Source organism: Dryobates pubescens, chromosome 16 (assembly GCF_014839835.1).
Source record: "Dryobates pubescens isolate bDryPub1 chromosome 16, bDryPub1.pri, whole genome shotgun sequence".
In the NCBI taxonomy this organism is placed as follows: Eukaryota; Metazoa; Chordata; class Aves; order Piciformes; family Picidae; genus Dryobates; species Dryobates pubescens.
Window position 1 is genome coordinate 24,891,284 of NC_071627.1, and position 60,948 is coordinate 24,952,231.

Here is a 60,948-nt window from a genome sequence, read left to right on the forward strand (position 1 = left end):
ATTTCAGTTTACCCTTGTATAAGTAAAAATTACTTTATCAATTAAACAAGAACCTGCAATAACCTTTCTGCTCCGGTCTGGTGACTTGCATGTGAAACTGTAGTTTGCTAATATCAAACCAGCCATGATACCCAGACTCATAAAGCAGCCTATATTCGAGGGCTGAGAACAAATAAAAGCCAAGAAAATACATCTTGGTTTTGCTAAGCTTGCCCCATCAAACCAAGCAAAGTTGTTACTCCTGAGAAAAAACTGCTTCTTACTCCTCTCTTAATCTACCCAGGAGAGCAGCTTTCTGCTCACTCTCGTGGAAAACAGTTAAAAAGCCTCCTTCAAGGTAAAATATGTTTTAATTAACAGAGCAGCAAAATAAACTCCACAGCTCTGCCCCAAGCAGCCTCCTCTGCAGCTCGCCATTGTGCGCGCCGCTCGGGCAAGCTGCTCCCATTAACAAGCTACAGGCTACGCTCTGCTCCAAACTGATTAAGCAGGAGGGCTGCAGGCAGATTTCCTATCAAAACCGTTTCGGTGGCAGCCAGCCTTTTCTTCTGATTCTGATTTTTAACAGGAAAAAGAGAATTTGTTTATTCTCCATTTCTCTGATGAAGAAAGCAGAGGCACACAAAAAAATTATCTACTAAAGAAACCAACCCAACCCAAAAAGCTTCCCCACAAATAAAAATTCCCACAGGAAATAAGAAAGGGAAAATGAAAGAACATATGTGTTTGATTTCTTTTTTTTTTCATCCCCCCCCCCCCCTTCTTCATCCAAGTAATTTCTTACAAAAACCCAGGTAACTCTGTTCAGAGAGCAGCAAATTTGCTCTCAAATCTTCCCAGGAGATCAGTGGAGCTGAGGGAAGCCTTGTGCCCAGGGGCAAACCCCAGCGATGTAAATGAGCAGCCCAGAAGCAGCTCCTCCCCACACCTCTGCTGCCACAGACCTACAAGCCACAGCAGCAAGGGATGCCTCCCTAGAATGCCATGGAAAACAGCACCCGAGCCCAGTTCCTGCCTGGAGCTCACACAGCAGCTTCAGAGCTCCCCCCAAATCTACGTGTTAATATGCAAGAAAGAAAAATCTGACTTAGTCTGAGGAGGGACAAAGTAGCTGCTGTCCCCCAGGAGCGTAAAGTAATTTATTTTACAGGCTCCAAAGTGGTACATGCCTGGGTACAGGAGATTAGCAGTGGGATTTTCAAAAGCCCTATGTGAGTGAGGACCAGATTTAAGAAATGATTCAGTGAATCAGTCCTGGAGTGAGACTTTCCTAGAAGTGAATTAGGCACCTGGGATTTAGGCACTAAGAGTGAGACTTTGAGAGGGATTTAGATGTCTGAAGATACAGCTAAGTACACAGGGATCTCTGAAAGCACCCAGTGCCTGTGTCTATCAGAGGTATCTCCCCTGGCTCCTTCTGAGGCTCCTCCAACAGCCTGGGTGAAACTGTGAGAAGCCAAATCCCTTTCCAAATTGAGATCCCAAAGGCTGGCTCTCAGCATTTGGGCGCCCTCAAAGTTTCCCATTCTCCCTCCACTCCCTCCTTTTCCTTTTTTCCCAGAAAGGCTAGAAGGAGACTTCACTCATTTAAGAGCTAATTCAGGAAAGTACTTAAGCACATAAGGAAACTACCCAGCAAAATGCTCCTAGGCATGAGGTGAAGCCCTGGTCCCACGGAGGACAGCTGGAGATCTGCCACTGGTTGTGGGGGAGCAAGGCTGTGCCCCATGGATAAGCACAGCTCAGCTCTCACCCTGCTAAAGTCAGCACACTAAAGGCACTTAAAGTGAAGCATAAAGCTAAGTGAGCTGAAGCATTTTGGAGAGTGGTGCTCTCATAAGTCCCTGATTAAAGTCAGGTCCTAAATTTAATCTCATGTTCTCACAAAGCAAGACCCCTGCTCTTTAAATATTTACAGGAGCCAGTTTGGAACCTTTGAAGGCAAATCTGGAAGGGCAGGTGAGAAGGCTGGGGGCCAGCCCTCTCTCTCCTTCCCAGGAACCAGCTAAAGGAGGCAGCAGCTTCCCCTCCCTGGTCTGCAGGAGTCAGCAGCTTTCAGGAGCATCCCCTCCAAGATGGGTTCAACAGCAGGTACCAGGGCTGAGACATCCTATATGGGTCTCTGCCCACATCACCATCTTGTTCCCTGCACTGAGGAGGATGTGCAGATGTTTGGAGCTGGAAGGAAGCTGGTTCTTGGTTGTGGTGGGGAAGCAGCTCTCACCCTGCACTCCCTGAGCTTGCTGAGATGGCTTCTGGCCCCTCTGCTGATCTTCCTTTGTTGTGGCACCAAACTGAGTTCAGCACCTCAAAAATGGCTGGATCCTGTCCTCTGAAAGCTCACCCCCTCACCATAAACGGCTTGGCATGTTTCACCTCTCAGCACAGCAACCCACAACCCCTTCCCACCTGCTCCACACTGGCTGGTCTGCCCCATATCCCCACCCCAGCCAGGCTGCCCCATGTGGATGTGGGACTGCTCCCCTCACTGGCCCCCATCCCATTTCCAGGGATTCATGGAGAGCAGTGAGCACCATCTCTCTGTGGTCCATGGGCTAAAGCTCACCATGCAGCTGCTCAGGCCTCCACTGGTCACATTTGGAGGGGTCACAACTTGATATAGGCAGAAACTGCCAACCTACAGCCCTGTCCACTTTGCTCGTCTGAACCCACCCCTTTAGCTGCCATCTCCGTCCATGCCACCAAGCTCTGACAGCACAGATACCTGCTCACTCCCCAGCTCACTCCTGACCTCTCTCACACAAACATCTCCTACCTCAAGCCTACCTGGGTGTGTGACTTAGCCACTGTTTGCCTGTGTCACTCTCTTCTGTAGATCTTCATCTCCCATCTGAGATCGTAACTATGACTTTTTTATGTTCTTGCACACAGGAGCTCTCTGCTATAAACGTTCTACACAGAGGTTTAATTTGTTCCTCTCTACCTTACACCCACTCATTTAGCCAACCCTCCCACCTCCAGTGAATACCACATCACACACAACCTGACAGCTCCATCTCTGACATGCTTACCTAATCTTCTTGCTTTTGTTTTAAGGCTGTTTAGTGTCAGCTAAATACAAACCTATCAGGCATTTCTAACTGCTCCTCTGAGGTGCAAGGTAAGATAAAGTCAGAGAGTTAAGGCCTCTTGCTTAAGAATTAGGGTCAGGGTTGGGTTGAGATTGGTTTAGTTAGGGTTGATTCAGCATTTAGGATTGTGCCTGGGTTTTGGCTGGGTTAGGGTGATGCCTCATTTGGATTTAGGGTAGGGTTATATGGCCAGTATCAGGGTCAGTGGCAGGTCTCAGCTTTTGCTGGGGTTAGTTATTAGGTGCAGAGATTTAGGTTCAGCTGCTCTTGGGTTAGGGTTGGGTTTGGCTTAGTGTTGCGTAGGGTAAGATTTAAGCTTAGGGTTGGCTTTGTGTCAGGATTTAGAAGGGGGTTAGTTTTAGGATTGCTTTGGGTGTCACATAGCCTCCATCCTGTCATTTCTCCATGCATATTTCTTGTGCAAACAAATCTGTTCTCGTTCTGTCCATCTTATGACTGCAGATCCCCTCCTTTTCTCTCCCACACATCCCTGCAGGTGTTTACAGATGAGTTTCATAACATTTAGCAAACCATTTTCCCCATGCATTCTCATTTCCCTGACCTCCTTGCCTGCTTTGCATACATCCATGTCTCACACATCTGGACTATCTCACGTCTACTAATCGCTCCTGTCCTTCCTTACAGCACTAATGCATTCACCACTCCTGCCTTTGCCTGTCATGACTAAGACATCAATGCAACCAATGCCACAATAAACCATCCCTTTTTTGCAGTCCTTTTTATACATACTCATTAAGTTAATGCTTGGACTACTTGCCTACTTGATTAATCTGATGCAAATGTTAATTAATCTCTCTGGATTTCCATAGCTGATGGTAAGTGATGTATTTCCATCTCCCTCCTCGTTCCATCCATATTCATCTCTCTGCTCACTCTGATGAGTTTCCTGGTACCCACTCATCTGTATGTGCACCCACATCCTTCTCCATCAATCATCCTGTCCAGGATTTACTCCTCCATTTAACATCCCTCTAATTCATGCTTGATCATCAGGCTAATTTCTCTGCACTCCCAGCTCATGAATGCTCCTCTGCCTCTTTGCCTGCCCAACACCCTGTCCAACCTGTTAGCTTGCTAGTTGTTCCAAGCTCATTTTTTTCCAGCATAATCTCTTCACTCTGAGTGAATTTTATATATAATCTATTTGCTCCTTGCCTCCTTTATCTGACTTCTCCTTAAGTGCTTGGTTTGGCTTCCCCCCATAGCCGCTTTTCCCTCATGTCTGTGCACTTTACCTTTTATTTCTTGGTGTGCATCTACCCAAAACTTCTCCGTCTCCTCTGTGTCTTGCAGCTCACCTTTTTCACACCTCCCTGCCTCTGTCAATGACTATTTGCCCTCTCTATGGGTGTTACTCACCTATTGCTCTATTAGCTACTCATCTATTAGCTCTCTTATTGTTCTTTTATCTATTCCTCCTGCTATCCACATTGCCCACAATCAATCCCCCACTCGCCCTATCAGCCCACATTTTTGGGCTGTATTAGTAATATATTTATTCCAGCTATCTTTCTGTCCCTTTACCCAGACAACACATGTCCTGGCTGCTGTAAACCTGTCTATCTCAACCTAATCTCTTTCTCTTCTGGCCTTTAATTTATCAGTCTGCTCTCTCCAGGTTTATCTAGTCAATCTTTCTAGCTAGCACAAGCTCAGTTAATAATCTCTTCTGTCAGTACATAAAGACCCTTCCCTTCATCCACCCATCCATCCAATTTGTAACCCCAGAATATTCACAGTGTTTCTAGCAGGTCACATCCATTGTCCTGCTCCAGAGCTTAGTGCCACTGCTGCTCCTGTCACTTTGTTTAAAGCATGCAGCCTACACTATCTCCACAGATCTCTTTACCTAAACATATTAAACGATCCAGGTATCAGTTCAGGTCTCCATATGTCCCACTCAGTTTTCTATTCTATCTGCACTTACCTACCTGCTACCTATTACAGGTACACACTCACAACGGCCTCCTGTGTGGCCCTCGTCTCCATAATTTAATCTCCCCACGTTGCATTTACTCTGCTTAGCTTCCCAGCCACCCAGCAGTCTCTCTGCTGGCCCAACCCAGCTTCCTCTCTCCCACTACCCTTCAGCAAGCTGATACAGGATGTAGACACCTCTGTGCTCATCTGAGCACGGCTGTCATGGTCGGGTGTGCTGTAATCCATCCCCTGCATATTGATCTGGGCAGCTAATTTCAGGCTTCTTCTAAACTTTCTTTTTCTTTCCTTCTTTTTTTTTTTTTTTTCTTTCCTTCTTTTTTCTTTTCTTCTTTTTTTTTTTCTATCTCTCCTCCCTCCTCCCTCCTCTCCCCCCCCCCTCCTTTCCCTCTCCCATTCCATTTTAAAACATTTCTATCTTGTGTCCAGTCCAGCCAGCACCTCTTCTGTCTCCATCTTTATCCCATGGGTTGACTACAGCAGCCCATCAGCCACTCAGTGGTGTTCTGTAGGTAGACCTCTGCCATCATATACATCAGGGGAAGAGAAATTCTATCCCAGGTTCCCACCTGAGCTTTCCACTTTCTCCTTTTCATTTCTTCATTTTTAATACTCTGACTCCTCCCCTGACCAGGCAAATCCACACCTGCAGCTGTTTCTGGGGGATGTGTGTGTGTGTCTGTAAAACAGATTCTCTCTTCTCTCTCTTCACCATCTCTCTATTTCCTGCTCAGATTCTGGCCCCTGGGTTCAAACAAGATCCTCACAGGAACAACCTGCACGACTAGAGGGGGAAAACCTTTGAAGCCCTGAGTTTGGAAGCACTCAGATACAGGAATCTGAATTATCAGGATGCTGAGCCATGAGATTTGGGGTTGAGTGCTTTGCTGCTATTTCATCTATCCTCAATTACTCTCCTGAACCAAACCAAGCTGTCACTTGATGCCAAAAGATGTTGGGGACCAGTGAACCATCAGGTGGCAAAGACTGACAAGGCAAGGCTGGAAGTGCCTGGAGTTACATTCCCAGGTGCCGCAGAGGGAGCCGAGGACCAGGATGCCCCGGGAGCCTTTCGCCGAGTCCTTGCAAGTCACACAGGCGGCAGGAGCGGGGCGGGGAGAGGAGGGCAGGAGTCGGGAAACTGTTGGGAAAGTGTCATAAATACCTCTGGATATTCCCTCAGATAGCAGAGGCTGTACATGCACTGCCGGCCACAACCACCCCCCTCTGTGTGAAATTGCTCGTCTCGGTCTTTGCCTTAGGTAAACGCCCAGCCCAAAGTCACTGATAAAGCGGACAGCGAGAACGAAATAAAAAGAAAGGAAAAACAACCCAGAGACAAGGGCTCCTCGGGCCCCCAGTCCACAACAACGCGGCAGCCACCAGCCAGCCATTTAGTGAGCATCTCAAAGCTCTCCGCGTCTGCTGCAGGGGGCTTTAAAGACATCGCAGTGGTGCGTTTGGCTCAAGCCAAGCGAATTGGAGCCTAAAGCTTTTCCTTGAATTCAAGGCTGTGTTTACTGCAGCGAGGGCGAAGGAAAGGAGGCAACCCCAAAGCCCTCCCTCCTCCTCCTCTTCCCCCACCCTGCAAGCCCCAGGCTTGAAACTTGATTTAAAAAAAAAATACAAGATTGAATTTCAGTTTGCAGGATTAGGGAGATGACTTTTAGGGGCTGCTTGTTGGAAAAAAAGCAAAGCAAAGCAGCTGGGAGGGATTAGGCTGAGCTGGCGTCTGCACTTTCAACTGATTCAATTTTGCTCCACAAGACATTGTATCTGAGCCTTTCTGGAGACTATTCAAAGCAAATCATTTTCATTTTACCATTTGGTAAGTGATCAGAGTCTATTTTTAGTGTCTTGGAAGCGTCGGGGGTTTTCTCTCTCTCCTCTCCTCTTCTTTTCCTTTTTTCTGTTCTTTTTTTTCCCTTATCCTTTCTCCATTTTCTTCCACGAGTGACGATCTGCGCTAGGGGTATCAAGAACAGGCATGTTTGGAGGGAATGTTTACCACAGCCAGCAGCTTCAATTTATTTTATGCCTCACTTCAAGAAAGAAAGGCACCAGAGAGAGGCTGGAGCTGGCACTCGCTCCCACAGCCTCCTCTGCACCGCTTTGGGTTTTTTTTCCAGGTGACTCCTCAGGAGTTTGGTAAATTGCTGCTTCTGCATGCAGGACCCTGCAGCTTGCAAGGCTGATCGCAGAGGCTGGGGTCCCCGCGCCCAGCAGGCATCAAGCAGAGAGGGCTGGGGGGCGCGGGGGGGGGGCACTGGGATGCAGCTGGGGGTCCAAGCTGATGCTTTTCCAGCTCATCCTTTTTTTGTTTCCCCCGTGAAGTTTAATTTGTCAGCTCAGCAGTGGCTGCAAAATCTTTGTTGCCTTTACTGCATTTTGCATGGAGAAAAGCAGAAAATAGAAAACCTGCTTGAAACTGAAGCAGAAAAAAAGCCTCTCACCACTTGTGGGGGGGAAGCTTTTCCGTCCAGTTTAAATCTATTTCCCCATTCTGATTTTTCTTAAGTATTAATTTCTTAATTGGTTATCTTCTTAATTTGGTGTTACTGAGAGAGGAAAGGTTTGAAAGGTTATTTTCTTTTCTTCCCCCCCCCCCTTTTGCTCTCTCCCTTTCTCTCTCTCTCTCCCCCCCCCTTTCTCTCTCTCTCTCTCCCGCGCTCTCCCTTTCTCTCTCTCTCTCCCTGTCTCTCTCTCTCCCCCTTTCTCTCTCTCTATCTCACCCTTTCTCTCTCTCTCTCTCCCCCTTTCTCTCTCTCTCTCTCTCTCTCCCCCTTTCTCTCTCTCTCTCTCTCTCTCCTTCCCTTTCCCCCTCTCCCTTTCTTGGAGCCTTTTGGTCTGATACATTGCTCCATGAACTGAAACCCCCTTACAAAAGGGGGCACAGGCTGAATGAGGGTTGCACAGCATCAGCATCCTCTGTTCCTCCCCAGTAATTTCCTTGAACTCTGGGGAGGAGAAGGGGCTGTGATCCTCTCACCAAAATTGCTGCTTGAGCAGGAAGGCTTTTGCAAGCAATGGTTAAAAGCATTTATTTTGCTGGCCCTGCCACAGACTCACTGTGTACCTTTGGGGCAAGCTATTTATTCTCTTTGCATCTTCCCTTACAAGCAATGCCTGTAGCAGGGAGCAGAAAACGGTAAGCACCAGGGCGTTTTCCTCCCCAGATTGTACTGCAGAACACCAGCTCGCTCCAGGAGCTCTGATGCCTCCTCTGCTCCCTACCTGAGAGCTGGTAGATAGCTCTGCACTTCCAAATCCAGCCCCCAGCCTCTGCACCAGAGTCCTGGAGGGGGAAGGTTTTCCCTTCCTCTGTTCTCTTCTGTTCTTCCAGAGGTGTTTTTTCCTGCGAGTGATGTCTGTGAAGCACTTGCAGCCTGCGGCAGGGTGCGGATTGTGTCCCCAGCCAAGGGAGAGCTCCTCCAGATTGCTTTGTCTGCCAAACGGGGGTGAGGTGGTGTCAGCCCCCGGGGGGTGCAGGGTGTTATGGAGAGGTGCCAGCAGCAGCCCCCTTGCCGCTGCCAGCCCTTTGAGAAGCACAGGGCTGCTCATGGTGAGCACTTGCACTGGCAAGAGGCAGCTCAAAAGGACAGAATAAAGGAAGAAGAAGGGATGGAATAAGACATTACCTCTGTGCTGGGGGGAGGGAGGACAGCATGGGAAGTCCTAACAGCAGCAGGTCCAAAAATGAAACAGGGGCACTGGCAAGGAGACCACCCCCTGCCATGAGAAGGACCCTCAGGAAGGCTTGGTGAGATGTGTGGGATCAGATATTCCTTACAAGCAAAGGTAAAGCCTCTCCTGCTTTGTCCTTGCTGTCTGGGCCGAGGCTGCAGCCTGCCTGGGTGTGTTAGCAAACCCTCAGCCTGCAGGGCCAGGCAGCCAGAGCTGTGAGCTATTGTAACAGCAACAATTATTTATTCACAAGCTGGGGCAAAAAGGAATCTGCAAGCAGGGGGGGAGAGGGGGGAGCAAAACACAACCTCATCTTGTAAAAGAGAGCCTCAAACCGCGCCATAGGTGAAGGCCCTCGCAGCAAGCTTTCGTCTGTCAGTCCACAGGCAGAGGACGAGAGGGCAGCGAGTGCCTGGGACTGGGGGCAGGAGGGGCTCTTCTAATAAAAAAGAATGGCCCTGAACAAAGGGAAAAGGTCCTGCTGAAGGGATGGTGGCAGATGGCATCAGCCCCACCGTGCTCCCCTTTGACTGCGGGAAAATATAGTAAAGCAATTTAATGAAAACGCTTCAATAAGCAAACAGAGCAGCTAATTGGAGCCATCTGCATTAGGAAGGAAATCTGAAGTATACTGATTCATTAAGTTTTATATAACTGTAAACCCCCAGAACCTAAGACAGAGTAAGAAGCCATGATGAAGTGCCAACTAGAAGGAGACCTTCTACCCAGCTTCACTTCGATCTGCTTTGTTATGACAAGAACAAGTGGTTTTAACAAGGATGCCATAAATCAGGAGTGTGTGCTCCAGCCTGCAGCCTTCCAGGTACCAAAGTGCTGCAAGCTCACATTCCTTTCCCTCTGCTAGGGCTTTTCCTTTCTTCTCCAAGACAGAAATGACTGGGACGTGGGTGCTGCCAGCTGCAAAGAAAACAAGCACTGAAGATCCGGTCCTCGAGGGTCTCCTGCAGGGGAACTTAGTGTAGCGTCTAGGTGATGCTCCCTGGGACACATCCGGCTGAAGGCCAGAGGTTCATCACTCCTGGCTTTGACAGGCAAGATGCAGTCCTCTCTTCTGCAGTGGCCATGCCCCTCCAGCCATGACTTTCGGGGTGGAAAGGTGGCACTACAGAAAGCTGGGGCTGGGAAGGGCAGCAGGTTTGCTGTCCGACAGGCTGCTCTCTTCCAGAGAGCTTCTGCCATGCTTGCAGTCTAAAAACTGCCCAGAAAGAGAATCCTGGGGAGAAAGCAGCTCTGGCCCCACTGCAGCAAGTGCACAAGTCCCTGCTGATTGCAAGAAGGGCACAATTTCAGCTATGGATCAGGAAGCCTTTGGAGATGTTTAGGACAGGATTTGCCTTGTGTGATTAGGGGCTGGAGGCACCAACTTTGGTTTCCACTTTCCTTGAGCTTTCCCTGGCTCATGAAACAAGATCTGCCTGGGTTTCTGCAAATAAAAACTAACAAATTATGACAATTTGATCCTGAGCCGTGGGAAAGATTGACAGCTGAGCTTCAGGGCTTCCAGGGATGCTGATTCAAAGGGCCACAACCGTGACCAGAATGGGAAGACCTCCACCCTCAGTAACTTTGGTCTGAAATGAAGGTGACCTACACCTAAGAACAATCTCAGGCTAATTGGCTGCCATCTCAGAGCATGCAGGCTGGTTCAGGAGGGGATCAGTAACCCCTGGAGGCACCAAGGACAGGGAATGTAGCAGGAGAAAAAGCTGCAAAAGGGAAAAATCAAGTTTTAGTGCATAAAGGCTGGCCAGGGAGGTTAAAGCTTTGCAGAGTGCAACTCTTGGTGCTCAGGACTGAAAATAATAAATTAAATGAAATCCACAACCGCCTGAAGTAAGCACAAGGAGAGGCAGCATCTCTTGCCAGGACACAATACTATGGAAGGATGTTTTGATTCAAGCAAAAACAAAACAACCCCAAACAAGAAGAGAACCACAATGAAAGTAAAGGCACAGAGGACTTCTTAGGCAGGGTCTCCTAGAGACTTGGAAGCTCAGCTGTTTCTGTGTCTCTCCACAGCCCCATGGGCACAGGGTTCCCAAGGGATGGGGAGTGGTGACTCCACCACTTCCCTGGCTGCCCAGGTGGAGTCACCAGCCCTGGAGGTGTTCAAAAGATGTCTGGATGAGGAGCTTAGGGCTGTGGTCTAACAGCTGTGTACAGAGGGGTGTTAGGTTATGGCTGGACTTGATGATCTTAAGGTCTTTTCCAGCCAGGTGATTCTATGATCCCAGGAGTGATGGGGGCACAAAGGTCCGCGGGATGGCCAGACCCTGCCACCCAGAGCACTTCAGCTGTGCTGCAGGAGAGACAGAGCCACCATCCGAAGGGAGAAGAACTGCGAGGAGGTGAATCCAGCAGCCCCTGTTCGAGTTTCCTGGATGTCAGGCACAGTTAATGTTAGGGAGACTGGAGGGAGAGCTGAAGGATTGGCCCCGATTCAACAAAGCACTTAAGCACGAGCTTAACTGTAAGTAGGTACTTAAGTCCCTCCTTATATAGCCGACCATATGTTAGCGCCTGCTGAAGCCCCTCTAAGTGCATGCTTCAAGTTAAGTGTCTGCTTAAGAGCTCTGCCGGAGCAGGCTCCTTGTTTACTTCCACCAGATGATGGCTCCTGGAACATCCACACTCGTGGTGCAGACCTGAAGCATCTGCTTTCTTTTAAGGTTATTAACAGAGAGCACAGCGCCTGGGGCAGGACACTGAGGACCAGCAAGCCATGAGAAGAGTGTGGCCAACAGGTCCAGGGAGCTTCTCCTCCCTCTCTTCTCTGCCCTGGTGAGACCATATCTGGAGTACTGTGTCCAGTTCTGGGCTCCTCAGTTCAAGAGGGACAGAGAACTGCTGGAGAGAGTCCAGCAGAGGCTCTGAGGATGATGAAGGGACTGGAACACTGTCTGAGGAGGAAAGGCTGAGAGCCCTGGGGCTGTTTAGTCTGGAGAAGGCTGAGAGGAGGTCTTCTGAGCAGTTATCGGTCTCTGAGGGGTGGGTGTCAAGCAGGGGCCAGGCTCTTTTCTGTGGTGTCCTGTGACAGGAAGAGGGCCAAGGGACACAAACTGGAACCCAGGAAGCTCCACTTCAACATGAGGAAACACTTCCCTGTGAGGATGCTGGAGCCCTGGAGCAGGCTGTCCAGAGAAGCTGCGCAGTCTCCTGTTCCAGAGACTTCCAAGACCCATCTGGGGCTGTTCCTGTGTGACCTGCCCTGGGTGACCCTGCTTTGGCAGGGAGGGTTGGGCTCTGGAAGTCCCTTCCAGTCCCTGCCATTCTAGAATTCTGGGTTTTCTAGTACTTCCTTTCCCCCATGTTTTCTGGTACCTCCTTTGTGTTCTGGAGGGCTAAAGAGGGTTTAAGCAGAAGGAACAAGGTTGTAAACCAAGGTGGAGTCACCAAACCCAGGAAGGATCTGAATGTAGCTGTCTTAGAGAGCAAATGTGGTGTTGGTGCTGAGGAATCTGGAACCCTCAGACACTGCTGCAGTGGGTGACAATGAAATTGTTAATGTAAATGTGTGCCAGCTTTGGATCTCTGCATGCAAGTCACATCAATACCAAGTTGTTCCTATAAATAGAATGGCAGGGTCAGGAAATCCCAGGACATCTCTGGCAGGTGGCTGGGATGTGGCTTAACTCCAGCATCAGGTAGCAGCAGGCACTTTAGGAAAGCAAAGCTGGGCCAGGGTTTGGGAGCTTTTCAAAGCTGCTCCCTTCTGGGGGGAGCAGCACCCACAGAAACCATGCTCCTTGCTAGACTTCCCTGGGCCTGGGGAAGTGCTGCTGGGATGTTCTCAGGGGCTGCCAGGACAGGTAAGGCTCTGAGCAATGTTTGTGCCTCTGCTCATCGTCCTTCGGTGTATTTGTTCCTGGCTGTGGGGCATCTCTCCTGCACTTTGCTCCCCTGCAGGAACAAGGCTGCTCACTCCATCACTCCAGGCAGGTGCCAGCATCCCTGTGGAGGTTCCAGGGTGGACTTGGGGACCTACTGAGGCCCAGTGGTGTCCTGGAAGGGGCAGGAGGGTGTCCCAGGCATGGTTTTGCTGCCTAGGGCTGGGCTGTGCCACCAGCCCTCCTGGCCCTGCTGGGCGGTTTCCCAGCGATGCTGGAGACTTAGACCACAATGGAAGGAAATCACTAAAGCTGAATTGCTCCAAGTAAGTCCTCAGCAGGGTCTGACTGGTAAACATTTAACAAGGAGCACTCTCTGTCCTCTCCTGGTACGTATTAAACTAATACATTTATTTTAACAAGGGGAACGGCTTCCCCGAGCTCCAGCTCAATTTGAGCCCTTGGCTTCCACAAAAGCCTCAGGAAGGTTGGCTTCCTGGGGCTCAGTAATTCACTGGGACTAAATGAGAGATGGCTCTGAGCCATGAACTTGGAGGCTGGAGGTGACAGGACCTCCCCAAAGTTGAGGAGAGCTTGTTCCTGGGGTTTCCATTCCCACTTGCCTCCAGACTGGTCCAACACTCACCTCAGGACGCTCCTTGGTGCCACCAGGTTCTGACCGCTTCAGCCATCCTGTGGAGCCAGGTTGACCTTAACCCATCATGGTTTCCAGGTGCTGGAAGCTGTTCACCAGCCAGGTCCTCCCCACAAAGGAGGAACAGCCTCCACCAGCACCCATCCCACACTCCCTTGGGTCCCCAGCCCTTCCTGCAGCCTCTCTCCCCATGGAGCTGTGTGTCATGGGCAAGGACCTGATGCTGGGAGAGCAAGCAGCTCCCATCCCGTCTCTCTGGGCTGGTGATGCTGAGGTTTCTTTCCTTCTTGGCCCTGCTCTTTGCTCTGTTGCATAAGAGCAGAGCATGATGGAAAACCCTTGAGAGCAGAAGCACTTTCAGGACTGAAGAGCCCCTGATTGTCCTCAGGAAACCCTGCTGAGCCATTTCCTGATGCTTTCTGAGCTAGACAGGGCACACTCATGTGTGCAGCCCCATGCATGGGGGCTCAGTGCTCCCCAAGACCTTGCCAGAGGACCTGGGGCTCTGTCCCACCACTGCCACTGGTTCTCTCCCCCTGTGCTCTGATCAGGATGGTGGCTGCCAGATGCACACCACCTCTGGCCTGAAGAGCTCATGAGACACCCCCTGGGTGCCAGGGCTCACCCACAGACTGCACAGCTGCTTCCCTGCCATGGCATTGCTGTCCTGGAGGCCACATCTGAGCCTGCTGGAGACTCTCTTGCTCCCTCACTAAATGCTCTTCAGTCTTGCCCTCAAGGAAACAAAAAGCTCTGGAAGCAGCTCCCAGCTTTGCATCTCCACTCTGAGCCATCCCCTGACTGCAGCACTTCCACTCTGACTCACACCAGGACAGGTCTGAGCAGCTGTGGCTGCCCCTGCCAAGGCAATTCCAGGTCCTGGCATCACAAGCCTCTGGGAAACCTTCCCTGCTCAGCTTAACACAGTTGCAGGGATGTGCAGCATGCCCAGGAGAGATGCAGACGCTTGAGGGTGGGCATGGTGGCTGTGAGACCTTGCTGAGTTGGGAAGAGCTCCCTGCTAGCATAAAACATCTTCTGCTCCATGGCCTGCAGAGCACAGACTGCCTTGGCATCTCCCTTGGTGCCTCATGGTTAGGTAGTGCTGGGAGATGCTTCCAGGTGATGCCATGAGCATGCAAATAACCAGCAAAACCCCAGTTCAGTCCTCTTGCCACAGCAGCATCAGTGCAGAATAACTTCCTCAGCTGGAACCAGCCTGGTGCATAGGCATAGAGAGCAGCACGGCCCGAGGAGCTCAGGTCGTCATCCCTGTTACAGCGTGGTGGGGCTGGAAGGGACCTGTGGGCATCATGCAGCCCAGCCCCCTGCCAGAGCAGGTTCAGCCACAGCAGGCTGCACAGGATGGCAGCCAGGAAGGCTTCAAATGACTCCACAGATGGAGACTGCTCTGGGCAGCCTGCTCCGGTGCTCCACCACCCTTCAATTGCAGAATTTCCTCCTCGTGTTTGGATGGCACTTGTGATGTCCCAGTGTGTGCCCCTCACCCCTTGTCCTGCCACTGGGCACCACTGAACAAAGCCTGGCCCCACCTCCTCACACCCACCCTTGAAGTACTGATAAGCATTGATAAGCTGCCCCCTCAGGCTGCTGCTCTGCAGGCTAGAGAGCCCTGAGTGCCTCAGCAGCAGAAAGCTCATTTGTTCATCTGCTTCTAACTGGACTCTTCACTGCCTGACCCTGAGGAAACTCCCACTGAGGTCAGACCTTCACCTGCAGTATTCCTGGCTGCTGGGCCAGGTGGAGGGGGCAGCTCTGGATCTCCTGGGTTTTGTGTATCAGAGCAAGATGAACCTCAGCATCCACCTGAAGATCCCTCTGCATGCAGGACCCCACCCAGCAGCACACTTTTGGAACCAATTCTGAGCCTTTTCAAAGAAAATCCCTCTGGGATGGGATCACCTCACAGAAGAGAGGCTGTTCCTCCTGCATGATTCACACAGGTGGTGACCAGGCACACAAAGCATTCCTCAGCCTGTCTCACTGGCAGATCTCTCATCCAGCAGCTTCTGCTGCCACAGCTGAAAGCTGCACTGCAACCCCACCACAGCAGGGGGAAGCTCCTTCTCTGCCCATGGCTCACTGCCACAGAGAGAAGGGAGGTTGTACTTTGGGCATCAGACAGGAGTCCTTCACTGTGAGGGTGGTGGAACACAGGCACAGGTTGCTCACAGAGGTGGTGGAGGCCCCATCCCTGGAGATATCCAAGGTCAGGCTCGATGGGGCTCTGAGCAACCTGCTCCAGTTGAAGATGTGCCTGGTCCTGCAGGGGGGTTGGACTGGATGAGCTTTAAATGGCCCTTCCAACCCAAGCCAGGCTGGGACTCTGTAACAACAGTGTGCAGGGTCTGCAGCCTTGGAGAAATGCAATCCAGCACCACAAGAGAGTCTTCTAGAACAGTCCCTGCCCTGGGTGCAGAAAGCCTCCAAATGTCTTTATCCTCACCAATTAATTTTCCCTTCTTTAAATACAGTGTTTCACACATTGCAGGTTTGGCTTCAGAACTCATCAGAGCTGGTTAATGAGGTTAGATTGGTCCCACCCCTGCTCCAGCTGGAGTGGCACCACCAGCAGCCTTCCAGCCTCTCAGCACCCCATAACCTGCTGGGCAAGGCTGGCTTGCCAAGCAGGCAGCTGAGCTCCTGTTTGGTAACACTGGCACTGGGCTGGGAGCAGGGTGATGCTAATCCCCAGGGATCACAGAGGAGCTCTTGTGAGTGGGGAGCTTCAAAGCAGAGTCTGGATGCTGCAGGAGCCGGTGCTGGCCTGGCCTTAGCTCCCATCTATCACTTCCTTTGCTGCTGCAGCCATCGCTTCAAGCCCGGCTGGCAAAGCAGGGTGGAAGAGGAGAAGCAATGAGCTGTGGGGCAAGAGTGAGCTGACTGTGCTGGGATTCAGGCATGGAATGGGAAGGGACCATGGAGACCACCTAGCTCCATCTCCCTGGCAAGGGCACCTCCCACCAGCCCAGGCTGCTCATCCAGCCTGGCCTTCAACACCTGCAGGGAGGGGACATCCACAGCCTCCCTGGGCAGCCTGAGCCAGAGTCTCAGCAGCCTCACTATCAAGAGTTTCTTCCTCATCTAACCTAAGTCTGCCCTCCCCAAAGCTTCACTCCATTTGCAGCCTGTGGTGGGCACAGGCAGGAAAGAAAAATGGCACAGGCAGCTCTGGGGAGCTGGTTGCTAGACCAAGGCAACATTTCTAGCACTCCAGCTTAAACCATCAGTATTTGTCTCCACAAAGCCTGACAAGTGCTATGCAAACAGCAGCGAGCTGCAATGATTCCTTTCCACCACTGTTTGCAGTGGGGACTGCTTCTTCTAAACCATCCCACCAGCCAAAAGGGACAGGGGAGAGGCTGAGGCGGCTCCCTGGACCCCAGCCAGGTCCCAGCAAGTACTTCACACTCCACTCCAGGCTGGTCAGAGCAGAGACTTCAGAGGCCTTGAGCATGAGCAGCATTAGGCTGGGTAAGTCCTGCTTTGACCAGCCCTGGAGACACAAACAGATTTCATCTGAACTGGGCTTAATGCAGCTGGGCTTACAGAGCCACCTCTGATGGAGCCATGCCTCAGGAGTGCTGTGTGCTCCAGGGAGGAGGGCAGCAACCTGTGTAGGGGTCCCAGTAGTGGCACTGAACCCCTCAGTGATCCCCAGCACTCCTTTATCTGCACACTGCAAAGAGCTGCCCCACTCCACTGAGCAACCTGGAATCAATTAATGTGGAGCCTGCACTTAGGAGAGGCAGAGCTCTGCATCAGCACTGTGTATGGCTGAGCTGCTGAGGGCAAGCCTGACCAAGGGGGCCTCTCCCTCCCACTTCATGGAGCCCAGTTCACACTGAAGCACCCCTGCTCTTTTGTTTTGGCTTGCTCCTAACTTACATCAGCCCAAAGTGCAGGAGAAGACAACCCACGAAGCACAGTAATGTCCCCCATGAATACATGAGGTCTCCTTGCTGGGAATCCCCATGGCACATTTGTGGTGCCAAGTGGCAGCACCACCCTCATCATGGGCACCAGCAGAGCTGCTGGCACCTTCCAAACAACAGAGATTGGCCAAGGGCTGAGTCGCCCTGCCCAGCCTGGCCACAGGGGCCAAGCCACTACCTGACACACTCAGGGTGATTCTCAAGGTGTTCCAGCAGCTCTTGGCCCATGCCAGCCTGGCCAAAGGAGCGCAGGGAAAACTGGCAGCAGGAGGAAACCTCATTGGCACACAAGCTGAAGGAAAGAAATGCACTGAGGTGCCCAAGGAAAGGTGCCCAGGGAGTGCCAGGGGAAAGTCCTTTGTGGGAGAAAACAGCCCCCAAGTGCCCCTGGCAGGAACCATTCCAGGGCAGAGCCCTGCCCCATGGTAAGGAAGCAGTGGTGGGAAGCTGCCCCCCTGGAAACTCCTCCAGCCCCCCCAGCTTGCCTCCCAGCAAGCCTCTTTCCTCCCCACACGCCAGCTCACACTTCACAGGCTGCCCTGCCCCTGTGCCCTACCTCCCCAGGTGCCACTGCTGCAGCCTGGCTGCTCCCAGTCCCAGCACATGGCACACTCCTCACCACAGCCCTCTGCAGCTCCGGGGCTCCTCAGCGCATCTTCAGCACCAAGTGAAGAGGCAGTGAAGCTCCCTCCAAAGCAGCAGTGTTTGTGGCCAAGCAGCAAGGCCACAATGGAATAAGGCAGCTGAAAAACTGGAGAGCACTTTGCCATTCCTGAAGGGAAAGTGGAAGCCCCTGGGTGGGGTGAGAGGATTTTGCCACCCTGCAGCTTTTGTGGCTGCTACCTGTGGCTGCTGGCTGCTCCTCTGCACTGCTCACCACCATCACTGATGCATTTCCCTGCTACCAGGGCTTCATTTTCAGCTCCAAAACACCTCCAGATCTTTTCTGACTGATGTTCTTCCAAGGTGGTTGTTGTCCCGTGGTCTGCAGCCTCTGCAGATGTTTTTTCAGCCTGCCTGGGCTCCTCCTACAAACACAGGGCTTGGTTTTCACACTGCACAAAGGTTTTCTCTTACCATGAGAATGATGAAACCCAGGATGCCCAGCAGCCCACAGCCTGAGCTGGAGATGCCTGGCAGGATGCTGCTGTGGCTGCCCCATGGTTTTGGGCACCCACTGCTGTGGGAAAGGGGCTGGCAGGGGGCAAGGCGACCTTTGGCACTCACCCAGGCACAAATACTGGAGGAACTGTCCCAGTTCAGTGACACTTGGTGTGGTGTGCCCCAAATTCAGCTGGGGATGCTGAGAGCTCAGTCATAGCCTTGGCAGAGGGATTTGCTAACTCAGATGAGCAAAGGTCCTTCAGCCTTGGCATTATCAGTTTTGAAGCCTTTCCAGGGTTGGTGTTTGCTTCCACCAGTCTGGCTCTGTCCTTGAAGCAGGTACAGGAGCCACCCTGCCCCTCAACGATAGATGCCAGGTGATGCGCTCCATGTCTCCATGGGTGACACATGGGTGGGTGTGGGCACAGAGCTGGGTTACCTCTGGAAAAGCAAAAACAAAGCAGGAGAAAAACACCTCAGCAATGAATTGGCAAAGGAATTTGCAGGCACAGCCTGGAGCCTGTGCAGGTAGCATTCGTGGAGGGGAGAGCAGTGCTGGGGGGAGGTCAGGTACCCCAGGTCCTGCCAAGTGCCCTGCAGCTGTCAGAGCAGAGCAGGTTCCCATCTCACCTCTCCACCACAGGGGCCACGTCACGTACCAGAGCACCACATGTGCTCCCATCATGCTGGGGAGGCTTTAGGAAGTATCCCTCATAAAACACAGCACTGCTGCAAATGAGAACACGAAGAACAAGCTGAGCAGGAGCTCCTGCCGCTGGGTCCTCCCTCAGCCTTTTACGAGGAGCTCCTGGTAGCAGCTCTCAGCACTGCTGATGGGTCAGGGGGGTTGCTCCTCCTCGTCTCAGATTGATTGCCACCCTCACAGCTGCCATGCCCAGCCTCTGGGGCTGTAGCTCTGCACTAGAACATCCTGAGCCGTGCTGGGAACAGCTGCTGCTCCCCAGGTCTGCTTCCCCTCTCAGATTACCCAGAGCCATGTGGGTGTGTTTGCATTACACTGCCAGGCGAGGCCAAGCGTGTCCTGCCAGGATGCTAATCAGCATCCGAGCACAGAGGGAGGCTGCTGCAGCCTGATGTCACCATCCACTTCCTCAGCCTTGGTCTGTTTGCCCGGGCTCAGAGCAGCCCCTTCGTGATGCTGAGGCTGCTTGATCTTGCAGAGAGGGAGCTGGCAGGGAGGAGGTCTGGGCTCTGCTCCCAGCCTTGCCACAAGGTTTCCAGGAAAAGGACCCAGGCTGCAATCCTTTCCCAGCCCACAACTCTCCAGCTCTCAGTGGTGATGTGACTCCCTCCACCAGCGCTGCCTGCTGTGCTTCCACTTGGTCAGTGAGCAGAAAGGAGAGCAGACACTGTCTGAGGTCAGTCATAAACACTTCTGGCTTCTTTTAATGAAGGCTAGAAGAGGAGGTTGCAGGCAGAGCTCTGGCAGCCACCAAGGGCCATGTTCTGCCTAGTGTAATACCAGAGCACCCAGCCAGAGGTTCTGCCTGAACTTTTCACCAAGGAGGATTTTCCTTTCATGACCTCCATGATCCCTCCCAATATGCCAGGATGTTCTTAAGAGTGATGCTGCAGTCTGCAGTGAGAGGAGAGCCTGGTGAGAAGATCCCCAACCCCCACACACCATGGCAAGTGCCATGCCTAAGGCACACAGAGCTGCAGCCTCTGCAAGCATCTCAGCAGGACACTGGGCAGTGGCAAGGTCCCAGGTGCGCTGCGTGGTGCTGCCCTCCTGATTCTGCAGATTTCTCATGGATTCAGGTCTGGGTTGGAAGGGAGCTCAAAGATCAGCCAGTTCCAAGCCCAGGATGAGCAGAGGGGTTGGAGCGACAGGCAGCCACCTTGCTCTGGTGGCTCACCCTGCAGGGGCAGCTCCACGGCGTGCAGTTCAAGCCAGCTCTGCCCGGCAGCACATAGCTGTACCCGGCAGCACATAGCCATAGCTGTGCCAGGCAGCACACAGCTCTGTCTGGCAGCACATAGCCATAGCTGTGCCAGGCAGCACATAGCCATAGCTGTGCCAGGCAGCACATAGCCATAGCTGTGCCAGGCAGCACATAGCCATAGCTGTACCCGGCAGCACATAGCCATAGCTGTGCCAGGCAGCACACAGCTCTGTCTGGCAGCACATAGCCATAGCTGTGCCAGGCAGCACATAGCTGTACCCGGCAGCACATAGCCATAGCTGTGCCAGGCAGCACACAGCTCTGTCTGGCAGCACATAGCTGTACCCGGCAGCACATAGCCATAGCTGTGCCAGGCAGCACATAGCCATAGCTGTGCCCGGCAGCACACAGCTCTGCCTGGCAGCACACATCTCTGCCCGGCAGCACACAGCTCTGCCTGGCAGCACATAGATGTACCTGGCAGCACACAGCTCTGCCAGGCAGCACATAGATGTACCTGGCAGCACACAGCTCTGCCAGGCAGCACACAGCTCTGCCCGGCAGTACACAGCTCTGCCAGGCAGCACATAGCCATAGCTGTGCCAGGCAGCACACAGCTCTGCCTGGCAGCACATAGATGTACCTGGCAGCACACAGCTCTGCCAGGCAGCACATAGATGTACCTGGCAGCACACAGCTCTGCCTGGCAGCACATAGATGTACCTGGCAGCACACAGCTCTGCCTGGCAGCACATAGATGTACCTGGCAGCACACAGCTCTGCCAGGCAGCACACAGCTCTGCCCGGCAGCACATAGCCATAGCTGTGCCAGGCAGCACATAGCCATAGCTCTGCCCGGCAGCACATAGCCATAGCTGTGCCAGGCAGCACATAGCCATAGCTGTGCCAGGCAGCACACAGCTCTGCCCGGCAGCACATAGCCATAGCTCTGCCCGGCAGCACATAGCCATACCTGTGCCAGGCAGCACACAGCTCTGCCCAGCAGCACATAGCCATAGCTGTGCCAGGCAGCACATAACCATAGCTGTGCCAGGCAGCACACAGCTCTGCCCGGCAGCACATAGCCATAGCTCTGCCCGGCAGCACATAGCCATAGCTGTGCCAGGCAGCACATAGCCATAGCTGTGCCAGGCAGCACACAGCTCTGCCCGGCAGCACATAGCCATAGCTCTGCCCAGCAGCACATAGCCATAGCTGTGCCAGGCAGCACATAGCCATAGCTCTGCCCGGCAGCACATAGCCATAGCTGTGCCAGGCAGCACATAGACAGAGCTCTGCCGCAGACACTGCAGCCCGGGTTGGGACAAGCCTGCAGGAACTGTTGGGCTCTGTCCCATCCGGCGGTGCTGAGGAGCACAACCCTGCTTCAGCCCTTGCAGAAAGCGAGGCCAAGCTGTTTCTGGACTGGGCTCCTGGCTTGCCACGGCCTAGAAGGATTTATTTTTAACCTTCCCTTTGAAGTTCAGCAAACTCAGGCCAAACACATCCAAAATGGTTCAGAGGCTTGCTCCCCTGCTAGAACACTTGCTGTTGTGTGCCACCATCAATCTTTTAGCTGCATGTGTGATGAGCCTCCGAAAAAGGCATCTAGGAGCTGGAGCCTGGCCTGAAGTAAAATTGGGCAGGGATAAAAACCCGAAGGGAACTTTCCCTGCACTGCCTGCGCCTCTCGCCCTCTCAGGCAGCATCCCGGGTCTGCAGGCAGAGCCATCCACCCGTGCTGACCTCGGCCCACCTGCTCCAGGGCCACTTGGTAGCTCCTGTTCTTCCTCTCCTTTTTCAGGATCTTGTGTTTCCTGGCCCCTTGCAGCTGCTCCTCAGCCCTGGTCGTGCTTCTGAGTCAGGTCCTGCCTGTGCCAAACCGCAGGATGGGAGCGAGCCCCTGAGCACCGCCGCAGAGAGCAGCCAAGGGGACCTGGGCTTCAAAACAGCCCCGGGGCAGCCCTCTGCAGTGGGGACAAGTGCTGAGCAGGAGCACCCTGGGGCTGGCAGCCCCTGGCTGTGGAGAGCAGGTACCTCTCACATAGGGTTTGCCATACTGCCCACACACACCCACCCGGCCATGGCCTTGGCTCCACATGAGACTCTCACAGAAGGCAGCTACAAGACCATGAGAGCAGCCCTGGGTTAAACAGAAGCAGCAATAGGTTGTGGCTGAGAGGACCTGGGGGCAAAGTGTGCAGCTGGGGGACCTGAGGCCTGGCTCTGCTGGAAGAACAGGAGGTTGGTCTCCCATGGGAAAAGTCAAAGCAGGAGGGTAGAGACGACCCAAAAGGGGGACTGAGAGCAAAGATAAACCTCTTCTGCTCAGGGCCTGGGGACTGGATCCAGAATATTTCTAGCTGCTCCAGAAGCCAGCTCCCGCAAGCAGCCAAGCAGCAGCTGTCCAAGCAGAGCCTGTAACTGGGAGCAGTCACACACTCACAGCCCCACACGCTCCGTGCACAGCCTGCATGGCCTGGAGTTGGTCCTCACAGGTGCTAGCAGCATCCTGAAGAAGGTGAAGTTGCCCAGCAAGCTGAACGTGACAGAGGTGGTGGAGTCCCCATCCCTGGAGATGTTAAAATGTGGTTTAGTGGCCATGGTGGTGCTGGGTTGCTGGTTGCACTCAGTGGTCTTGGAAGGCTTTTCCAACCCAAGTGATTCCTGATTCTGTGACCACAGGGCTGCTCCCAAACCCATAGTGGTCCATCCTGTGCTGGGAGTCTGTCCAACCATCAACCTGCAAATGTCTTTGAGCAGACCAGAGGGTTAGCTCCAAACCACAGCATAACTCACAGGCCCTGGGAAACCTTCCTCCTCTTTTTCTTTCTTCTCTGGGTCTGAGCACAGCTTCTCTGCCCCTCAGAGGTCCAGGTTTCCATCAGCTGCTGCACATCTCCTTGCTGTCAGCTTCAGAGATTGCCCCCCCTGCCCCGAATTTCCAATACTGGGTAGGGAACTTTGTGCATCAAAGCAAATATTCCCAGAGATGTGGAACAGGAGCTGGCTGCTGAGCAGTTTGTGCTCTCCCCAGTGAAGTCACAGAGCTTCTTCAGCAGCTCTCCAAGATCTGCAGCTTCTCATCTGGCTGAGATGGACTGGAAAATGCTGCTGTGCCTAGGGTCACTCACAGGGAGAGTGTGAAGAGTTTTCAGTGTGCAGTGTGGGGATCTCCTTGCCATCCACATCCCAAACCAGCAAACCCAGACCCCAGGGAGAGCAGCAGGATGAGGTCACCTCCCACTGCCTGCACCCCTGGGCCAAGGAGCTGTGAAACCTGTGAAGGAAGAACCAGGCTGTGCCTGCAGGTGAGGGAGATGCTGGGCAGGGATGAAGGCTAGGAAGTGGGGCTGGGGATGTGGGAGGTGAGAGCCATCCTGGGCCAGCTGGGAGCCAGCTCCCTTCATAGAACCACAGACCAGTTTGGGTGGGAAGGGACCTTCAAAGCTCATCCAGTCCAGGTCCCCAGCTTTCTGCTCACCCTTGAAGCACTGCAAGTCCACCAGAAGGTCTCCCTGCAGCCTTCACCTCTCCAGGCTGCACAACCCCAACTCTGACAGCATTGCTGTGACCTCCTCTGGCCCTGCTCCAGCAGGTCCCTGCCTGTGCTGAGCACTCCAGAGCTGCCCCAGCACTGCAGGGAGGTCTCAGCAGAGCACAGCAGAGGGGCAGAATCCCCTCCCTGCCCCTGCTGCCCACACTGCTGGGCACCAGTCCAGGACAGGCTGGGGCTGGGCTGTGAGCACACAAAGGTCTCCTCAGGCTGCCAGCATTCCCAGCTTCTTCTACCAGGTTAAGAACTCCTGCAGCAGTTCCTTACCTTTGCAAGCCTTGCCTGCTCCAGTTCACTGCCCCACACCACACCTGGGTCAGCAGGGAAGGGCAGCATCCACCACAGATGGTCTGCAGAACCATCTCAGAAAGCCTAAACCAGCCCAGCCCTAAAGCCACCGAGCTTGGTACAAATTGCTGGAGGAACCAGCGGAGGTTTTCCTGTGTCCCTGCACCGAGAAACAGAACCACAGAGCTGGCAAAGACCTCTGAGACCTGAGTCCCACTGTCAGCCTAAGGCCCCAAGCAGGGCTCCAGCAGGAAGAGCTCAGATTCAGCAGGGGAACCGAAGCCCTTCAGCCCCCGGGGCAGATGTTCTTGCCGGGCTGTGCCGTGGGCTTGGGCAGCTTGGAGCTGTGGCTCTGAGGAGCAGCCCCCAGAGCTGGGGTGAGGGGAGGGCTCTGAAACCCTCCCAGGCTGCTGATGCCTCCCATGCAGGACCATCACCACCACCTTGATGGCCACAGCTGCTCCAGGAAGCTCTGTGGAGTCCTGCCAGCCTTTATTAAGAAGGAGCTTTGTGGTTCCCAGCCTGCCCAGGCAGCAAAGAGCATCAGGATTAATCCCAGAGATGGATATTCATCTTTTTTGGTTTTTTTTTTTAAGCAGAAAAGGCAATTTTTTGTTTTTTCTTTCCTTTTTTTCCCCTCAGCACAACTCAGCATTTTCAAAGTTTATTTTGAAACTGAAATAAGGCTGGCTGGGGCCTACCCCAGAGCGGGGAGTGCAGCTAACAGAACGCCTCTGTATGGAGTACAACAAGGAAATTATTTCCTCAAGGTGGAAATTTATTGCTCCAAGGTGGAAGGCAGAGTGGTTTAAAGAGGGTTTTAATTAATAAAGGGAAAGGTGCCAGGAATGTGCTGCACGTTTGAGCTGCTGCATTAAATGCTGCTGACCTGTCCGGGGCTCTTCCAGGCTTCATCTGGTAAATACCAACACAGAGAGGCAGCAGCAGCCTCCTGCGCCCCCAGCAGCACCCCCGGGGACAGCCCCGGGGCTCTCCCAAGCCGTGCTCAGCCCAGGAGGCTGGGGGCTCCCTCCCTGAGGCCAGGAGGCAAAGGCAAGCACCAGCCCTCCCCAGAGCTGGAAAGCAGTGGTGTGGCAGAGCTTGGCAGGGTCTTTATAGCATCCCTGGGGCAGGAAGGGACTGGGAGAGCTGAAAGCATGTTTCCCTTTTGCTGTTTCCCCTCTCCCCAGCAATGCCACCCCAGGCACTCTCACCCAGGCAGTCTGCAGTGCCCCAGTCCCTCGGGTGCTAAGTGCCACCAGCCTCCATCACAGCCCCCCCATTTTCAGAGGCATTTCAGCTCTTAAACTGCAGATTGGGGCTGAGTAGGATTTTTTAAAGCACCTCAACGTTTAAAGCATCCCAGGGGGGAACAGTGCCAAAGCTTAGCCTGGAGCTTGCCTTCCTCACGACCCCCAGCCCAGGCATCTCCTGGCAGTGAGCTCCACAGAGCATGAGGCTCAAACCAAGACCCACATGCCTGCTCCCTCTTTCACCACGCAGCAATTCTCCTTCATCACCAGCCAGACCACACTGGAGCATCTGAGCCTAAATCATTCCTTCTTCCAGGCTCTTCCCCATCTCCTCCCTCCTCCCAGTGACACAGAATAATTAACATATAAAAGCCTGGTGATAAGTGAAGTTTACAATCCAAACCAGAGGAACCAAGGCTCAGAAGTGAAGGTTATAAGAGCCCTGTGCCCATAAACATCCCACTTCTGGTGGGCTCCCCAGCCAATTAATTACACCCAGAACTGCTGGCTGAGCACTCGTGGCCCACGTAAGCTCCTTGCTGAACAAACAAACCTCCAGGGCCGGCAGGAGCAAAGTGAGCAGGAGATGGTGTGCTGGGCTGGGGCGAGAACGAGACCTGACCTCTGCTTTATAGGCCTGTGGGCTCTGGGGCTCCACTCTGCCACAGCAAACAGGGAAAATTCCCTCTCCTTGGGGGGAGGAGAAACGGGGGGGGGACCCAAACCAAAGCAATGGCCAAGGAGAGAGTTGGGTTTGCCTTTGCTTATGAGCCCCACTCAGACCCCAGCACCTGGGCACCGCAAAGCCTCCCCCCGGTCCGGGGCTCGGGATCCTCCCTCTCCACTGAGAGCGAAGCAGCACGCAGGGCTTTACCCTCATCCTGCTGCTCTGCCCTGTGAGCTCCAGGGCAGAGGCTCTGGAGACCTTTGCTTGTCCTCTGCAGGTGTGGTGGTGTCCACACCAAGAAGTGCAGGAGGAAGGCAGTGAGGAGGATGGCAGCATCCTGTGATTGGAACACACCGCTGAGAGCACCCAGCCCAACCATCAGCTCAGCACCACCATCATGTCCTGAGGTGCCATGTCCTGGCATCCTCTGGCACAGAACTTGGTGCCCTTTCTCCTCTCACAAATCATGGCAGAGCTGCAGGCAGCTCTTGCAGTTTGCTGCTGTTGGTTTTCCTGTAACCCATCCCAGCTGGAGATCCTGCTCCTGTCCCGGTCCCAGACCTGAGTCCCACAGCACAGCTATCACCTGGGAAGTAGCTCTGCACCAAAAGGGCTTTGCCCTGTGTGTACCTGAGGTGGCAGAAGGGAACACACCTGGCAGCAGCCTCCAGATGATGCTGGAGGGATCTGCTGAAAAACTGGAGGTGATTCATCCATCCTGGGGAGGGTCTGGATGCTCCACGTGCTGCTTCCCTGCTGGCTCCATGAAACAGCTGGGTCCTCCTTGGACATCAGGAGGAAGTTCTTCACAATGAAGGTAGGGAAACACTGGAACTGGTTGCCCAGGGCTGTGGTAGAGTCCCCATCCCTGGAGACATTCATGGCCAGACCTGACGGGGCCCTGAGCAGTCTGATCAAGTTGGAGGTGTCCCTGCTGACTGCAGGGGGCCTGGACAAGATGGCCTTGGAGGGTCCCTTCCAACCTGATGCCATCTGTGATTCTCCTTTGATCCCTTAGCTTCCCAAGTGACCCCCAGGGCAGGTGGGAGGGTGGCACTTCCACTTGCCAGCCTGGCACTAGGGCTCACAGCACAACGCCCTGAGCGCTCCCACGCCGAGGTGTGCCTTTGGGCCGCAGGGGGTGGCCCTCCCTTGTGCACCCCCCAGCAGGCTGGCCGTGCTGCAGGAGCCGGAGCACAGAGCTCTGCCCCGCCTGAGGACCCTGCTCAGGGCTCCCAGCGCCCTGCAGCCCCGCTGGGCTGGCCTGGCTCGAAGCAGATGGCTGCTGGCAGCCGTGCCTGGACTCTTCCCAAGGTTCATCTCAATCGAGTTGTCAGCTCCTCACCAAAGGGTCCAACAGCTCTGCAGCGCAGGCATCTCTTGTGTAAACACAGCCTTTGATGTCAGCAGGACAGCTCCCACCCTCTCTGCTCCTCGCCGCGGCTCTCTAGGAGGAGCTTAAGGGCTGCCAGCTCCCTGCCCTTAGCCAGCGTCAGGCCCTGCTGCGGGACACGCACACGCGTGCCTGGCTGACCCGAGCTGCAGCCCTCAGCCAGCCCAAAGGATTTGTTTCTGGGAGCAAACCGCTGTGAAAAAGCAGGGGGCTAGCTGGTGCAGAGCTGGCTGGCCTCAGCTAGCTGCATCCCTTCATTAGCCCAAGGCTCAAGAGGCAGCCAGGGGAGATGCAGCCAGCTCCAAGAAGCTGCAGCAAATGTGAGGCTTTCAGATTAAGGTTTGCAGGGCTGAGGAGCTGAAAGGCTGAGCAGGGCTGAGGAGCTGAAAGGCTGAGCAGGGCTGAGGAGCTGAAAGGCTGAGCAGGGCTGAGGAGCTGAAAGGCAGAGCAGGGCTGAGGAGCTGAAAGGCTGAGCAGGGCTGAGGAGCTGGCAGGCTGAGCAGGAGGAGCTGAAAGGCTGAGCAGGGCTGAGGAGCTGGCAGGCTGAGCAGGAGGAGCTGAAAGGCTGAGCAGGGCTGAGGAGCTGAAAGGCTGAGCAGGGCTGAGGAGCTGAAAGGCTGAGCAGGGCTGAGGAGCTGGCAGGCTGAGCAGGGCTGAGGAGCTGAAAGGCTGAGCAGGGCTGAGGAGCTGAAAGGCTGAGCAGGGCTGAGGAGCTGGCAGGCTGAGCAGGGCTGAGGAGCTGGCAGGCTGAGCAGGAGGAGCTGGAGCAGGGGTTGGGGCACACCCAGATGTGCTCAGCACCGAAACCTGGGGCCCTGACCCTGGGCCAAGCATCTGTGGGGCACAAACCAGCACAAGACTCCAGTCCAACAGGGTCTGCTCTGTGGCTGCACTCTGCTGAACCCCTGGCTTCCAGGTGAGGCTGAGTCAGTGGCCACCAGCACAGCAGCCTGGATACGTCCCAAGGGATGGTGTGATCCCTCCAGCCCCATCCTGGAGCTGAAGATGTTTCACAGACAGGAGGGAAGCATCTGAGCTGCAAGCACATCAGTTTGTCCTCCCAGCCTCAGGAAGCTGCTGGCTGAGGACACCTCCTTGTTAACCCTCTACTGCCCAAACTGCCCCTGGCCCTCAGCACCACATCTCCAGGGCTTTTCAATCCCTCCAGGGCTGGGGACTCCACCACTGCCCTGAGCAGCCTGGGCTAGGCGTTGACAACCCTTCTGGGGAAGAAATTGTTCTTAACATCCAAAGGAAACCTGTCCTGGCACCACTTGAGGCCATTTCCTCTTGTCCTATCCTTCCTTACTTGGGAGAAGAGCCCAACCCCCACCTGGCTGCAGCCTCCTCTCAGGGAGCTGCAGAGAGCAAGGAGGTCTCTCCTCAGCCTCCCCTTCTCCAGGCTGAACACCCCCAGGTCCCTCAGCTGCTTCTCACCAGCCCTGCTCTGCAGACCCTTCCCCAGCTTCAGTGCTCTCCTTTGGACATCCTGGGAGCAGGCAGGGAGCAGGCATGGAGCCAGCCATGCAGTGCAGCTGTGTTGTGGGCAGCTGCTGGAGCCCTCAGCACACAGCAGCACAGCCCCAGCGATGCCATCACCTGGCAAAGACCCAAGCCCTGCTCTCCAGCTACTTCTGTTCAGAGAGAAGCTGACACTGCTCTTGACAAGAGAAAGTGCCTTAGGCTGAGCTTCCTGGCCCCAGTCCAGTGCCTGTCACTAAATCCTTGCTGTATGAATTGGCTGTGACGTTCCAGCTCAGGCAGGGACTCTGCAACCTCTCCCCATGGCTCTCAGCACACACCAGAGCCACGTGTGCAGGTTGAGAAGAGCTGGGGAGATGCAGAGGCACAGAGCAAGCTGCCTGCATGGACTCAGGGAGCTGTGTGCAGGGAGGGGGTCAGTGCTCCCCAGCAGCACAGGGCTCAGGGCTCTGCAGCACAGCTCTGCAGGGAGCTGGGGATGCAGCCAAGATCTGATGGGAGGTGGAGCTCAGTGGAGGTTCATCTCAGACCCCAGATTCATGCTGGGAATCCTGCCCAAAAACATAACTACAAAGAGAAGGTGCCTGGACAATGACAGCAACCCCAGGGGCCTGCAAGGTGCAGCAGAGCCCAGGAGAGTGGCACCACTGCCTGACCCACACAGGGCTCAGCCAGCAGCATCTAGACAAAACCAAGAGGGGCTGGAGGCAAAGGCAGCACCTGGAAGCCCCACGGGAAGGTGAGCAGCTGGGTGGCAGAGCTCCTCAGGGCATCAGCAGAGCCAGGACTCCACTCTGGGGCTGCCTGTGAAGGAAAGCAGGAGCCACTTGCTCATGATTTGTGTCTTACCATTCCTAGTGCTGCACAGCAAGGCTGACAAAAGGCACTCCCAGGTCTGTGGCATGCCCCAGGAGTTAACAAGGAACTGTGGCTAAACAAGCACTGACCTGGAAACAGGAGCTTCAGAGCCATCCTCCTCCTGTCTGAGTGGGTTTGCCTCCTGGCTGGTCAGGGATCCCCAAAGCACCAGGGCTGCTCAGGCCACTGCTGGCAGTGCAGCTCTCCCAGCCACATGAGCTGCTGAGGAGTACTGAGGGCATAAACAGCAATACCCTAAAGCAAAGGCCTCCCAGGATCTGTGTGTTACTTATCTTAAATTCATCTCAAAACTGAACAGCTTTGCCACATCTGCACAAAGGAACAAATCACAAAGGAGGAATCTGATTTGCATTGGTTTTATTCAAAGCCCCACACTGTACAATTCCCAGCAGCAGAGCTGCCACAGTTCAGTACAGACCTGGCCAGAACTGTGGGTGAAGCTCATTTCACTTCCCCACCAGTACCAGGAGGCACCAGAGCTTGGGCTGTATCCCAAGTGGGGTTGCTGACAACCAACCCCAGCACCCTCACATCTGATGTCCTCTGATGGACATCGGGAGGAAGCTCTTCACAAGGAGGGTGGTAAAATACTGGAACAGGTTTGCCCTGTGGTTGAGGCCCTGGGCCCGGAGGTGTTCAAGGTCAGCCTGGATGTGTCCCTGGGCAGCCTGCTCTAGCTGGAGCTGTCCTCAGTGCAGGGCTGCTGGCCAAGATCACCCTGGAGGGTCCCTTCCAACCCAGGGCACTGCGTGAACGCTGCTTCCTGCAGCCAGGTAGCACAGCACAGCCAGAGGCTAACCCCAAATGCCTTGCTCGTCTCCTGGACAGAACGCTGCTTGGCAGCTGGGGGCACTCTGCACCCCAGCCACCTGAGGGACCTCACACCTCAGCCACGGCAGGAGCCTGCCCCTCAGCGGCCTCCCTGCCGGCAGCGCCGCCGCCGTCACCCCGGCGATGCCGGCAGGCAGCCAGAGCTGCTGGCAGGGCAGGACGGGGCATGCTGGGGACACTCGGAGAGAGGCCCTGCTGCAAGCCTGCCCCAGGTCGAAAGCTCCCTGCTGGCAGTGGAAATCTGTGTCGGGGAGGAGCACAAAAACCAGAGACTATGAAAGCAGGGCAGCCTCTAAACGTCCTGAGTGGGATCTGCAGCCCTTGGAACAATGCTTGCAACGAGTAACTGCAGCTAGCAAACCAGAAGGAAGGGTGAGCATAGCTGCAGCTGAGCCCAGCCTAGCAAGAACCCTGCTAGTGCTGCTGCCTCCACCAGCAGCAGCTCTGGGCTCCCAGCCAAGCCACCCTCACCCCGATCAGCAGGTACCAGGGTGGTGAAACACAAGTCATGGCTCGATCCTGCATGGTGCTGAGCACTGACCTGGCCCTGCCCAGCGCATCGGCACAGCTTGCTTTGATGATGTGAGTGCTGGGAGCAAACTGGGATTCAGCTGGGGTTGAGGAGGCTCTGGGGAGACCTCACAGCAGCCTTCTGGTACCTGAAGGAGAAGGCACTGGGGGAGGCTGCTTACAAGGGCTGCAGCACGACAGCTGTGAACTAAAGCAGGGCAGATCCAGATGGGACAGCAGGAAGTTCTCAACCATGAGAGTGGTGGAACACTGGAACAGGCTTCCCAGGGAGATGATGGAGACCCCATCCCTGGAGACATTCCAGGTCAGGCCTGAGGGGGTTTGAGCAACTTATCTGATTGGGGTTGTCCCTGCTTGCTGCAGGGGGGGTGGACAGATGAGCTTGAAAGGTCCCTTCCAACCCAATGCATTCCATGGTTCCATGGTGATTGTGCATTAGCTGGAGCAGAGCTGAAGTTTCCAGCACTGCAGGAGCCAGCTCAGAGGGCACTGACCCAGCCTGGCTGCTCTAACACTGAAGTGCAGAGACAAACAAACCTCCTGGGTCAGCTGCCACCAGGCCTGTGGGCTTGGGGAGCACCAGCAGGTGTGGGTGGGCTTCCACTGTCATTCCAGCTTGCTTTAGTTACTGGAAAAGGATCGTTCAGGACTGGTTTGTGGCTGCTTTACCTGCCACATCCTCCTGCAGGGGCCGGAAGGGACAAGCAGGGGCAGGAGGGGTCTCAAGATGACGGTTTGAGAGGCCAGCAAAGCCAAGCCACCCTCTTACAAAGTACCATGTCTCAGGGGGTGTGAAGCCAGGGGTACAAGCAATGAGGCTTTGTGAAGGCAGGGTACAGGGCCAGGGGTGGCAGTGCTGCCCAGCCTGGCTACGGCGAGGCAGCAGCTGTGTCGATGAAGCGAGCCAGCCGCACGTCCCTCCTGGTCAGGCCGCCGCAGTCGTGGGATGTCAGAGTGATCTGCACCTGCCAACAACCAAAGCAGAGCTCCCAGAGCAGCCTGGGCATGCAGGGGAGCAGCAGGGGCTGTCTCTGGGATAGGCTGCTGTTACAGGATGCTCCTGGCCAGCAGGGAGCTGTGCACCCACTGCTCCTGTGCAGCAGAAGGTGCTGCAGGGGAGGGGGCTCAGCAGAGCCTGAAGCACAGGCAGAGGGAGTCCCTTCACTCATCACAAGAGGCTCTGCAACGCTGGCCAGAGGAGTCTAACCACCTCCTTCTTCCACTCACACTCCAGGTTTCATGAAGAGCCTGGGCCAGTGCTCTGGCTGCCAAGAGCCGGGTCAGGAGCTCAGGCAGTGTGCTGCAGAGCAGCACCCTGGAGGTGAAAAGATTGCAAAGCTTGTTGCAGGTTCATTCCCCAAAGCAAAGGAGTGGGGCACCCTGCTGTGCAGCAGCTGCCCACAGCTGCCTTTAGACTGAGCCAGGGGACAGGCTGGTGTCACTCAGACTTGCCCTTGACTGAGGTTTGGGGAAAAGAGGGGGAAAAGAGAGTATTTCTGAACACTCTGGAAAGCCAGGAAAATCATGAAGGGCAGGGTCAGGACTCTGTGCAGTGACCATTTCATGTCCTCTTAAACAGGGTGACCCAAAGGGCTGATGAGCAGGAGCCTGTGCTGGGGTGTCTCTGCCAGAGAGGGGACATGGAGAGGTGCTGGGGGGGGTGGGTGCCCCGTGTCTTTCAGTCTGTTTTCAGTGGGACTGCCAGAGATCAGCCAAATACTGCAGCGAGCAACCCCCACAATGCAGCGAGAGGCAGAGCAGGAACCTCCCCCTCCACACAGCACCTTTCATTCAAGGACTGCAGTGCTCCTTGGAGCCCTTGTAAATGGGAGACCACCACCAGCTAGGTGATATTATAAACATATTTTATAAGCTGCTATGCTGAGCCATAGGAGCCTACAGTTCTGAAAGAATCAGCCTGGAGTGAGGCTGCCAGGCTCCCACCCGGGTACCTGCGCACCGAGGCGCTGCTGCCCTGCACTGCTGGGGCCCTGGCTCGCTGCACAGAAAGGAACAAGAGCTGCTGAGCAATTTCCAGACAGTAACTTATTCAGGGTGGCTAAAGAGGAGTTTAAAGGCTCCTATTTTATTCATAGATCTCAGCTAGAGAGGTGCAGCATCAGGTTCAAAGCACGCAGCTGGTAGCCACCACAAAGAGCTTGATTCTTGACTCCTCACCACTATAAATACCTCAGCATCTCTTTAAAACCTCACATCTCAACCTCCCTCCCTCCCTCCCCTCGACAGGAGCTGCCAAACAAGCCCAGAGAGAAGGAGCCAGCCCTTTGCCTCCTGTGACACCTTACCTTGCTGTAGACATTGGACCACTCTGGGTGGTGATTCATCTTCTCTGCTTGCAGGGCAACGCGGGTCATAAACCCGAAGGCCTGCAGAGAGAAAGAGCACAGGGAGGATGCAAGGCACCTGCAGCACTGCCAGCAGGATCCGCTCCCAGAGCTGCAGAGCTCCTGCAGCTGTCACGGATTGCTGCGCCTCAGGCTTGTGCAGAGCGTTTCACCTTCTCACACCACCAAAGCACTTCCTGGGACGGCTGGAATCAGACCCAGGGAACCACTCTGCTCAGGGCTCCAAGCTGCTGCCTGAGAGCAATGCTTTCACCTTTGGTATCCAGCAGGGATTCTAACCACCCATCCCAAACCCCTCACCCCTGACTGAGCCCCGTGCCACAGCATCCCTGGTGCCCCTTCCAGGAACACATCCTTTCCCCTAAATGGTTTGCCATTTATTTGGCTGGGGGCAGAAAGGCAGCAGGTGGGGCTGCCCCCCTGCTCCAGGGGAAAACGTTTTCCCTTCACACTGAGCAGAAATGGGTTTCCAGCCCTCTGCCCCCACTCTGCACGGCACGCCCCCCCCGGACACAGGTTTTAGCACGGACTCAAGAAGAGGCCCTTGCAAAACACTTAGGAGTAAATCCTAAAGCAAATGAGGATGTCCATGGGCATCAGGAAGGCAGCCACGGAGCAGGGCCCCCAGGGGCTCCTGCATGAGCAGGGCACCACTAAGCCCATGGCTTTGCTCACCCACCGGGGTTCAGGACCTGGGTTATCAGGCACAGGTGAAGCACCACCCCTGCTGCAGCCTGCTTTCCATTACGAGACAGCAAGCCCAGCAACCCCCTCCCTGGCTCAGGTAGTTCTCCAGGGCTGACTGATGGAAGAGCACATCCCTCGCCTGGATTCCAGCCAGGGGTGGCTGCTGCAGACCCACATGTGGTCAGTGGATGCCATGTAATGGTTGATAATAGCTTCAAGTCCTTTTTCCTCTCACAAATTACAAAAGCCTTTAAGTCAGGAAAAAACCCAAAGCCAACACCACAAAAGCCCCAGCCAGAAGCGGTGCCTGGAGGAGGCAGGGCTCTGTCAGTGGCTGTGCCAGTCAAAGGCAGGCAAGAGTTATAATCAGGGGAAATCACTCCAGTGAGGTTTGTCATTTGGGAATCACCAAACTGTCAGCAATTAAAAAGCTTTTTTCTTTGACCCAAGAGCATTCCAAGCTTTGGGAGAACTCTGCCTGGCCTTGGAGGCCTCCCTGGGTTCAGCTTCCCTCCGAGGGAACAATTACTTCTAAAAATTTGCAAATGTTTCAGCAGGCTCTTTGAAGCAGCAGGCTGCAGGTTGTGCTTCAGATGTCAGCAGTGGTTTGGAACACTCCTGCACCAGGAGTGGTACCTGATGGGAACGTTCTGAGCGCCCCTGGGCTGGACACAAACGTTGCTTCCAGCACAGCCAGCTGCACACGGACGTGCCCCCAAACTGCACCAAGACTGCTTTGCTCCAGCAAGCAGCAAGGGAAAGACAGATTCAATCCAGGAAGAGCCCTGCCAGCTTCGTGCCCACTCTGCCTGCCTGCCCAGCCCAAGAGCCCAGCCAGCTCTGCACACAGGTGCCAGCACACAAGCACAGCTCGCTGCTGCTCTGACAATGGTCATCCCTTCCCGGCAGGCAGAGCGAACTGCACGAGCAGACGAGCCTGCCACATCCATCTGCTCTGCAGATCCTGCTCTGTGGTGACAAACCCTCCCCAGCAGTGCACCACTAAATCCTCTCTGAGAGCTGGACCACCAAATCCTCCCGCTCAGTGGCCCACCAAACGCTCACCAACCAGTGGCCAACTGCTCACGGACAGGGGACCACCAGATCCCCACCGCCTTGTGGACAACGGAGCCTTCTCCTCAGCACACACCAACCCTCTGCCTCTTCCCCACAGGCACCAACAAAGCCTCCATCTGGATGGAGTGGACATGGGTCTCACAGCAGCTGCTCCTCCTGAAGAACGTCCCAGTCACGAGAAGGCATCCATCCTGGCACGGAGACCCTCGCCAGGGCGGGTCCCGCCGCTGGCGCTCCGGCTGACCCCGGCGGCGGCACGGCAAAGGACGAAGCCCGCGCGCCCAGGAGCCACGTCCTGCTCTGCCCAGCAGCCTTCTCCCTCTCTGCACATCACCCCAGGCAGCTCTTCTACTTTAGTTTATTTTAATTACCCACAAAAGCAGCTCCCAGTAGAAAATGAGCCGGGGTCCTGCCCAGCAATTTCACCCAGGCAATCTCCATTAAGGCCCTAAACGCTTCCTCGGCTGGTTGCGGGCATGGGACTGCTATTGTTTGGGAATCACCTCTGTATTTGTAGAGCCATAACCTTGCTTTGGGAACAGAAAATTGGCTGTGGAAGGAAAAGAACTTTGGGGCTGATTAGATATGAAAACACCGTTACAGAAAATCAGCTCGGACGGGGCTGCGCGGCCTGAAACTCGATCGGCAATTGGCCCTAATTGGTGATCAAGGAAACTATCTTGTGATCAATTAAAGTAATTACCACATTCCGGCGACACAACCAGCCTTAATTGGGGCAGGAGCCTGCACTTCTTCAACCTTAACTCCAGCTAATGAAAATGATTGTGCAGCCTGCAGTGCAAGATCATTGCCAAGAGCGCGGCGGCGGGCAGAGCGTATCAGACCATCACGCGCCGCGGGACAAGCACTGCCCTCGCCAGCTGAGAGCCGGCGCAGCCTGGAGCCCACTGCAGCGCTGCCAGCACAGCCTGGAGATCACTGCAGTGCTGCCAGCACAGCCTGGAACCCACTGCAGCGCTGCCAGCACAGCCTGGAGATCACTGCAGCGCTGCCAGCACAGCCTGGAGCCCACTGCAGCGCTGCCAGCACAGCCTGGAGATCACTGCAGCACTGCCAGCACAGCCTGCAGCCTACTGCAGCGCTGCCGGCACAGCCTGGAGATCACTGCAGCGCTGCCAGCACAGCCTGGAGCCCACTGCAGCGCTGCCAGCACAGCCTGGAGCCCACTGCAGCGCTGCCAGCACAGCCTGGAGCCCACTGCAGCGCTGCCAGCACAGCCTGGAGATCACTGCAGCGCTGCCGGCACAGCCTGGAGATCACTGCAGCGCTGCCAGCAGAGCCTGGAGATCACTGCAGCACTGCCAGCACAGCCTGGAACCCACTGCAGCGCTGCCGGCACAGCCTGGAACCCACTGCAGCGCTGCCAGCACAGCCTGGAGATCACTGCAGCGCTGCCGGCACAGCCTGGAGATCACTGCAGCGCTGCCAGCACAGCCTGGAACCCACTGCAGTGCTGCCAGCAGAGCCTGGAGATCACTGCAGCGCTGCCGGCACAGCCTGGAGATCACTGCAGCACTGCCAGCACAGCCTGGAGATCACTGCAGCGCTGCCGGCACAGCCTGCAGCTCACTGCAGCAGTGGCAGAGTGCTGCAGCCCCTCAGCCACTCATCACAACTGTTTCAGATTCTTCCTTCAGAAATGACAGGAGAGGTGCAGGGAAGGATCTGCATTTTCTACAAGCCATGAAGAAGCATTCAAGGAGGCTTTAGGGTATTAAATGTTATAAAGTGTTGTGATGTTTCAGTGAGAAGCAGATGAGGCAGACACTGCCAGCTTAATCCTTCCAGGACATCTGTCGAAGGTAAGCTCCAGACACACAGAGGTCACTCCAAACACACACAGAGCATCACCCAAGGGACGGCAGAACAGAGTCCCTGCAGTGAACCACAAAGAGCAACAGAAGCAGCAAGCAGTGAAGGAATCCTGCACAGAGATGCTTCAGATGTGTCAGGAGGGCTCCACCCTTCATGGCTTCTAACATTATTGAAGACAGAACTAAATATGCCTCAGTGGTAACACTGCCTCTGAAATGTTTGTATTGTTTAACACTAGCAGCCAGAGTGTGCCTCCAGGAGATGAAAATCAGGCTGACTCTCAGAAGAACAAGGAAACCTAATAACAGAGAAAGAAAAAGCTTAAAAACACTCATAGGCTCATGGAAACATCAGGGGGGAAGGGACCTTCAAAGCTCATCCAGCCCAGCCCCCTGCACTCAGCAGGGACAGCTGCACCTACAGCAGGTAGCTCAGGGCCCCAAGCGACCTGGCCTGCAATGGTGCCAGGGATGGGGCAGCTCCCATCCATCTGGGCACCCTGGGCCAGGACTCACCACTCTCAGTTCAAAACCTCTTTTAGTTCTCACCATCCCCCACTCTCAGCTCTCACCCTCTTTTAGTTCAAACCATCCCCCCTCGTCCTGTCACAACAGGCCCTGCTCAAAGCTCTGTCCCCAGCTTTCCGACCACCTCCTTTAAGTTCTGAAAGGCCACCAGAAGGTCCTCCCACAACGCTTCAGGGCTGGCCAAACTGCTCTGGCAAGTGACAAAATAAACCTTAATGGGACTTCTGCTGTGTGCGAATGGAAAGGCAGGGCCAGGCACTCTGCTGTCACAAGCGAGAGGAGAGATGAAACTGCAGCCGGCGCTGGCGCTGCGCAGCCCGGCAGGGCTCCGGGAGCGCCGCGGGACCCTGCAGCTAATCTGCCATCACTCTTCCTTTCACACTTCTGAAGCAAGACATCAATTCATCTTAATGCTTTCTAAACATGCTGCCTTCCTCCCAGGCTTGCCAGCATTATCTTGATGAGTTCCCACATCAAAGCAGCGCAGGTCGCTGTGTCGTGCTCATACATCAGCCGCCGTGCGGCTCCGGTCCCGGATCACCCCCGGCGCTGGAGCACCCCCGGCCCCAGATCACCCCTGGCGGTGGAGCACCCCCGGTCCCGGAGCACCCCTGCTCCTGGATCACCCTCCCCATCCCGGATCACCCCCGGCGCCGGTCCGGAGCAGAGCGGCTGACAGCACTGGGCTCAGGAGGGGACCCAGGCAAGACAAACAGCCGAGAGGTGCCATGCCAGAGCCCTGCCCTCTCCAGCTGTTTGGCTTAGGATGAGCACTCCGTGAAGCACCTACCCGGGGCTGGGGAGGCTCAGCCAGGCAGCTGATCACAGGCACGTCAAGGTTTCTGCCTCCCATCTGTCATTCTGAGGCGGGGGGCAGCATTAACCTCGACCTTCTGCAGTGCAAGGGCTACCTGTCTTCCCTTCCCCACCCACCCCGGCTGCAGCTGCCCCATTTATCAGTGGGCAGTGAAGAAATCAGCCGAGTGCAGTGCCTCTGTCACACAAGGGAAGGGCTGGGCAGGCCTCACACTGCTGCCTTCCACTCCCCAGCGTGCAGCACCTGCTGCCCTCAGCACTGACAACCACCTCACATCAGCAAGGGTCACCTCGAGCTGCAGCAGCTTTCACAGCCCCAGCTGATGTGTGTCCCCAGCACTGAGCTCTGGGCCAGCAGGTAGAAGGCAAAAGCTCTTCCACGCTGAGCTCTTTCCAGTCTTGTTTAGCCAGTCCCCAGGCTCTCACTTCATCCCATGGCATTCTCTGCAGTGCTCTCAAGGAAAATGCAGGGTTTGTTTTATTTTACTTCCATTAGAGAAAGCCTTTTGCCTGAGGAATATGCAAATACCACCTCACAAGGCCACTCTTCATCTGGAAGTGACAGCATGGTTAAAACACACCACAAAGAGGGATTCAGCTGGCATTTGGAACCGGCTGGCAGCACAGGACAGGTATTCAGCCTCCAAACCACACACCCACTCTGGGCTTCTTCCCTGTTGGCCTCACCAGTCTGAAGCACCCCAGGGACCCTGCATCATGATGTGGCATTAGATATTTTCCTCTTTTTTGGTGGGGGGAGGTGGTGGGGTGTCTGTCTGGATTCACCCACAACAGGAGAACATCTTCCCATTGCTCTTCTCCTTTTAAATACCATTCCAAGAACAGCTGAGACAGTCCTGAGGCACACATCTAAACCACAGAACCAGAGAATTGTTTTGGTTGGAAGAGACCTTTAAGACCATCAAGTCCAAGTGTTAGCCCAGCACTAAGCCATCTCCCTCAGCTCCACATCTCCAGGGCTTTTCAGTCCCTCCAGGGATGGAAACTCCACCACTGCCCTGGGCAGCCTGGGCCAGGCCTTGGCAAACCTTTTGGGCCAGAAATTGTTCCTCATGTGCAACCTAAACCTCCCCTGGCACAACTTGAGGCCATTTGCTCTCATCCTGTCACTTGTTCCTTGGGAGAAGAGACCAAACCTCACCTGGCTCCAACCTCCTTTCAGATAGCTGTAAAGAGCCAGAAGGTCTCCCCTCAGCCTCCTTTCCTCCAAACTGAACCACCCCAGGTCCCTCAGTTGTTGCTCCTCACAGGACTTGATCTCCAGACCCTTCATGTCTCCATCTCTCAAGTGCAAGCCACAGACACAGTGGCTCAGGTGTGGTGCCCACGTTTCCCCACTCCTTCCATCCCACCCCATCCAGGCTTGGGCAGCCAGCAGCATCCAAAGGTGCCCAGCACCAAACAAATGCCTGCTAGAGGTGTGGACTTCCCTGCTTCGATAGCTCGAGCAGCAGAGCACTGCAAATGCAGCCAGCCTTCTCAGAACCCATCAGCTGGGGTGGAGGGGAGAGCCCTGTGCTCTGAGGGGAGAGGACTGAAGAGGAACACTGCAGATGAGCCAGCACGTACCACGGCGTCTCCTCTGCCTGCACAGCACAATGTGAGGCACCACAGCTACAGTTTCCAGCTGAGCAGCCTTGGCTGCACTGCTTCCCACAGAGCTCCCTCTGTGCCCTGCACACATCACCGCTACAGCAGCGCTGCAGAGGGTCCCCTCCGCGCGCTCCTGCCCCAGCGCAAGCCCTGCTCTCCGCCCCGGGCCTGTGCAGGGCCCTGCAGCACGTCCCCCGGGGTGCTGTGCCTGCCTCCCCACACTTGTTTACAATTAGGGCAGTGAAGCAGGCGCTGGCCAGCTCTGTCTCAACAGCTCCTGACAGGGGAAGCACAAACACTGCTCTGCTCCCAGCAGTTTGCCACTCGCCTCTCTTGCAGAGGGCCCTCCTGCCTTTGATTCTCAGCATGTTTATACTCCAGACACTATGCAAATAGTTTTTATGTATTAAGAAATAATGCAAGCAAAGCCAGAGTTAAATCAGATTGTTCAGCAGTAACCTTGCCAAGGCACTGATTTTCCTATTAAAGAAATTATTGCAATTTGTTGCTCTTACATGGGATGAAACATACTGTAACAATCTTCATAATTTCTGTCCTGTTGGGACACTCTGATTTGAGTAACATAATACAGACCAGCATCCTGCTAATGGGAACCACCTGAGCAGATAAACAACAGCTTCCCTCCTCTCCTCACCCAGCCTGGTGCTGTTTATTGTCATAGATCAGCCAGCCTGAAGAAGAAATGGAGGCAAGGAGCAGTGGAGCTGGAGGCACAGCCCCGGCAGGGATGCTGCTCACACAGGGACACAGGCCAGAGCTGTGAGGTGACAGAAGGCAGCTCCAGGAATGCTGCCCCAGGAACAGCCCAAGCTGCCCATGGCACTCACTCAGCACAGCCTGTACTGGCTGCAGCACTGCAGGTGACACAGCCATGGAATGGTTTGGGTTGGAAGGGACCTTTGGAGCTCATTTAGCCCAAGTCCCCTGCAGGGGAGCTCAGGGACCGCTGCAACTACAGCAGGGTGCTCAGAGCCCCAACCAACCTCACCTGTTCCCAGGGCTGGGACATCTACCACCTCTCTGGGCAACATGTTCCAGTGTTTCACCACCCTCACTGAAAAACTTCTTCCTTACACCTCCTCTAAATCCAGCCCTTTTCAGTGTTAAACCACTGCCCCTTGTCCTGGCACAACCCCCAATGGTGCTTGAGATGCAGCTCTCCACAGGAGGCCTGAGGCAAAGGCTTCAGCTGCCAGGCTCAGCAGTGCCCCAGGCAGGACATCCCTTTGCCAGAAAGCAGGTGCAGGTGTACCTTGTCCCACCTGAGATTCAACTGCTCTTAAAAACAAATCTACACTTTGTGCTAAGGCCAAGGGGGACAGAGCAGTGCAAGGAAAGGGAATAAGGAAGGCAGAGAGAGCTCTGACCTGCCCCAGGTCTTGCTTTGCTCTCCTCTTCCTCTCATGCTAAGCCTCACGTGCAACAGGCACAGCAATCCTCAACTTTCTCTCTTCTAAGCCTGTTTATATCAGGATTTTCCTACCTGCTGAATTTAGATCTACTGGTGATAACATGATATAAAATGTTACATCTGTTACCTTCCTCCTTGTCACATCTTGGCTTTTCCAGCAGCCTTGGTGCTGAGGCTCATTTTTACTGCAGTGAGTGCACCTGGGTTTTGTGAACAGAAAGCAGAGGATATTCTCAGTGACTCTATGAACAGACCTCACACCCCCATTAGCCACCATCCCACCAAGCAGATCTGCAGACTTGATGGAAGTGAGAGAACATGGAGATGTCTTCAGCACCATAGAAACTTCTGTCTGGGAGAGATGAACTTCCATGCCTAGACTCCATCCAGTACCACCACACTGGCCCTGCTCTACTGGGAGGTGTCCCTGCCCATGGCAGGGGATGGAACTTGGTGACCTTTCAGGTCTCTTCCAACCCAGCCTGCTCCATGAATCTGTGATCACAAAACACATCCATTTGCTTATAGGCAGATAAAAACAGTTACAGCTACCCACAAACAGCGCTGCAAAATGAGCAGACATCCCAAATTCCAGCCTGGGACAGCATTTGTGACACACTTCATACAGACACAGTCACAGGCAGTGCTCTTTCCCCCCCCTTTTTCCCCCAGTTGCAGCTCCTCAGCCCTGCAGGGAAGCTTCCCTCCTGACTAAGACTGAAGGTGTGCAAAAGCACAGCTCTCTACACCAGCATCTCGATAAAAGCAGGGGAACGATCCCAGGCTTCAGTGCTGAGCTGGAGCACGGAAGAAATCCTCCAGCCGTGCAGGCAGTGCAATGCAGCTCTCCACTGCCCAAGCCATTTCTGTGTGCTTTGTGCTCAAACCCAGAATAGAAAGGCTGCACTTTGGAGGTTTACAGCACATAAAATAGCTGCTTCAAGAAACAGGGCTTTCTAAAATGAGCTTTTTGCACTCTCCCTAAAAGCATTCAATAACCCAACCATTAACTGAGCACCTGCTAAAGCAATCAGCCACTCAGAATAATAAACTCTGCTGGCTGCACAACTGAAAGAACAATGACAATTTTACTTGTTAAAGCAAATATTTGGCCCAGCAAATCAACCCCCTGGCTGTACTGCAGTAAAGCCATCACACAAACCACTGTAACAATAAACCAGGAACAAGGTGCAGCTAGTCTCCAGTTCCAGCCTTTGGGATCCTGGCACCTGAACCCTCTGCTCTCTGATGGGCTTTGTGCTCCACAAGGATGCTGCTGCTTGGGCAGCAAAGCATCCTCCACTGCATGGTGCCAGCCCATGCCAGGCAGCTGCTGTAAACCAGACCAAGTAAGAGTTAACTGAAGAGAATGCTCTGCCTCACAAAGGTGCCCAAGGCCTCAGGTGTTTACAGAGCTCAGCTAGGGTGCAGAACAGAATTCATTACCCCATCACACCATGCTTTGGATGGAACAGGCCTGGCTCTGGAAAAACAAAACCCCACTGCCCCCACCCAGAGCTGTTACTCACATGTGCAGGAGGGAGTTCACTCTGCAGCCAGGACAGTGAAGCTCACACACCGTGCCTGCTGGTGATAACACAGGGAGCACTCTCACTGCTCCTCGCCCTTCTGGCCAAGATGACACATCCTACCAGATCCATATCTCAAGATCTTCTCTGCTGAGTATCCAAGGGCAATCATATCCTGCCTCTGGTAATCCTCTAAATCTCTGCCAGTTATGATGCTAGAGAACATCAAAGGGTGCTGAGAAAGGCCCTGCTCTGCGATGGCTTGCAAGCAGCAGCGCCTGGTCCCGTGGCCATTCACCTCCCACCAGCCTCCTCGCACGGCACTGGCAGCTTCCTGAAACACAAGGAACAAGCCAAACATGCAAGGAAGAAACCACAGTGGAGGTGTGAGGAATCACAGAGCAGTTTGGGTGGAAGGGACCTTAAAGATCATCTGCCATGGGCAGGGACACAGACTCTCAGAATGCTGGGGTTGTTACCATCTGTACATTGGTACAGCTGCAAACCATTGCCCTCTGTCCTGTCACCACAAGCCCTCATCCAAGTCCCTGCCCAGCTTTCCTGTAGCTCCTTCGGGTGCTGGAAGGCTGCTCTAAGGTCTCCCTGGAGCCTTCTCTTTTGCAGGCTGAACAAGCCCTGTTCTAGTATGATCTTCCTCATTGCAGCAAGAGGGAAAAAATCACAGTAGAGCATGAAATGAGGACCTTCTCCTCTGAAATGAACCCCCTTTTCCTACAGAGCCCCCTTAGCAATAAGCAAATGCAGTGGTGCAGTGCTGACTCGGCACAGGGGATCCCCATGCTCCCCACCAAACCCCTCCAACACGTCACAGACAGCTTTGTGTTTGTCCAAAGAACTTCTCAGCTCAGCCTAGCAAAATCCAAGGAAGAAAAGGGCCAGAAGGGGAGGGAGAAGGGAAATTCTCCCCCAGAACACTCCGTGTGAAACCGGTTTGCAGCTTGAGAACAGAGGAACAAGAATCCCCCCGGCCTCACCCCGCCGCGGCCCCGCCAGTGGCGTTTGGGAGCAGATGTAAGGATTTAGGCAAAGGCGGTTGTTTGTGAAAGGAATCGCTCTGATCAGCCCCAAAGCCGCGGCGGCGGCAGCGCTGCGCTTCGTCACACTAATGCGGCGCGACGCGGGGCGGCCAGCGGAGCTCCCCCGGAGAGAGGTCAGGGCCGCGCCGCCGCTGCGACCCCCGCCGCGCTAAGCGGGGCCGGCACAGCCTGCGGGGCTCGGCGGCACCGGGGCCGGGCGGCGCCGGGGCGCGGGCGGCTCTGATGTGCCCGCGGCGAGCCGCGGGGCACCTGCGAGCAGGGCTGCCGGGGGCTGGGCTCGCCCTGCCAGCCAGAGCCCACCGCCCCTGACTGCGAGAAGAGGACCCCGGAGCGGGTGCCCCCTCCGTGGCGGCAGCGGGAAGTGAGCGCTGCTGGTGTCAAAAGGGCAATTTCTGGGCTGAAAGCGGAGCTGGGCTTCACGCCAAGAGCAAAGGGATGCAACAGGTTAAACAAGCAAGGCAGAGAGCTGTGCTGTTTGCATGCAGTCAGCATCTTTCCAGCGACCCTCTACACGGTTTAATGCAGGAGTTGCACCATACCGGGTCGCCTTCACTGAAAAGGCAAAGCAAAGTCATTGTGAGGGGCCAGCTGCGGGAGGAAAAGCAGCTTCAGCCTGACTTGCACAGCTTGGGTAGAGCTAGGTTGAACTCAATGACCTGGAAAGACTTCTGCAACCAAAACAATTCCATGATTCCCAAATGAAAGCGTCCAGCTGAATTCACAGAACCCCAGAGTGCCAGGCTGGAAGGGCCCCCGAGGATGACCTGCTCCAGCCTCTCTAGGTGACAGCAGAGTTGCAATGAGCTGGCCCAGCAGCCCGCCAGGCTGTCTTAAAACTGCCCAATGTAGGGGAATCCACCACCTCCCCTGGGAGATGATTCCAATGCCCAGCTGTCTCATGGGGAAACATTCTCTTCTGGATTTGATTTGAGTGACAACAAATCCATCCTTTCAGGGAGGCTTCTGTGTGAAAGCCAACTGGAGAGCAGCCCCAGTGGTCAGCTGGGCAGATTTAAGCAGTGTCCTGCTTAAATGGAGATGCAGCAGGGCTACTCAGTGGGCAAAACTCAGCCATGAGAAACTCCCACTCCTGATTACAAGCAGTACAATAATGGTTTGTTCTGTGGAGAAATAGGACGCAGCCTGTCAGGAAAAGAAGCCTCTCTAATTAAACTTACATGAAAAATTAAACCCATGCAACTTCTACCACACCTGGGCTGGGACATCTTGCCTGCTGGAGGAGATGAAGGACACAAACCCACCCTGAACCCCCAGTGTAAAGAGCACTAACTGTGTTGGATGTGATCCGTGCAGAGACATTCAGATAGTCCTGGTGGCCTGGGGCCTGTGCGAGTGCCACGCTGCTGCTACAATGGCAGTGGTACTGTAGCAGCAGCTGACACAGGCAGGGGGCACATGAGGGTGGTGGGATCTGTACTCACAGCCCCTGGCCAATGGGGAGATGAGATGCCTGCAGCATGCAGAGGAGGAACCACTGCTGATCACCTGCCTGACTTTCATGAGGCATGAGTTTCTCCTGTGCATTGCAACCATGAAGCTGTAATGGACTGAAGGACAAAATGATGGTTCCCAGACATACAAGGGCTAATTATGAAGGACTTTAAAAGACCTAAGAGGCTGTTGAGGCACTAAGGCAACTCTATTTAAGACTAAAAACATTGCCAAGAGCAAAGCACTGGTCCCAAAATGTTCTGGAGCACTGGCTGGCTTTCGTATGGTTTTGAATCCCACTGGCCATGCTGGCCACAAGGAGAGAATAGATCCTGGCATTTCCCAGCTCACTGCATCAAGGATTCAATTTTTGCCTAGATGCAATCCAGTTTCATATCCACCAATCCCACATCCACCACTATGGGCTTCCCAGCCTTGCAGAATCTCTCCTGCTGGCTGCCAGTTAACTGGGAGCATCACTGGGCACAGGACACACCGAGCAGAGCACCCAGCAGTAGCTCCTCATCCTCCAAGGCCACAAAACTTTCAAATGAGCATCTCCCCAGAACTTCTCTGCTCTTCACCCAGCCCCTGAGCTCCCTGCCTGCTGCTGGCAGGGCCTGGCAGCAGTGCAGGCAGATGGACCACGTTCAGGTCCCACAGCTGCTCCCTGACACCCTGACCCATTGAGCATATTCCTTACTCAAGTCAGTCACAAGAGCCAAGTGGAGGGAGGTGTGGCCATCCAGGAGTCATTTATTCTTACTGTGCTCCACTCCAAGGCACTTGAGTTGGTTTCAGCCACAGGTTGACCTCCAGCAGCCCCCAAACCTTCACTATCAGTTTCTAATAAAGGCAGAGATGCCAGGAATTCATTATTTTCAGATACAAAGATTTCCTCCACTCTGCAAATCCCCCCATAAATAACTCCTGCTTTGTTGTAAATCAGTTACTGTATTCATAAAGGCAGGGAAGGTGGTGAACAGCATCACTAACACAGAAAGACCTCCAGAACTCTGCAGGTGCACGCAGCAGAGCAGATGGGAGAGGACTCGAGGGATGGTGGAAACCCAAGGGGTGCAGGGAAGAGCGACTGGAAGCCAGCACCTAGCTGGGCAGGCAGAAGACACGACTGAGCTGCACGCAGCAGGCAAGCTGACGCAGGACTCGGCGGAGGGAGCCAGCAGCCCTGGGCAAGGGCGACAAAGCAGCCCGCGTCAGCAGCCGCGAAGGAGGGAAAGCAGCCTCGCCTCCGGATCGGGAGCGGCGGTCGGGGGCTGAGGCTGCTCCAGCCCTGAGGCTGAGCACGGCCGAGGCGAGCTGCACCTGAATGCGGCCCCGGGAAGATCCACACGGCAGCGCCGAGCCTGCCGCCGAGGGCTCGGCTCCCCATCCTCCCGCAGCCGGCTCGCTTTGTCCTGACCCCCGTTTAACAAATCAACTTCACGGGCACCGGGAGTGCTGTAAAAGTTAACAATGGGGTGATTTTTAACTTTTAAAATATAGTTATGAAGCAAAATGTTGGAGAGCTCCTTCAATACTGGAAATCAAATTAAACCTAGACATTTTTTAACAGTCCTGACAGCTCTAATCCTGGTTACCATGTAAATTTATGGTAAGCTGCTGTGATATTAGCCACAGGTGCTACTTTTAATATATGGCCCGCATCTGGCTGGGAATAGCGTTTCTCTGAGGACTGGGAATGACCTCACTATCAGACAATGGCAGAGCAAGCCAGCCCACAAGGCCTCTGTGGCGTGTAAAAAGCTGGAGATGTGGTGCACAACCCAACAGTCAACACAGAGCTCGTTCCAGGCTCCGAGGCCGGAGGCTCGGGGATATTATGTTCTCAATACGCACGAGGCGTGGACGTCTTTCAGCCCAGCAGCCAGGAGATGAAGTACATAAAGCAGCAATGAAATGTGCTGCCTGGGTATATAAAAATCACTTTCCCACTCTTTGATCAATGCAGAGACAAAGCAACGTGCCAGGAGCGGGGAAAGGAAACATCAGCACAGCTCACGCTGCAGGGCCTGGCACCCAGCAGCCCCGTCCAAAGAAACCAACACATCCATCACGCCCTCCCAGACTCCTGTGAGGTGCATCCCTCATAACACAGCCAAGGGAAGGGGCACATCTGTCTCTCTGCAGCTAAAGGCACTGGGACTGCAATGAGGGGGGAATGAAAAAGGGCACCTCCAGCAGCATGTCAGGCTCTTTGTGTTCCTGGATTTCAAGCCAGAGAGCTGGCACATAGGGAAGCACGAAGTGAGAGCACCAGTCCAACAGTCCCTTCAAAGGAGGTCTCAAAACCCAAGCCTCCACCAAGGCAAGGACACAAACACATGTGCTCCTGCTCTGGCTGCTCAGGGTCCTCCAGGGCACCTCCTCACTGTCCCCTCCACTCAGGCTCCTCTGTCACCTGTGTCCTGCAGCCCCAAACGCAGCCTGTACTGCAAACAGCTTTGCAAGCTCCCAGGGCGTTTGATTTCCTGCTGTTTCATACAAGGACCTTAGAGGCCTTACAGAGACTTCCTACAGGAGTCTTCTTGAAAGCAAACCCACTCAGACAAGCCTCATGACAGAGCCCCCCTGTAAAGGCAAGCAGCTGTAGAGCTGAACCTGTCCCTCAGCAGAGGTGGCAGCTGGGCAGCTCCCTCGCCATGCCTGCTGCCTGCGATCGCCAAAGGAAATGCCTCCACACGGGCAGCTGCCCCTTAAGCCCTCTGCTCAGATCCAACCAACTTTGACAAGAGACATGGAAAGCTCAGGGTTAAGATGTTCCTGCAGCTTTGGTGAAAATGAGCAGCTGGGTAAAGAGACCCAAATGGAGCACTCAGCACCCTGTGCCCAGAGTCCTTTGCCTGCCTGCTGCCCAGCCCAGGACGGAGCTCGAGGCAAACCTGGGGGAAATTCAGGTTTTTAGGGCAGGTCTGTTCCCTTTTCAGGATCACCCCTCCAGAGGTGCAGGGGCCTGAAATGCTGAGAAATTCCCTGAAAATTCCCAAGATACAAGCCAGGACACTGAGGTCCTCAGCAAGCCCTCCCTCTCTTGATAAGCAGCTTTCAACATCAGTCCAACATGGCTTCAAGCTGTGCCAGGGGAGGCTGAGGTTGGACACTAGGAAAACGCTGTGAGTGAAAGAATGGTCAGGGATTGCAACAGGCTGCCCAGGGAGCTGATGGAGTCACCAACCCTGGAGGTGCTCAAAAGATGTGCAGATGTGGCAGTGTGGGATGTGGTTTAATGGCCATGGAGGTGGTGGTTGATGGCTGGACTGGATGACCCCAGGGGGCTTTGCCAACCCAAACCACTCTGATTCCTTGAACATTTCTGCAGCTTCTTTTCTAAGCCTGCAGAATGACAATTACCATTGGTCTGGAGGTGTAAAATGATTTCCTGTCCAGGTTCTGAGTTGTGCTTAGGCAGACTGGAAGCAGAGGACTTGCTCCACAGCTGGAAGAGAAAGGTTTTGTTTCAGCAGCACAAAGACAGGAAGGGGCACGAGCATGGTCCTGACGCTGCACAGCCTCGCTAGCTGCTTGTCCCTTCCCTGCACACAGGGAATGAGGCACTGAATAAGCTCCCTGGCATGGGTGTGAGGTTTATGGAGGCTCAAGATTTGCCCTGGAGTGGTGTGAGCCCAAAGCACAGGCTCCTCAGGAACAGCAACCCAACCAGGGGACTTTTGAGAGCACATCCCAGGGAGGGCCCTGGGGATCTGACTTTCATAGAATCATCAAATGGTTTGGGCTGGAAGTGACCTGCAGTGAGCAGGGACATCTTCAGCTAGATCAGGCTGCTCAAAGCCTACTTTCTGCTCAACAGGGGCAACAACATGGTGCAGTTCCAAGGTGTACGGAGGAAGGGACACACAGCTTCCATCAGCACAGCGCTTCCAGACAAGGTGCTCTTCTCTCCAGCTGTGTTTGCTTTTCCCCCCTCCCCATTAGTGTATGTTATATTTTATACAAGATTCAGATCACTCACACCAGGAGCCCACCTCACACAAAAGTCAACAGGAAGACAGAGCAGCAACCACCCCCCAGCAGCAGCACTGCCCAGACTGCCGCGTGGCACCCACCGGCAGCCTCAGCTGGGACCCCAGGCTGGTTTCTAGCTCGTTGCAGGGAACTGTACCTCCCAAGCCCATTTGCATGGAAATGTCTCTCAGCCTAACAAACAGCCCCTGTGCTTTCCATTCCTGGGTTGCAAACTAATTCCATAAGCCACAAGTGTCATTAGCCTGTCAGCCCCACAAGGGCCGCCCGCTGCTGATGGCTTTTAACCCAGCTAATCTCAGCCTGAAAGCTCCAGGAATCTAAATAACTCTGGGGTTCCACAGCAGTTTCATTTCATCCTCATGCTGAAAATAATATACATAAACCAAGCTCATGTCTACACATTTGCAGGACTTTATAATAAAAGTTGTGTTTATATTCTTAACATCTGTTGACACACAGAGACTTTGTAAACCTGGCATCGATTTGAAAGCCACAGAACTTTCCATGCATCGTGAACATTATCTGCAAGAAGCAGTAAAATACAGCAGTGACTGCATTAATCACAGCAAGATCATCTGCAAGGCATAAATCTGCAATACCTCTCGTGGCAGCTCAGCTGCTCTTTTTTCCCCTCTCTTTTCTGCACACCTGATCTGACACCATCTGTAAAAGGGCAGCAGGAAGATCACCGAGGAAATGATGTTTCTCACTCCTTTGGCTCTCGCCAAACACTCCATAGCAGGGCCACAGTGTAAACAGAGTATTTATTGCCTGAAATGAAAGGAGCTGTAGCTGCAAGCTCATACTTTTCTCACTGCAGGGCCACAATGCAAACAGAGTATTTACTGTCTGAAATGAAAGGAGCTGTAGCTGCAAGCTCACACTTTTTCTCACTGCAGGGCTAAACCCTCCCCAGGTACCACGCAGGTACGTGGCTCTGCTTTGGGCATTTGCTGCCTAGGTCACCACACACACAACATTTACTGGCAGTCACTTTCACCACAGGCACCAGTAAGCACCCTTGCATCATTTGAATTTACTTCCAGTTTCAGCTTACCAGAAGGCAAATACCTGCTCCCTAACACCAGCTCTGAGCAGCCCCTTGGGTTCCGCACGCTGAGCCCTTTCCCGGAGGACGGTAACAGAACAGCTTCTGCTGCTCTGGGGCTGCTGCAGCTGGGTCCTACAAATCTGCAGGTGAAATTCTGCCTTCAGATAGTCACAACCAACCTTGATCCAGCCCAAGCTGCACAGAGACTCCAGCAGCCCAGCTTGTCCTCCCAGCAGGCAGTTGAGCCTTGAAGCCCATTCCAGCCTGTTCCACTGTTTCTGCTCTTGTATTAATCCCTGACAAACGAATCCCTCTCTCCAGCTATTACTGATTTCCAGCATCCCCTTACAAGTGCTAGGAATGAAAACCCCTCCAAGATCAAACACTATTTGTCTAATCCTACAGTATCAACCTCGACCCTGATATTAGAATCAGGAAGTAGTGATATTAGAAAGAAAAAACTGCTGAAACTCTACAAACCATAATTGATTTACTCCACCTGGTGAGATCAGAGTCCCAGAGTAATCCATCGAGGCAAAGCCAGAAGGGTCTGGCCCCACAAGGACAGTCCCAGGTTTCTGAACATCAGCATTTCCCCCCAGGAATGGTATGGAAAGGACAGCAACTACACTTCCTTTAGCTCACAACAACACTTACCTGATTGAAAGATTTGAAGTGGAACTCTTTGTAGATGGCATCTCTTTCACCCAGCTCAGACCAGCCTGCAGCCTTCAGGTCAGACAGAACTTGGCTCCGCTCCTCTGCTGTCAACCAGTGAGACTGCGAAGCCTGTTGAGGGGGAAAAAGAGAAGGAGTGAGGCTGAGGCTCTCTTCTGTGCAACAGCAAGCACAGCACAGGCTGAAATTGTGGCTCTGTAGTGCAGAAGGTGAGGAGGTGGAGATGCACTCTGCGGTGTCTTACTGATTTCACAGAGCAGCTTAACTTAGCCAAGGAACTCCCTTTCTGTTTGGCCCTTGGAGTTCAGCTAAATGCTGCTGTGCACAGCTAACAAAAGCAGCAGGGATGAACACAGAGGGCACCACACCTGAGCCCATCCCCTGCCCATCTGATTCATCCTGACTGACACAGGAATTCATTTGCAAACATTCTGCTCTGCCACACAAACACATGTGCCATGTGTGCAGTGACAAGGCTCAAAGGGATGCTGGGGGACAGCTGTTTCTACAGGCAGAAGGGAAAGGGATGGTTGTATTTTCTGTAGCTTGTATTTCACTCTTCCCAAGAAGGCAGGAGTGGCTTTCAGCATAGGATGAGCTGGGAAGGTGTGCAAGCAGTGAAGAGCTTTTTAACAATGGAAAGAATGCAACCTGACAACGCAGACACCAGAAGTTACAAGGCACTGGATTCTGCAAAGCACCTGTGTTTAAACAGCTTACTGGAAGCAAAGCATCCTGAAGGCACAAGCAGCACAGCTCACACTGGGTCAGTGCCTGAACTGCCACAGCCAGGCAAGGAGCAAAGTTCCACGAGGGGTTGGAAAAGGTTTGATACTTTACCCAAAGGCAGAAGCTAAGGGCAGGATGGCTAAGGCAAGGAGTTCCAACAGAGGGGTCTCAAACTCAGAGCATGCTTTAATGGGAAGATCCTTTCTCCCCAGCACAGCCACGTTCAAACTGCTTTCATCTCTGCATGAGCACTTTGCAACAGCTTTGTGAGAAGCTGCTGTGCTCCAGAGCTTCAGGAAGGCCTCGGAGGGCTGTGAGTACCCAGCGCCAGCCCAGGCAGTGTTTTGCCTTTGCCAGGGTGCTGGCAGCTCTCTGCTTGAGACCAGCAGCAGCCCCGGTGCCACCAGATGGGGCTGTGAGCCTGAGCAGAGCCGGCATTAACGCAACTCATGGGACCTGAGCCAAGGAGCAACATTTTCAGCACTGATAAGGGACCAAAGAAACCCCAAACAATCAACCCAACAGCATCACTACCAGCACCTGCGTTCAGCAGGACACATCCAGTCCAGGAAGGGGTCTACAGGGTCCCAGACTGATCTCGCTGAGGCTCCTTAGGCTGCAGACACAATTCTGGACTTGCAAGAATGCAAACACAGCACTTGGTGCTACTGGAGCGGCAGCTGCAGGCATTCCTGCCCCTCTCCTTCTTCCGAGCACACACTAACACTGCCACTGCGAAGGACTGTCCTTCGTGCTTTGTTTCACCTGGCAGGAGGTGAACCGTCCCTGCTCACTGCAGGGGGGCTGGACAACACGACTTTTGTAAGGTCCTTTCCAAACCAAACCACCCTGTAACGACGCAACAAGCTCCTTCACACAGGGTCACGGAGGTGTTTGGAGGGTTTTGTGCTAGGCAAGTCGAGGGCTGCAGCCGGGAGGCAGCACAAGGCTCGGGGCTCCCTCTTAGTGCTGGGGACGCCGCAGTCACCTTCCTGAGCCCACACCCGGGCACAAAGGCATCGAAGAGCCAAGGCTGGGACTCCACATCGGATCACAGGGTTTTGACAGAAACGGAGCCCGAACTCGGGCTAGGCCCAGGAGCAGGGCGGGCCAGCAGCGTGCTCAGGCACAGGCTGCCGAGGCCGTGTCCCCTTGGCCCCTCCAACCACGCAGCTGCATTGGGCAGCAGCAGGAAGCCGAGAGCAGAAGGAGCGGGTGGGAGCTGCCGTTCGCCTGCTCACCGCCGCGCCCCCAGAGCCGACCCACGGAGCGCGGCACAGCCAGCCAGGAGAGGCCCCGACCGGGCTCCCGCGGCGCCCCCCGCTGCGCTCCGGCCAGCTGCAAGCCGCCGTGGGAGCGCCTCGGCCCCGCCTGCCCAGCGCCCGGCCCTGCCCAGCGCCCGGCCCTGCCCGCTCCCCCCGGGCCTCACCGTGGCGGCGGAGCGGCTCCCGCCGGCAGCTCCCCGGGCCCCGGCCCGCCGCGCTCCCGCCAGGGCAAGCCGCAGCCCGGCCCCACCGCCCAGCATGGCTGCGGCTCCGGCCCCGCCTCCCCGGCTGCCGGGCGGCACCGAGCGCAGGGAGCGGCGAGACGGGGCCGGAGCGGCTCCGCAGAGCGCGGGCTGGGTCTGAGGAGGAGCAGCGCCGCACCCGGCACCGTGCAGGGCGGGTCCGCCACCGTCCCCGTAGAGCTCCAGAAACAGAAACTATTCTGTTCCGTATTAATGACACCTAACCCCCACGCCCATCCCCGTTCCGGCAGCCTCAGCAGCCAACAAACGTGCCGCCAGAAATTCACCTCTCAAGGCTGCCCTGGCTAACGTAGGAAAGTGACCTGCACTTCAGAAAGGTGCCATGGCTTTATTCCTGTAACATAGTGGCTGAAAAGGCTCCATTAAAGCGTGGTTTATTTTAAGAGTAGTAAGGACAGTGAGTGTGGTTTACTCTCCGGGAAGGTGGTGGGTAGGCTGTGTTACAGACACAGAGAACAAGGTGAGCTCTGCAGGTTATTTTACCTGCCACGACACTCACAGAACACAGGAAGCAAAGCAGCACCACGGTGGGAAGCAGCGCCCCTGCCAGGAGCTGCATGACACTTTCTGAACTGCTGTCACTGTCCATAATGGGAGAGCTCATCTGCAGGACACTCCTTTTGCTTTTTGGAAGGGCCCTTTGCTTCCTAGCTTCTTTTACTGACTGGCAAACTAATTCAGCACCATCACCACTCACCAGCAGTTCCTTCAGAATGCTGTGTTTCAGGGACACAGGAGTCAAAATCTGTGTGACCCACGTGGGCTAACTCAGCCTTGTCTCCAGTGCTTCCCACATCAGCCACCTGGAAGCTTCAGGTCCTGCATCTGTAGGAGCTGTAAAAGATCCCCAGACTGCAGCTGCGCTCCTGTGCCAAGCAGGGCCAGAGTGCTGTGGAACCCTCACTTGCTCACTCTTCACACACAGGGACCTCTTCAGAAGAGCAAAGCAGAGCCATCACCTCTACATCAAGGCCCATAAACCCCAAGCTGCCAGAGCAGCTCAACCCACAGTGGTTTAGCTCAGGTTGCTTTGTGGTCCCACATGAACTGCCACGGATCTGCTTTTTACAAACCCACTGATCAGCACAGCAGATTTCCACTCAAGATGATAAATTACAGCCAAGACACTTCACAGTTCATTCTTCTGTCCTTCCAGTCTGGACAGCTCCCCAGGCTGCCACGGGGGGAGTCCTGCCCCTGCTCCAGCAGCCCCAGCTACTCCTGGTGCTCGTGCTCCTGCCCGGGGAGCAGCCAGCGGATGCTCTCGGTTCGGACGGTCGCGTACATGATGAAGCTGGCCAGGAAGAGCACAGAGAAGAGCAGCAGCCAGTCTATGCCTTTGGTCAGAACGCTGGGCAGGGGACCCTCCCAGTCCTCCTTGGTCACAGCCACGTCACTAACAGCTTCTATACCTGCAAATGGAAGCAGGTGGTCAAGAGCAGCAGTGACCATTAAATACAGAGCAGCTAGCTCTGCTCAGAGCTCTTCGACAGAGGTCCCTGCAGGCCTGCCCATGGGGTTTGGCTTTCTCTACAGAAGCACAGAAGGATCAGAGCACTGCCTGGCACCGACTCACAACAGGCACAGCCAGATGAGGGAAACTAGATTCCTCCTTTACCTCCAGCACAGGAACTGAAACTACCTCATGCCCCAGCTGCTGTCAGCCTTACAGGCAGCCCCCGAGGTCCTCCTGCCTTCAGTCACAAATGAAGCCCTTGGGTAGGAGGATGTGGTGCAGCGAGGTGGGGGTGCCCCCCTTCCCTAGGAACAAGCTGCACCTGGGGAGGTTTAGGTGTATTAGAAGAACCTTCTTGACTGAAAGGGTTCTCGAAGACTGGAACAGGCTGCCCAGAGAGGTGTTTAAAAGACAGAGAGATGTGGTGCTGAGGGCCATGGTTTAGCACCAGACTTGGCAGACACCAGGAATGGTTGGACTTGATGATCTTGAAGGGCTTTTCAACCAAAACAATTCTATGACTCCGTGAGCTCAGTCCTAGCCCTCTCCCTAGCCAAGCCCCACTGTTTCCTCCCCACTCTGTCACAAAAGCCCAAGGAGTCCAAGTTTCTGCTCTCAGCACACCGTGAAACCCAGCTCACTGCAGCAAACGATCACAGAAACCTTTACTGGGTCCTCTCAGGATCTTCATGAAATTTATCTCAAACAGCAGGGAGAAGAAAGCCCAGTTTGGGGTCCAAAGCCTGCCTGTTCTTGCCACTGACACCTCAGGGCTGATGTCCATACCTGTCTGGTTAAAAATGAAGTCTTTCAGCGTTTCCAGCGTTCTGTCTGTGTGATTAAACCTGGCCATCGGCTTAGCACCTTGGAAAAGGAGGATATTGGGGACAGCCACAGTTCCAAATCTAGTTGATAAACTGGGGGACATAAAGTAAAGACAGAGCATGAAGGGAAGGAAATCCACTGGATGAAGAGAGAGAGAGAGTGATGACACAGGAAGCGTCACTCCTGGGTTTAAAACATCAGAGCTTGCCAATGACAATAAACTGAGAGCAGAGCACAAGAAGTGTCAGTTACCTGCTGTGCTGAGATGCATCCAGGGCCAGGAAGTGAAGAGTTGGAAATGCCCGAGGTAAAGAGTTGAAGTGAGGTGCCAGGCTGGCAGAGAAGCGGCACCACGGCGTATAGAACAGCACCAAGGTACAGTCGCTGCTGTTTGGGTTCAGGAACTCCATCAGATCCTTAGGGAAAGCAGAAGGAAAACAGACATGGAACATCTCATATTTAAGAGAGTTAAAGTCTACACAGCAATGCATCATTCAGCAGTCAGATACTTCATCCATGTACCACGCAGCTGCACCGTTGTTTAACCCTTTCTGGAGTAATGGAGAATCATTTTCAGCCTTCTTTAAAAGCTGTTAAAAGGCTACATCCATAACCATTACACGAAACAAGCTAGGAAGAGGCACTGGCAAGATTAACATTTTCAGACAGCAAGCCTAATCCATGCAGCAGGAAAGCTGACAGTTCCCTGCAGGCACCCAGATGAGACACAGGCGTGTGGGCTGAGCTGCAGCTCTATTTTTTCCTGCTCAGAACACCACAAAAAGCCTCCTTGCCTGGGTACTTCCTCTTGTCACAGCACAAATGATGCTGCACATGGAAATGCACTGAGTCAGGCACTGACAGCACCGCACACACAGTGCTAAGGGGCATCTTCCACCATCCTCAGGTGTTCAAAGGCACACCGAGCAGTGACCCGGCTGATGTCTTACCTGGGACACGTTCAGGATCTGCAGAGTGAAGCGCTCGATACCGGTGATGTTTCTCTCCTCGCAGTTCACTTTGGGAGCCTTGGCGCTGTCGGTGGTGTTAGACTCCTCGGCAGGCAGCACCGTCTCCAGCATGGCCTGCTCCCGCCCCTGGCCGCCCGCCGGCCCGAGGGGAGCCTCCGGGTTGCTGCCCGCCAGGCACGCATCGCCTCCGGCCGCCGCATCGCAAGCCCCCTTGGCGATGGGGAGCGCCTGGCCGTCCTTCGTCTCCCCCGGCACCACCGAGAGCATCACGGCCTGCTGCGCGGGGAGCCCGCTGCCCAGCATAGCGTCCGCCATCTCCGCAGTCCGGTACCGCACCGGCTCGCCGCCGCCCTCGGGAGCAGGTGGCTGCCCGCCGGCACTCTGCTCTGTCGCTGCCCCTGCGCGGGGAAGGGAGATGTCAGATCCGAGCCGCGGCCGGGCCCCGGCCTCCCCGCGCGCGCCACCCGGTCCCTAAAGCCCACCGCGGCTGCCAGCAGCGAAATCCACCAGCCTCACCTCCTGGAAGAGCCCTGAGGAGCCAGGCCAGAGCCAGCAGCAGCCGCCACATCCTCGGCTCGGGCTCGGCTCGGCCCCGGCCCCGGCCGCCTCCTCAGCGCTGCGTCTCCCTGGACAACGGCCACTTCCTACGGAACCAGGGAGCACTTCCGCTTCCGGCGCGGGGCTTCCGCCCGTGCGTGCGTAGCGCGTCGTGACGCAGCGCGTCGTGACGCCATCTTGTCTTGGGCTTGTCACGCTGCTCCGGCTCACGCTGCGCTGGCTCACGTTGCCGACAGAGGGCGCGGCGGGGCTCGGGCAGCGGCTCCGCCGGGGCCGGCTCCGCCCGCCGTCGGGAGGAGGAGCTGCGCCCAGCACGCGGCCCTCAGCGCCCGACCGCTCGGGCTGCGGGAGCCGCGCGGGGGGAGGTATCCGGGCAAGGGAGGGCAGCGCGGGCCGCAGGAGCGGGGACGCCACCACCACAGCCGCCTTCGCCTGCCACGCATGAGGGGACAGGAGCCTGCTGCGGCTCGGAGAGCAGCTGGGGACAAGGAAGCAGCGCTCAGCACGGCAGCCCCTGCCGCTATCGAGCACAAATCAGTCCGGGTTTAGCCAGGTGCTCCGCGCCCAGCCCGGCCCAGCGCCCCCCACGCAGACGCGCGCTCGGCCAGGCCGCGGGCCCGCACCGGGACACGCCGCGGAGGTGTGCGGCTGGGGGCAGCAGGCATCGCAGTGGCCATGCAGGGAAGCGTCCTGCCGGGGAGCTGGCAGGATGTGGCGGCTGCTGGGCGCACGCCGCGCTGCAGTGCCCTGCAGAAGCCAGCGCCCGGTCCCGCTGCCCTGCCCTGCCCAGCACCGCTGCAGCAGCACAGGCTCAGCTGGGGATGCGTTCACGTGAAAACAAACCCAACCCACAGCCAGGCTGGGCTGAGGGGAAAAGCCTGTGGTCTAAAGGCATGTTTTTAAGCCTAAAAAAGCAAAGCTAAGCTCTGGGCCATCATCAGCCGAGTGGCATAAATGCTCTGGTATGTACATATTAATTTTGTAGGAAATAAGATCATATTCCCATCACAGAATTAGTTCTTGCTTCATGTGCAAGACATAATGGCCTAAAGCTACAGAAGGCAAGATAGGCACCCAGTGAAACCAGCTGAGACAGACCAAGCAAGCCTGGAAGCAAAAGCGGGTGGCAAATCCAGGCTGCTGTGTAGGAGCCAGGAAGAAGCTGACCCATTCCCAGCTGTGCTTGAGTTTGGACAAAGTGGCATTGGAGAGACTGGGAACTACTGGGCAGAGGCCAGCAGAGGCTGTGAAGATGCTGAGGGGACTGAAAGAAAAGCTGAGAGCCCTGGGGCTGTTCAGCCTGGGTAAGACTGAGAGGGGATCTTACCAGTATCTAAAGGGTGGGCATCAAGAGGCTGGGGCCAGACTCCTTTCAGTGATGGCCAGTGGTAGGACAAGGGGCAATGGGCACAAAGTGGAACCCAGGAGTTTCTACCTGAACAAGGGAAAATGTCTTCACTGTGAGGGTGCTGAGCCCTGGAGCAGGCTGCCCACAGAGGTGGTGGAGTCTGCGCATCTGGAGAACTTTCAAGCCCCCTCCCTGGCCCTTGTGATCGTGGGCAAGCTGCTGTGGGTGCCCTGCGTTAGCAGGGGGTGGACTGGATGAGCTCCAGAGGTCCCTTCCAAGCTCCCACGCTGGGATGCTGGCATTTTCAACTTGAGAACAATTTTCCTTCTCCAGGAGCAGCACTCAGCTGTGTGCCACCAGGCTAGTGGCCTGAGCTGGATGGTGTCAGATCTGAAACACGGGGGATGATACTCCAAAGCTTTACAGGAACAGACTTCTGGCAGCACACCTGAGGCACTCCTGTGGATTCAATCCTAACATCATTCCTCCCTGCCATCACACACCAACCAAAAGGGTTGTACAAGACTCTGCTTTATGGTGGCTGTAGCAAGGAACACAGATCAGCTCCCAGCATTATAGATACTCAGGCTCTGTCACAGCTGCCTCCCAGCAAACAGACCATCCCAGCACACATCTCACAGTGCCACTTCTGTTGCAAAGCTGGGTTTGGTGGCATACATGTTGCTGAGTTTTAAATGCCAAATGTTTGTTTTCAGGTAAAAGGGAAAATACAAATTGGTTTGCATCCATTAAAGAATCTTGGGGCACCTTAGAAGAGCTCTGCCAGGGCTGGCTCTGAAACTTGGCAAGGAAGTGTTTGTAAATGAGCCTTTTGCTGCAGCCATGAACAACCACCAGAGCTGGCTGGTTGTAGATTCCTGCAGCTGGGCTTCTCTCCCCTGGATTTCACTGGGCAAGCAAGGGAAGTGAGAGGACAGGGACCAGGACAAAGAGGCCACACACCAAGACCTCCACCAAGAGCAGGGCTTTCACTGGTGTACGATCCTGATGTCCTCACGGCCACAGCACTGTGTGCATGCAGCAGCACAAAGGGGAGGGACAAGAAAACACTCGGGTCAGGAGCACAGGCTGAGCTCATGTGGGCACCACCAACCTCCACCTCAGTCTGGCAGGTGGGGCCGGCTCAGCTGTGTTTCTCACTCTGCTGTTGCTTGTGTTTAAAACAGGACCATCTGCAGCAGCAAGCACACGTTTTAGTACTCTGCATAGCTCAAAGGCCTGCCCCACGGTAACCAAACTTGTGCTAATTGTTACTGTGATGGTTCTTCACTAATTAGGACACGCTTTGGTGGTATGAAAAACAAGACCAAAGCCAGGAAAGGCAGGAAGATTTATCTGCCTCGGGTCATTTAAATGACACGCAGGAATTCCACAACCCTTTCCAGCTCCCCAGCGGTCAAAAGCTGTGAGCTGGTGATTCCTTGCAGCAGCCCAAGGGAAGCAGGTATGTTTGTGGTGCTTGTCCTGGTGGCAGAAAGGAGGCATTCCCTCCCCGGGCCACTCGGGGAAGCTGGGTGGCAGCCAGCCCCAGAACGCAGCAGCTTTGGGGCCGCAAATTCCGTCTGGCCAGGCCACACCTCTCCAAAGGTTAAACAACAAACACGGAGCCACAGGCACCGCCCCGATAAAAATAGCAATGGAGGCAGCGACTCAGCCTTGACTTCCAGGCGCCACGGCTTCAAACGATTAACCGTCAAGAGCAATCTTCACCTCTATTGATCAACCCCCACACTGCTGAGACAAGGCCTCTCCTAGGCGCATCTCCAGCCACTCTCTGCTGCTTGTCACAGCCAGCACTGCCAGGCCAGTGCCACAGCAGGCCCTGCTGCCTCAGCTCCTCCAACACTGCTGGGCTGTCAGCATGAATAAATCATAACTGGTCCTGTCACCAGAACCTGCACCAGCTGTGTGCTGAGGGCAGAGCCTGCGTCACAGCCTTTAGCCTGCCATTTGTCACGTGGAAGAACGCCGCAGCCGCCGAAGCAGGCGAGCAGCTTCCACCACAGCCCACAACGGTTCTGCTACCATGCAATTCATGCCTGACTCACTATCTAACACTTCAGGTACCACTGCAACCAAAAGAATCCATTTTACCCAAGGAATCACATCCAGGAACTGCTTTTCAGACCAGGACGTAGCAGACTGCAGTGGAACTCTGAACATCTCTGGCTGCATCGAATGCCAGACAGCATTACCAGGGAAAAGCACCCAAGCCAGCAAATGCCATTTGCAGCTACAAACCTCCTCAAAGGCTGCAGAACAACTGCAGCTGGCATGTGAGATGTTTCAACCCTAGGTG

The 60,948-nt window shown here is 54.8% G+C and overlaps 2 protein-coding genes across 2 annotated transcripts; both read right to left on the reverse strand.

Moving 5' to 3' along the window:
- Positions 1 to 30,769: 30,769 nt before the first annotated feature.
- Positions 30,770 to 41,652, reverse strand: LOC104310194 (pterin-4-alpha-carbinolamine dehydratase 2). The gene is made up of 3 exons (XM_054168554.1): positions 41,568 to 41,652; positions 33,392 to 33,472; positions 30,770 to 32,050 (listed from the first exon to the last, which is right to left on the reverse strand). The coding sequence occupies exons 2-3, from the start codon at positions 33,458 to 33,460 to the stop codon at positions 31,955 to 31,957; spliced, it is 165 nt and encodes a 54-aa protein (XP_054024529.1). The 5' UTR covers positions 33,461 to 33,472; positions 41,568 to 41,652; the 3' UTR covers positions 30,770 to 31,954.
- A 12,908-nt stretch (positions 41,653 to 54,560) lies between these two features.
- On the reverse strand, positions 54,561 to 57,945 carry TXNDC15 (thioredoxin domain containing 15). The gene is made up of 6 exons (XM_054168281.1): positions 57,869 to 57,945; positions 57,239 to 57,758; positions 56,702 to 57,193; positions 56,004 to 56,167; positions 55,713 to 55,843; positions 54,561 to 54,882 (listed from the first exon to the last, which is right to left on the reverse strand). Exons 1-6 carry the CDS (start codon positions 57,943 to 57,945, stop codon positions 54,686 to 54,688), a joined length of 1,581 nt encoding a protein of 526 aa, XP_054024256.1. The 3' UTR covers positions 54,561 to 54,685.
- Between the last annotated feature and the right edge of the window lie 3,003 nt (positions 57,946 to 60,948).

Excerpts from the sequence above, each read along its gene's own strand:
- LOC104310194 (XM_054168554.1), bottom strand. The coding sequence starts at position 33,460 with ATGACCCGCGTTGCCCTGCAAGCAGAGAAGATGAATCACCACCCAGAG. Across the intron at positions 32,051-33,391 it reads GGTCCAATGTCTACAGCAAG|GTGCAGATCACTCTGACATC; the intron begins GTAAGGTGTCAC and ends GGTTGTTGGCAG.
- TXNDC15 (XM_054168281.1), bottom strand. The coding sequence starts at position 57,945 with ATGCCTGCTGCCCCCAGCCGCACACCTCCGCGGCGTGTCCCGGTGCGG. Across the intron at positions 57,759-57,868 it reads CTGGCCGAGCGCGCGTCTGC|CTGCTCTCCGAGCCGCAGCA; the intron begins GTGGGGGGCGCT and ends CCTTGTCCCCAG. Across the intron at positions 54,883-55,712 it reads CTTCATTTTTAACCAGACAG|GTATAGAAGCTGTTAGTGAC; the intron begins GTATGGACATCA and ends TTCCATTTGCAG.